At 54.5% G+C, this 58,625-nt stretch overlaps 5 protein-coding genes across 8 annotated transcripts; 1 reads left to right on the forward strand and 4 right to left on the reverse strand.

The window, feature by feature from the left end:
* Positions 1 to 2,763: 2,763 nt before the first annotated feature.
* On the reverse strand, positions 2,764 to 38,492 carry TLN1 (talin 1). Of its 3 annotated transcripts, none has more exons than XM_053932841.1 (58): positions 38,090 to 38,492; positions 31,846 to 32,012; positions 29,549 to 29,646; positions 29,184 to 29,313; positions 28,799 to 28,951; positions 28,382 to 28,524; positions 27,853 to 27,980; positions 27,290 to 27,350; positions 26,913 to 27,017; positions 26,436 to 26,591; positions 26,095 to 26,196; positions 25,808 to 25,884; positions 25,467 to 25,647; positions 24,670 to 24,783; positions 24,233 to 24,341; positions 23,844 to 24,052; positions 23,628 to 23,726; positions 23,384 to 23,434; positions 21,494 to 21,661; positions 20,934 to 21,228; positions 20,671 to 20,837; positions 20,183 to 20,311; positions 19,778 to 19,891; positions 19,457 to 19,570; positions 19,168 to 19,302; positions 18,889 to 19,017; positions 18,687 to 18,789; positions 18,406 to 18,614; positions 18,190 to 18,309; positions 17,832 to 18,029; positions 17,360 to 17,499; positions 17,163 to 17,256; positions 16,931 to 17,020; positions 16,638 to 16,760; positions 15,967 to 16,110; positions 15,477 to 15,638; positions 15,248 to 15,388; positions 14,841 to 15,022; positions 14,355 to 14,487; positions 14,133 to 14,234; positions 13,855 to 14,025; positions 13,541 to 13,690; positions 13,309 to 13,410; positions 13,085 to 13,204; positions 12,645 to 12,791; positions 11,738 to 11,904; positions 11,321 to 11,504; positions 10,942 to 11,067; positions 10,534 to 10,650; positions 10,269 to 10,454; positions 10,064 to 10,171; positions 7,021 to 7,126; positions 6,749 to 6,873; positions 6,327 to 6,452; positions 6,122 to 6,184; positions 5,708 to 5,890; positions 4,916 to 5,041; positions 2,764 to 3,985 (listed from the first exon to the last, which is right to left on the reverse strand). In XM_053932841.1, the coding sequence occupies exons 2-58, from the start codon at positions 31,973 to 31,975 to the stop codon at positions 3,854 to 3,856; spliced, it is 7,677 nt and encodes a 2,558-aa protein (XP_053788816.1). In that variant the 5' UTR covers positions 31,976 to 32,012; positions 38,090 to 38,492; the 3' UTR covers positions 2,764 to 3,853. The 3 variants fall into 3 exon arrangements, with proteins under 3 accessions (XP_053788816.1, XP_053788815.1, XP_053788817.1); XM_053932840.1 differs by having other exon boundaries at positions 31,846 to 32,009; positions 38,090 to 38,157; XM_053932842.1 differs by lacking the exons at positions 23,384 to 23,434; positions 38,090 to 38,492 and having other exon boundaries at positions 31,846 to 32,273.
* Positions 38,493 to 38,594: 102 nt separating this feature from the next.
* CREB3 (cAMP responsive element binding protein 3) lies at positions 38,595 to 45,689 on the forward strand. 2 transcript variants are annotated; one of them, XM_053932846.1, is made up of 11 exons: positions 38,595 to 38,654; positions 39,109 to 39,557; positions 40,252 to 40,389; positions 40,472 to 40,730; positions 40,950 to 41,056; positions 41,271 to 41,363; positions 41,871 to 41,977; positions 43,290 to 43,358; positions 43,510 to 43,594; positions 43,729 to 43,810; positions 44,253 to 45,689. In XM_053932846.1, the coding sequence occupies exons 3-11, from the start codon at positions 40,252 to 40,254 to the stop codon at positions 44,591 to 44,593; spliced, it is 1,281 nt and encodes a 426-aa protein (XP_053788821.1). In that variant the 5' UTR covers positions 38,595 to 38,654; positions 39,109 to 39,557; the 3' UTR covers positions 44,594 to 45,689. The 2 variants fall into 2 exon arrangements, with proteins under 2 accessions (XP_053788821.1, XP_053788820.1); XM_053932845.1 differs by lacking the exon at positions 38,595 to 38,654 and adding an exon at positions 38,661 to 38,783.
* A 3,161-nt stretch (positions 45,690 to 48,850) lies between these two features.
* LOC128782412 (avidin-like) lies at positions 48,851 to 50,343 on the reverse strand. The gene is made up of 4 exons (XM_053932753.1): positions 50,272 to 50,343; positions 49,532 to 49,742; positions 49,298 to 49,430; positions 48,851 to 48,884 (listed from the first exon to the last, which is right to left on the reverse strand). The coding sequence occupies exons 1-4, from the start codon at positions 50,341 to 50,343 to the stop codon at positions 48,851 to 48,853; spliced, it is 450 nt and encodes a 149-aa protein (XP_053788728.1).
* A 1,977-nt stretch (positions 50,344 to 52,320) lies between these two features.
* LOC128782200 (avidin-like) lies at positions 52,321 to 53,899 on the reverse strand. The gene is made up of 4 exons (XM_053932429.1): positions 53,822 to 53,899; positions 53,106 to 53,319; positions 52,572 to 52,692; positions 52,321 to 52,420 (listed from the first exon to the last, which is right to left on the reverse strand). Exons 1-4 carry the CDS (start codon positions 53,897 to 53,899, stop codon positions 52,321 to 52,323), a joined length of 513 nt encoding a protein of 170 aa, XP_053788404.1.
* Positions 53,900 to 56,086: 2,187 nt separating this feature from the next.
* LOC128781779 (avidin-like) lies at positions 56,087 to 58,370 on the reverse strand. Its single transcript, XM_053931694.1, is given in 6 exon segments — positions 56,087 to 56,255; positions 56,337 to 56,457; positions 56,797 to 56,994; positions 56,997 to 57,009; positions 57,113 to 57,214; positions 58,087 to 58,370. Coding segments are annotated over 6 exon segments (543 nt in total). The 5' UTR covers positions 58,162 to 58,370; the 3' UTR covers positions 56,087 to 56,221.
* Between the last annotated feature and the right edge of the window lie 255 nt (positions 58,371 to 58,625).

Consider the following 58,625-nt stretch of genomic DNA (forward strand, 5'->3'; position numbering starts at 1 on the left):
CCTGGGGCCTGAGGGACCCTGCTTGCTGGCACTAGCATGGGGACACCTCAAGAGCTGGCATGGCACTTGGGAACACCAATGGACTGGCACGGAAGTGTAGGGGACACACTCAGGCTGTGATTGCACTATGGGACACATTTGGCTAGCATTGCCCACATGGGGAAAATCCCCCAGGACAGAAGTGAGCCCCTGACTTTCCCATCCAGCTGCTGGTGGGGCAGGAGGGCCAGAGCTCTGTGCAGACTTCTGGGCACCCACCTTCCTTCTGTCTTGCACCTTGGTGCCACTGTCCCTGGCACCCACAAGGACACCTGTCACATGCATAGCCCATAGAATGGCATTTTAAAGTGACAGAGGGCATACAGGCAGCTCACTGCCCCTCTTCATCTTTCTTCTCTAAATAAACTGTATTCCACAGGCAAAAAAATGCAAACCCTTCAAATCCCAGCTCCTCCAAAAATAACCTGTACTTTAATAACGATCATAAATGCTTCTGGCACATTCCCAGCTGCAGGGTGGGCTGTAGGTTGGGGGGGCTGGAAGGAGTTGGTGGAGGGGCCATGGGAGCTGTGTGGCATGTGTGGAAGGCTGGGATGGGATTGGGACAGGAGGGGAGCACAGGCTCCCCCAGCCCATTGCCCCTGGGCTGCAGCCAGCCCTTGCTTGACACAACTTCTCTGCACCAGTGCTCCAAGAAGAGAGGAACAAAAAGTTTGTGACAGCTGGTGAAAGTGCCTTTTAGGAGCCCTCAGGCCCAGATGGTGGAGGGCATAGGAGGGGTGGGAGAAGTCAAGCCCAACAGGCTGCTGGCTCCATGGGGAAAGCAGAAGAGCCTCTGCTGGACTCCAGAGAGAAGCTATTAGTACTGATAAATTAGGCACATATTTGGACTAGGAGTCTGTAACTGCCAGCGTATGGCTTCTGAGGGGAGAGGGAAGATTCATCTCCCATCGCTCCTGGGAGAGAATAATTGTTTTTCTGCGAGATGTTTCAGCCTGGAGCAACTTCATGGGCTTGAGCAACTTCACGTGCTCAGTGCATGGGGCAAATATAATGATGGGCAAGGTGCAAGCAGCAAGCAAATTGCCCTGAAGCCAGGCCAGCCCTCAACAGAGGTGCCCCCAAAGGATGTTGTTCTCCGTCTCTGCCCCCTTTGCTCCAGGCATCATAGCCATGTCTGATGGATACTGCTGGGATCATCTGGGAGCCAAGGTCCATGACTCTGCCCTTAAGCCCAACTTCTGTGGTAACCTGTGGGAGAAGGAAGTGCAGAGAGGTGTGGGTGCACATCACTCCCTTTGCTGCCCCATGCCCAGGCTTGTTCTGCACTAAGGTCTCCAAGGATGGCAATCCCCTCCATATTTCACGCTAGGGTCAGACCTTACTCCCAAGGAAAGGCTTGTCCTGACAATTAATGGGACCTTTCCAATCGCTCCATCCCTGGGCTTCCCAAGAAGCTGGGACATGGTTTGCCCACTAACCTCCAATTTAGCTGAATTTGGATCCCTGCAGAGGCCTGGCACCTTATGACTGTGTCATTCCAGCTCCAAACCTCTGTGTGTGCTTTCCTGAACCTGCCTGCCAAAATAACGCTTTGATCAGTGAGATTGAGGGTCGGTGGTTAATCACACCCCTATGTCCCTCCCCTGGTATTTACGCCACCACCTTTTGCTTGTGCCCAAGCTGGAGGACACAACAGTGGATGCTTACAGCCCTGTGCAGAGGGTGCTGCAGCTCCCTTGTCCCCAGGATACCAGGATGAGGCCAGAGCTGCTGCCATGCTGTGCCTGCACACTGTCCTTGCTGGACACTCCAAAGGGCCCCATGTCCAAGCTGGTACCTGGGTGAGAGCCTGGGTCAGGCCAGCGCAGATTGTCAGGGGACAGCTGGGAGGACTGGGATGCCTGTGAGAGCCACAAATCCATCCTGGAGCCTGGCCAGGGTTAAGTGTCTTAGGAGAAACAGCCCCTCCACACCCCCAGGGACATGACCACAAGGGGACAGGGTTTGCTGTCCAGGATACTGCAGGATGCTGCCCTTACCACTGATGTTTGTAGCTCACACCACCAGGACCAGCCCCAGAGGCAAAAGACATGTGCCAACCTGCCCATGCCCCTGCTGCACCCTGAAATGTCCCTGTTGCACCCCACATCACCTCCGTCTGCCCTGCCACTGCTTAGGCCCCCCAAATCCCTGCTGAGTGACAGGGTGGGAACAGGTGGGGACGCACTGGGGCAGCTGCTGCCCGCACAGGTTGGCTCTGGGGGGCTATTTCGGGGCATGAGATCAACACTGGCAGCCGGGAAGGCTCCAACCACATTCCCAGACCCACACCACAACAGACTGTTGCTTCCCCACTGATGGCCCACCAGTGACTATGGGGTGGGAAGTCCCACATCTGTACCTCTATTGCACCCTACCCAGGCATATATTTGGCTGGCAGCAGGAATGGGGTGAGGAGCTGAGCTCCACACACAAATACCCCCCCTGCCTTCCCTGAAGCCCAAATCCCCAAGAAACAAAATCCCCAAGATCCCCTCCTGCACTGGTGGCCCCCCAGCAGCACCTGCGAGGCCAGCACATGGCTGGCAGCAGGGGTCCGGCTTGCCGGGTGCCTGGGGCTGGACGTGCCTCAAATATTTTCCATGCTGTATAAGCACCCGTGGCACACTTCCACCTCCCTTTGCCGGGAGGGAAGGCGCCCAGGCCCCCCTGCCCTCCCCTTCTCCATGGGAGGCCCATTGATACCCAGTTGGCAAGAAAGCAGGAAAACCAGATTTTATTGATGAATGCATCTTTCTGAGGAGACACTGGCATCCCCCACCCCACCCCGGAGGCTTGGGGGGGAGCTGGTTTCCTTCAATCTTTAATATGGGATGCTTAAACTATCAAAATGGTGAGAGAAGCCTCAGCGAGTGCAAAGGGGAAGGGATGGCGGTCCCGGAGCCAAGGAGGGGTGGGATGCTGGGCTACGGGACCCTGGCGAGAGCTGAGTATTAGTGGGCAGGGCATGAGCAGGCAGGGAAATAAATGAGCTTTGGAAGCTGCAGGCTCAATACTAAAGAAAAGGAAAAGTTACAAAAATACTGCAGATCTTGGAAAACAATGCAGGCACTTGGGAAGAAGGAGGAAGGGACAGCTGGCTGGGGCCATAGTCGGGGGGAAGCCCTGAAGGAAGGCAAAAAACTGCTCTGGGGGTGAACTCATCACATCATCCCCCATCCTGAGCGGAGGCACTGTGGCTTCCAGCCCTGCTGCTCTGCAGAGGGGACTGGGCTGAAAAAGATACTCATACTCATGGGGTGGACTCAGGGCCTTCCAGGGTAGCTGCAGAGAAAGATTCAGCCAGCAATAAGGCAGTGGAGATGAAAGGCAGCTCCACACGAGAGCTCAGCGAGGGGTGGCTGCTCCCTACACGCTATTGCACAGGAGAGGGCAAGCCACTCGCCTGTCCCCATCCCACGTGGAGGAGAGAAACAAAGGGGCATGAGAGGGAAGGAAAAAGGCACAAGTAAATATCCCCTTGCAGTGGAGAGCTCTGTGGGCCCGCACCCCGGGGCTGGCGGTTGAGCCCTGAGCCAGTGCAGCCCCGGCTCCCACCCCAACCGAGTCCCTCCGAGCGCTCTGATTGTGCCTTGGGTGTGCATGGGAAGGTGGGCTGGGCAGCGAAGCAGAGTTGCTGGTGTGGCACCGCCTTGGAGGGGCAGCTGAGTTAGTCCGTTTGCTCTGGGTGCGGGCAGAGCTCTGGTCTAGTCCAGACAGCCCTTTGCTTGTGGTGGGTCGTCTTAAATAGGAATAGCAGGTGGGCAGGCGGGCAGGCAGCAGTCTGTGCAGTGAGCGGAGGGTGTGCGGCTCAGTTCTGCTCCTCGTCCCGCAGCTCCGAGGGCAGGAACTTGTACTGCTGCTGCCGGATCATTGCCAGCTTCTTCCGCGCCTCCTCCAGCTCCCGCTCCTTGCGCAGCATCTCCTCCTGTGCGGCGATAATCTGCCAGGAGAGAGCCCCGAGGTCACAACTGCCTCTGACAGGAATGGCCAGAGCTTTTGCCACAGCAGTGTCAACCCCAGAGTCGCTTTCTCTGGCTGCTGCTTCCCTCCCATCACAGCCACTGCCTCACTGAGCATGAGGACTGTTTGTCCCTGGGGTGGGAGCATGGTACTCTGGACATAAAGCAGAACAGAACAGCTTCTGGGCTCTGCCCTATGTGCTGTGTAGAGGGTCTCAGCTGCAGGGAGCCAGCACTGGGACTGTGACACCCCACACTAGGTAGATCTCGCCCTCTACCCAGTGCTCTGCTTTTTCCTTGTGCCACAAAGGACTGTGGGCTCTGCACAAAGGAGAAGCCGGGGCTTTACACGCACCATCACCCCCTGCTAGTTGTAGTGGGATAAGGTGAGGCCTCATTGTTTAAATTGGTGCTCATTGGTGTGGCAGCAGCTCTCTGGCCACAGAGCGAAACACAACTTTTCCAGGCATTGTTCTGGGAAAAGTCTGCGCGAAGATCAGAGAAAAGAATGAGAAACAATTCTTAACTTGCTGCACCTGTTGTTGTGAACATGTGGCATTTGTTATGGAGATTTGTTTACCAAAGGGTGGTTTCTTAATTGCCACTGGTGATGGTGTTTGGACTAAAGGACCAATCAAGTACACCTGTAGTGAACTAAGGTATAAAAGTATGGGTTTCTTAATAAAGATACATTGATCAGCCTTCTGTAATACCTGGAGTCTATGCCAATTATCACCCAGCCAGGGCCTCTTGCAATGATAAAATGGAATGGGTGAACTCACAGCATTTTTGTGAGGCTCTCTCAAGAGAGACCTGTGCTGGTGAGTGGTAGGACATGCTTCTGAGACTGGCACACACAGGTTGTGGTGGCACCTAGAGCTGCTCCTGCCCTGAGCAGCCTCACTCCTTACCTGTGCAATTCCTCCGACCATCTTCTCCTTCACCACCACTGTTTCATCATGGTCCTGGAAGGCAGCTGCCTTCTGTGCTGCCTTCACCAGATTGTCTGATGCCCTCTTCACAGCATTTCCAGCAGCCTGCAGCAGGGAGGAGGAGAGCATCAATGTGAGTCACAGCCCCAGGGTATGATTGCTGCCCAGGGGTGTGAAGGAACTCCTGCCCCAGGCTGGGCAGCAGACAGGACTGGCAGCCAGGAGTGCTGGGAGCTGCAGGCAGGGATTCCTTTACATGGCTTGCTGCCTTGTCACCTGCTCATGACCATTTCAGGCGCTTCTGCTCCCAGCCAGGCTCTGGCTCCTCTCTGAGCAGTGGAGCAGGGACTGGGAGGCAGCCCTGCTGCCTCTCCCCAGCCCTTAGCCCCAGTGCTGAGACCCCATGTTAACCCCCCAACACATGGGCATTAGCCCCTTTGTGCCGTGGTTTCTGAGGATTAACGGTACTACAGAACATGCCCCCCACGCATTAACCTCTTGAATGCCGGTGAGGAAGTGCACCCATTTCAGATATTCCTGTGCCAGGTCGTTGTTCCTGAATGCTGCCAGGCTGAGCAGCCCGGCAGCACTTACATGCCTGGCACACAGCTAGCAGTGAAATCCAAGCAACCTGGAGCCTGTGTTCCAATGAACTTCCCACTGATGGCATACAGGCAGGGAGCATGAGCCATGGAAAGCATCCACGTGCCCTCATGCCACTCCCAGCCACCCTTCAAACAACAGGAGCTGAAGAGGCAGCCTAGGACTCACCTGGAGCCGCTTCATGGCCTCTGAGTCATGGTCAGCCTTCACCTTGCAGGCCACCAGGAGCTGGGCTGTGGAAGCAGCCACCTGCTTGGCGGAGGAGATGAGCTTCTCCTCACTGGCATGGCCCTGAACTGCAGCGTTGGCGGCTTCACACAGGTTGTTGGTGGCAGCAGCCACCATGCGTGCCTGTGGCAAGAGAGGCTGTCAGGGGAGGTACAGGAGCCCTGATCAGTTCCAGGGAGGTTGTGGGGCATGGGATGGAAAGAACCAGCTTCCACAGCATGTGGGAGAGGGAGGAAGAAGCATGATTACTTCTTCCATTGAGGACAAGCAAAAGGGCAGAGCATCCTCATGTTTGCAGCAGGAGTCAAGAGGAAAGTTTCCCCCTCAACCCCTCAGCATGACCTTGATACTCACGGCTGAAATGAGACCCTGGGACCACTGTCCATCATCCACTGCATTAGCTGGGATGGCACCCACCTATGAAGAAGGAGGGGAGGAGTAAGGGTCACCACTCTGCACACCTCTTGTCACAGGCATGAGGGTTGCAAGCAGCCCTTCTTCTCCCTTCTTCTGGGAGAACCCTTCTCTACATTTTCTTCTTCCCCTCTTACAGCCTTACTTTTCCTTGGGCCACTAATTCCCGCTGGGCTGCTGAGGCTGCCTTCACCAAGGCACTTGTGGCTGCAGCAATGGATTTGGCAGCTTCCAGGATCTGCTCCTCAAAGTTCAGGCTCTCATCTGCTTGCTGTGGGCAAAAGCAGAGTGTGAGTCCCAAGCAGGAGTGCTGGGACAGATGGAGCAGAACAGGAGGATGGTTGCAGGAGCCTGAAGGCAAACATATAAAGCTGGATTAAGGGCTATGGGGTTCAGTGGGGCATGGGTTACCAAAGGAAGTCCAGCTGGGGATGTGGGAGGTAGCAGGAGTACAGGAAGAGGGATCAGCTGTCAGATGGGCCTTGAAATGTGGCTAAAGCACAGGCAGAAGAGCCCCAGTCCACCCCAAGCTGAGCACGAAGGTCAGACAAGGCTCAGCACTGCTACCTTGGGCTTGGCTCTTGGTTTCAGCTGCTCCAGCTTCTTGGCTGCAGCCTCAATAGCAGCTGCTGCCCCCAGCAGCTCATTCTCAGCGATGACAGTGGGGTCTTCTGGGTCAACCCACTCTGTCCCTAGGAACACCGGGAAGCCAGGCAGGTTACACCTCCATGCAGTCCCATTTCTGAGTTTCTGTTTCCCTGCCTCCTCCAGCAGCTGCCGAGCCCTCCACCCTAATCCCAGCCCTTGGTCATGCCCCTCTGAGCAGGATCTTTCCTTACCTTTCATGGCCTCAGCTGCCTGGATGAGCTCAGTGACAGAGCTGGCCACACGCTTGGAGTAGCCTGCCAGCTGCTGCTTCAGCTCGTGGGTTGGCTTCTGCAGGATCTAGGGGGGAAGGAGCAGATGTAAGCACCTGGAAAAGGGGAACTTCATAGGTCTGTTTGGGGTGTGCTCCCCAGAGAAGTATAGTGGGATCCCCCCGCCCCTTCCCGCACGTGCACACATCAGGCACTGTCTGAGATGCTTTCTCAAGTGAGTCTGGCTATTCTCTTTGTGCACCAGGATAGGATGAGCTTCCCCAGGGCCCTCCTGCATCCACAGCTTCTGGAACATCTTAAGAGACACAAGACCCTCAGCACAAGCCTTTCTGCACTCAGCAGCTGTTCACACCAAGATTTCTCCCCTGCAAATCATTTCAAGCTCCAGAAGCATATCCCCCCTTCACTGTCCCCATTTTGGAGGTTTGTTTGCAAATACAAGCTGGGCAAAGGGGGATACACTGGAGTGGCATCTCAGCAAAGGAGGGCTAGCCCCATCAGGATGAGCTGGCAGGCAGTGCCCTAAGGGTCCTCCCATGGGTTGGAGGGACACATGCACACACCACAGCACACGTGTGCATGCACACAGGGTCTGTATGCACAAGCAGAACTCACTGCTAGCCCAACTTGCACCAGATGGGCAGCAGCTGCTCATCAGCTAGAGCAGGGGTGAATACACAAACACAAGGACCCCAGGGTCCCTGTGGACACACGCAAGTCCCACCTCAGCACTGGGCTGGGCACACAAACACGCCATGAGCAAGGCTCATGCTGAGGTTAGAGACCAGCAGGCACCCCAGTGTTGCCTTACTCACCGGCTGACAGAGAGGAGAGAGAAGAGAGAAAAGAAAGCAGTGAATGCCCGAGCCAGGAGGAGGGGAGATAGGGGAGGGGAGGGGAAGGTGGGTGCTTTTTGCTGAGGGCTGAAGGGCAGCCAAGAGGAGAAGTAGGAACAAAGGATCAGAGAACCTGGGTGGGGAGCTGTGCTGCCATCATTAGCTCTTACTTCAGCCTTGCAGGGCCAGGCAAGACAGGGCACCTGGATGAGGCTCCCACAGCCAGAGGAGCCACCTACACTCAGAGTAGCCATGGATCCACTCTCCTCCTCACACCCTTTACACCTTATTTCTCCCCACCCTGAATTGCTTCACTGCAGTTTTGAGCCACAGAATCTCTCTGCTTGTGGAGGGAGAGACCTACTGTTACCAAATACCAAGTCCCCATGGAGGTTCAAATTCCTACCCCTCCCCAGTGAAATATGCAGGCTTTCCCACTCCTCTGCTGGGAGCCATGTTTTCCAGCCTGAGACAAATAACCCTTATTCTTGAACCCTAACCATACTTGTTCATGCTCTGCAGAAGGCACCGGTTCCCTTGGGGACAAAGGGTACAGCAATGACCTTGCTGCTGCTGGGGAATGAGGTAGCACCCCTTCTGCCATCTCCCCTCCCATTCCCCTAGATCCTTCCTGCTTGTGGTTTCCCAGGAACCTGCTGTCCTTTGATAAACAGGACCCCTGAGCTTCACTCCTGCCGTTGCAGACAAGAGTGCTGTGGAGACTGAGGTGAGTCACAGCTTTTTCCTGGCCTTGTGTTGGGCCATCCCAGCAGTCAGCGTGAGGCTCAGAGTACTCAAGCTGATGGCACACAGTGATGGCTCGTTTGCCCTCATGAGCACATCTAGTCTAAATGCCTTATTATTAAGCCTGCTGTCTGCTCTGACAACGTGTTTAAAACTGCTAAATGATATCTCTCTGGAGCTGAAGGCACCCCAGAGGCTACGAGCTTACTAAGAGGCAGCTCCAGTGAACATTTTTAAGGATATTCCAATGTATCATAGTCAAAACATTGCACGGCAGCAGGATGGTAACACCCAAAATACAGAGGAATGGCGTGTTCCTGCAAGTAGGCTGATCTTGGGCACTGCCACACTAAGTCATTAGCCTAATCATCTGTTAACAACAGGTCAGCCAGAGAATTTCTACTCAGCACTCCAGCCTTGGCTGCCATGATTCATGTGTGCCTGAAGCATCTTCCAGGCAGACATTTGATCTAGATGCAGAGGATGGAAAACTCACTGCTCCCCTTGGAACTGTACCCCAGTGGTTACCTCCCTTGAATAAAACCACCCTTTGATTTCTCTACTCAGCTTCGATTTCTAGCCATCAATTCCTGCCCACCTCCCCCTGCTGCTGCCAGTGCTGGTTACCCTCTGCCTAAGGGGGCTTTCCCTGCAGGAAACCACAGTTTGGGCTCCACCACTTTGTAGCTAGTGATCCCAGACAGGAGACTCTCACTAACCAGCTTAGTGCAACCTTGACACAGAGCTGAATCACTGTCAGTCTTTGTCCTGTTTGAGAGATCTCACAGCACCATGAGTTCAATGTGCACATCCCCAGAGTGCCCCTGACTCCACTTCTGTGATCTTGCCAAGAATGCAAACTGTTGGAAGGACTTCACTGGATCTTTCCTACCATGCTAGAGGCTTAATTTACTTCTTGTAAACTAATGTTGCAGCTGAAGTCCTTGAGAGGACTCAGTCAGAGGGAGACTGGATCAAAAGGCTGCAGTGGGCGCTTGCAGTCATTATCTTTGCTATGGCAGTCATTGTTCATCTCCCACACATAGTGCTGTGGGCATGACACTTTGACACTTTCTTTTCCCACTGCCTGAGGTCTATTAGTCCTATCACTTTTACTGGAAGCTGTATTTTTACAAGATTATGCTACTATGTTATTGATTTCCAGCCTCCATCTGTTTGTAGTCAGTTAATCTCCATCTGTTGTTAGCAAAATACCTTTCTGGGAGCGTGTTGAGCTCCCTGACATCTGCTTCCATGGCAGGGGCATGGACGCATGCTGTGCCAGCAGAGGCAGCAATGTGGGCTGTGCAAAGGGCTCAGTGGGAAGAGGTGAAGAACCCAGAGGACCTTGGGAATCTGGGGAACACCCAGGCAATCCACGGTCAGCCTCTGCCCACCCTGGGAACCAGAGTGGGGACACTCACCACCAGCACATGCTCCAGCAGCTCCAGGTAGCCATCAGCACACTCCTTGCCGAAGCGCAATGCCCGTTGCCGCACGTCCCCGCTCACCTCTGGGTGGTAGGCTGCTTCCTGTAACCCGGACACAGGGAAACCCCTATTCACATCCAGCACCATCCCCTCCACCCACAAATCCGTGCTAGAGATCCACACCCACTGCCCACCCCACCTTGCAGGAGCGCAGCATATCTGCGATGGCCCGGCGGCTCAGATTGGCCGTGGCGACAACATCCTCCTGCCGGCACGAGTTGCCAGCGGCCACCGCTTTGGCTGTGGCCATGGTGATGCCTTTCGTCATGCGGATGAAGTCCTCCGGGGTGGAGACCTTGGCAGGAGGCACCGGGGAGGAGAAGACCTGCAAGGCGAGAGGCAGCGGTGAGGCACGGGGCGGCAGGTGAGCAGCGCGGCAGCTGCAGCACCGCGGCCGTACTCACCGCCAGCTCCTGGCGAATGTGCTCGATCGTGGCCTCCAGTGCCCGTGTCCCCTTTGTGGCCTCGTCCTCGACAGCCTTCACTGTCTTCAGCAAGGAAGTGACATTTGTCACCATCACCTATGGAAGGAGAAAGAGAGCCAGGTGAATCCCCACAGAAGCTCTGGCCTGTTGCCAGCACCTGTCTTTCCCCTGTGGATTGGTCCAAAACTGCCCCATCCCCATACTCCCCTCAAACTGCCTCAATTGCTCCTCTGCAAGCTGTTTTCTACCTTTTATATGTCCCTTCCTAACCTTTTGTCCTGTCTGCACCCCAGTTGTCTTCCTGGGCCAACACAGGCAGAAAAAGACCCTTCTCTTTCTCCAGCCCCACTGCCTCCTCCCCCTCTTCCCATCACAACCAGTACAGACCTTGGCAGAGTTCTTCAGCTGGTAGACAGCAGGGTCATCTCCAGCTTTGCCAGCAGCTGCTTTGGTGGCACCGATCAGGTCTCCAAGTGCCTTGGCCACATCCTTCACAGCATTGATCAGGACCACCTGAGGAGCGCAAGATCAGGGGAATGGCTGAGCTAAAGTCTCACTTAGGCTGGGGGTGGTGTAGCCCAGCAGTGAGAGATTTGGGTACCACGGGGCACACAGGGAGTCCAGCTCAGCCAGCACCAGCCAAAGCCCAGCCCCCTCTCTCCCCAACTCTTGGGATCCAGCCTGAGCACCACATGACATCTGCATCCCTCAACCCCTCCAAGCAAGCTACCAGCAGCCTCCACTCAGCCCACACAACCAATCACACCTGGGTTTCTGGGTCTTCAGATCCCAGGCTGGCAGCACCCAGCTTCACCACCTCTGCCAGGCGGGTGATGGTGGACACAGAGGACTGGGCAGCCTGGGCTAGCTTCTCCTGGCTGGCTGTGGCGTTCTGCACCAACACCTTCGTGTCCTCCACCAGTGCCTTGGCTGTCTTCAAGATGCCCTCCCTGGAGACAAAATGTGTGTCAGGGAGGACACAGCTCTCTACTGCACACATGGTCCTTGGGGTACAGAGAAACTGTGAATCCTGGTTTTTCCCATGTACAAGCTGGAGTTTTGGGAAATTGAGCCAGCATGACCTGAGCTTGAAGCCCTCCTTGCGGTTGGTCCACAGCTCAGAAAGACCACGGGACAGAGCTTGACACCCCTGTCTCTGGCTGAGCAGAGGGTGTCTGGGTACCTGTGGTCAGCAAAGGTCTCAGAGTTCTCCCGGTTGAGGGTTCCTGCTGTAGCAAACATGATGGTGGTGTCAAGGTCAGCAATGATGCCGGAGACAGCGCTGGCTGCCGTGATGCAGGCTTGTGTCCCACGGTTCCCAGCCTGAAGAGCTGCCAGCACATGAGACACCTGTGGGGTATGAGTAAAGTGAATGGGGGAGCAGAGCAGGTTCAGGGAACTCCCACTGCACACACCTCCAATACCCCCAAGGGTGGAGCTGCTTCATACCAAGGAGAGGAACCGGGAATATTTTGGTCTGCACAACCCTTCTTAGCTTCCAGTTATTTATTTTTACCTTGCACCTATCATGTTTGGTGGCCTAAGAGATGCTGGACTAGTTTTCAAATTAGTAAGATTTGCAAATGCCAGGCACAATTTACAAGTGTTTACTGTTTTGTGTTTTTGCTTACAAGCACTGCAGCTCTACCCATATCAACTAGACTTTTAAAGCCACATTTTTTCATCTGTTCTTCAGAAGTGTGCTCTTTAGATTGACTTGATGGACAGGATGCCAGCAAAAGGTGAAGGGGAGACTTATCGCTGAGTGTGAGCCGCAAGCATTGCTGCAGATGCTTTGCCCAACTCTGCAAGAACTGATCTGGAGAGCCCTGGCCTGTCACCAGCGTGTAGGTCAGTTTTCCCAGGCAGGCTGCAGCACCTGGGTATCACACTCACCCACCAGCTGCTGTTATCATGTCTGCAGAGGGGCATCCATCTTCCACCCCATCAGCTGGGCAGGGGGAGTGTGGCCAAGAGAGCCAACAGATTCCAACAGGACGAGGAAACCATCCTTGGGAGTGGTGGCTCCAAGGGCACATGACTGAATCCAGTATCCCTCCCACCTCACCGTCGACCTCCCGACCACCTACCTTCTCAGAAACCTTGCGTGCACTCTCTATCAGCTCCTTCTTGGTGTAGGCATCACTGGGGCTGCACTGCAGGGCTCCAGCCTTGGTGACCAGGGCAGCACAGCCATGACCCAGCTCCTGCACCCGGCGCTTGATGTGGGAGCCGATCTACAGAGGAATGTGTGTGTGACAGAGTCAGCAGTGAACTAAGCCCTGTATCTGTGATACCGGCTGGGAAACACTCATCACCCAGCTCCTCTTTCCCAATCCTCCCACTCAGGAGAAGGAAAAAGGAAGCACAGCTTTGCTCCTTGTTTCTATGTCATGTTTCAGGGGAGGTGTGAAAGCTGCCTGCCCCCATCTCCAATGAGAGGTTCAAGTGTCCCCGTCCTCTGTTCTCACAAGCCAACAACCTCTGCTCTGCCCCACAGCACACTCCAGCACTTCCCCCAGGCTCGTACCTCCTCATTCTCAGCAGTGAGGGCAGCTGGCTTGGCCTCTTGTGCCAGCTGCCCATAGTCATGGGTGAGTTGGTTGGCCAGTATGCCCAGCTCATCTGGGTTGGTGGTGGATTTGGTGACCTGTCGACAGAAGAAGAGCACAAATTGGACAGGGCAAGGAGGGCAGCAGCCTGACTCAGTGGCAGACAGTGCATTCTACAGTTGACAGTCTTGTTTACACCCACCATTTCCTGCACAGTCACTGCAATAGCCTTGGCTGTCTTCACCATCGTGGTCTGGTAATCCACAAAGGTACCTTCTGGCTCACCCATGGGCCCCTCGTCCAGCTGCAAGAGACCACCAGGAGATTCTGGCTCCAGCTTTGATCCACAAGGTCTTTAGCTTGTAGGATTTGACCCTGACTCTTCCCCTCTCCCACATCCAACCCTGTCCAGGTCTTCTCCTTTCTCCCCTCACCTGGTTGATGGCTTGGGTGATGGAGTCCACCATGCCCCCCACAACACCTGCAGCACTGGCTGCCTCATTCAGGGTGGTGGTCAGGTCCTCCACTGCTTCCTTCATCATTTGCACAGCCTCTTCCAGAGCCTCCTGAGTGTGGGCAGCTTGCTGCAAGAACAAGCCAGAGTGAGGGAAGACAGGCGGTGGCTCCCCTCCCAACAGGGATGCTCCACACTGACCCTGGGTTTTCCATGTCTGGCACACGTGTGTGCACCATGCGGCACCCACATGCAAAGGAGAACACGCCACTGACACGTGCCCCTCCCACTCACCTTGGGGTTCCCACCAGCCTCCTTGGCTGTGTACAGCATCTGCAAGGCAGATTCAGCCAGCGTTTTGGTCTGGTCCAGGAGGTTCATCTGCTGCTGGTGGTTGGGTGTTTTGGAGGCAGCACCGACAGCTGCCATAATGAGTGGCTCAAAATACTGAGCCATTTGGGACACCTAGGGAAGAGCAGTGTCAGCACCAGCAGCTTCCAGCCCCAGCTGCATCGTATGTCTCTTCCCCAGGCACCAAGTGCCACACCCCCACTACCCTGTGCCCCCATTACCTTGTGGCCCAGCTGCGAGGCTTCGGCCCGTGCTGCAGCAGCCACAGGCTCGATCAGGTTGCTGATCTCCTGGACAGCTGTGATCATCTGATTGTGCAATGCCTGTGCAAAGAGAGGGTGTTGCATGAGGCTGCAGCAGGGCTGGGGTCCCTTCATGCTGCTGAGAGCCAAGGGAAGGATGCCCAGTCCCTTAGGCTTGCCCACAGCATGTCCCTGACCCACCTCCTGGGAGATATCTTGTCGGGGGGCCAGCTGCTGGCTGATGGCAGCGAGGGATGCCTGGTCCACCTCCCGCAGGCATCTGTTCAGGACCTCAATGGCCTCATCACACTCCCGCTGTCCTGGAGCTTTGTCCCTGAGTGACAGATGAATTAGCCAAGCACTGGCAGCTGCTACACCACCCCTTCACCCCCAGCCTTTGGCTGGTGCCAGTGAGGGGCAAGACACCTCTCCCAGGCTTTGGGGCAACCCAGTGTGATAGAGCCTGGGCTCTATCACATCAGCATGTGTTCCCATCAACCCTTGTGAGAATTGAAGGAGCAGCTTCCAGAAAGGATAAAAGGGAGAGTGTCTTCCATCCCATCCCTTGCCTGCCTGCACCAGCTGTGTCCAAGGAGATGATGAGCCAAAGCACCCCAGGAATGCTTCTCAGAGCAGGAGTATGTGCCAGCAGAGACAGAGCCACAGCCACAGAAGGACTCTGCTCACCTCATGTTGGTGATCAGCTTCTTGATGGAGTCTGAGACTGTCCGTGAGTGGCCAGCAAGCACTGACCACTGCGGTGGGTCCTTGGGGTTGACAGCCAGAGAGCGGGCAGTCTGGATGAGGCCAGCAGAGCTCTCCAGCATGGTCTTGGCTGAAATGACAATGGGCTCCATGGCTCTGCGCCCCTGCACAGGGAGATAACAGGCTGGTGAGGTAAGGGAGTGTGCATGGGAAGTCCCATGACCCTTACCCTGGAGCAACCCCTTGAAGCCCAAGGCTTGCTCCCACCTGCCCATCATACTCCCTCAGTGCAGGCCCCCCCAGGCTCAGGGAAGACACAGCTTCTCTCCACCCCAGAGCAGAGCCTGTCACAGCCAGGCTCCATCCTCCCTGTCCCAGCAGCATCCCACCTCTGGGCTGATCTGAGCAGGAACGGTGGCAAACTCTGGGTTGGAAGCGAAGGCTGTCAGGTTATCCACAGCCTCTATGAGAGGGGCAGTGGCAGCACGGCACCGCTCCCGGTTCTCTTCGTTAAACTCTCCATCCAGGGCCTGGTGTGGAGAGACCAGAGCAGTTACCCAACCCCCACCACACGCCAAATCCCATCACCACCACACTGCCTCAGAAGGGACTCCGCACCTTGATGGTCTTGACCAGGTTGGCAGTGCTGTTGGCCACCTCCTTGGCCGACTGGACAAACTGGCGCTTGGCCACAGGATTGGTGGTGCGGGAGGATGCCAGACGGCACGTGTTGCACAGGGCTGAGGTGTGTTTTGCTACAATGGTGGCTGCTGACAGCACCTGCAGGGGAAAACAGAGTAAGGCAGGATTCACCTGCTATTCCTACAGCTCTTCCTTCCCACCCACCCTATGTAGGGCACCAGTGACCACAGGCATCCCTTTTGGGACCCAAGAAAGATCACCAAGATCCTACAATGCCCACAGAGCCCCCTATCTGGGCTGTCACCATTGCACCAAAGCTGCCAGCTGGTTCCCAGTGCAGCTGATGGGGCCTAATGAGACACTAGCCATCATCTTGGCCAACTCTTGGGATGCAGCACTTCCAACTAGCTTCATACTCCTTTTGATGCAATCAAATGCCTGTAACGGAACTCCACCCCACACTCACCTGGGACTGAGTACAGGCAGGGTCCACCAGGTTCTGGCAGGCCATCTGGATGGCTTGGTTAGCTCTAGCAAACTGAGTGGGATCCACCAAGCCCTGCTGTCCGGCCTGGCTGTTGGGGTCTGAGACTCCCACAAGATAGGCAGCCTAGGAACATGGGAGATGTGGTGAGAGAGAGCCTGCACACTGCTGTGGTAGTAGCTCTCTGGCCACAGAGAGACACAGATAGTTTCCCAGACATCGTTCTGGGAAAAGTCTGCGCGAAGATCAGAGAAAAGAATGAGAAACAATTCTTAACTTGCTGCACCTGTTGTTGTGAACATGTGGCATTTGTTATGGAGATTCGTTTACCAAAGGGTGATTTCTTAATTGCCACTGGTGATGGTGTTTGGACTAAAGGACCAATCAAGTACACCTGTAGTGAACTAAGGTATAAAAGTATGGATTTCTTAATAAAGATATATTGATCAGCCTTCTGTAATACATGGAGTCTTTGTAACCTATTACCCAGCAGGAGCCCCTTACAATAATACACTGCAGGGAGGCCCACAGAGAGCATGGGCTGCTGAGAAGTCTGGCAACATTTCCCACTGATTTGGAAGGGCAGAGATGGGGTGTATACAACAACTATGCCCCTGGGGTAAGGCTCAGGGCTGGGACTGAGTGTGTCTCACCTGGGCAGCTGCCTCTGTCAGCCCACAGAGAGCTTTAGAGGCAGCACTGACGGAGTCACCAAACTCAGGCAGTTTGCTGTTCTTGGCATTCTGGGAGATGCCAGCCATGGACTCTCCCAGCACCTGCAGGACACACCACACAGTGATTATGGACACCACTTCTGACTCCCACAGAGCTCCCAGGATCAGAGTTCACTGTGCTTCACTGGAAGGGGAGGAACCACCTTTCCCTTTATTCCCACATCCTTCCCAAGCCCTCCCTATTCTTCCTCAAACTTCCATTTAGGGCTTACCTTGGAGTTCTCCATGACACTGTCAAGGCAGTTGAAGTAGGACATGTCATTGACAGTCTGGGTGGGGTTCTCCAACAATTCCTTCACCGTCTGCGGGAACATAGGTGTCACACCCAGAGGAAAGTTCTGCATCCTCCTTTTCATTCCCTCCTGTTTCTTCCAGTGGGGTGCAGCTCTCCTCACACCCAACATCTCAACCCCTCCAGTGCCTTGTCAGTATCTGGCTTCTTACCTCCAGCTCTCGCAGGGCATTGTCACATTCCTTCTGGCCTGGGGCCTGCTGGGTGCACATGGTGATCAGCTGGTTAATGCTGTCAGTCACAGCCCTGCCAAGGACATGGAAGAAAGAGCCACAGATCAATGCATGCCCCACCACCCAGCCCCACTACTATTTATGGCCAGCAGCTCTCAGGGAGCAGTTTCTCTTACCGTGCTGCTGCTGCCAGCTGATTCTTGAGGTTGGGGGCAGCAGGGTCAGCAGAGAGAGCCTTTGCAGCCAGCAGCAGCTTGCTGGAGGACATGGAAATGCTCTTCAAGTTCGACACCACCTGTGCTTGGTCCTCCTTATTCTGCAAGGAGCCAAGATGAGTTTTCTGCAGTACCTTTTAAAGTCCACACCCATCCTGGGTCTTCTCTGGGGATTTTCAAGCTGAGCCAGTTCCCTTCATCCAACTTGTCCACCAACACCAAGGAAACACGAATTCTTGCTGAACTAGCCCAAGCCACCTTCTTCTCCCTGTTGCTGTGGTTTGTACAGCACCAGTCCCCATCTCCCTGGCTGCATTGGCCACAGCCACGCTAACCACCACTGCCTAGCCACCCTGCCTTTGGTCGGCTACCTTCTCAGATATCCCAAATCTTTCCCTTCATTCAGGATACCCCAACAGGCATTTCCTCTCACCGGGGACTGGCTGGCCATCTCCACTCCTGCCTGCAGGAATTCATTGAAGTCATGTCCGAATTTGCCAGAGGATTTGGCCAGGTCTTGAGGGGTGCCACGCGATGCCTGAACCAGCTCATTGGCGGACTGATTGAGCCCTGCTGCTGCCTGGTTCAGCTGGCTCTGTGCCTCCTGGAAGCTCTTGGTGCTGGGAGGGAACTGGAAGGAAGGAGAGAGGTTAGGAGAGGCAGAGAGATGAGTGGAGATGGTGGATGAAGGCCTGGCACATGCTTGCGTATATGCAAGAGGAACCCGATGCATTTGGACCAGCCTGCATTGCTGGATTTTCCCCTTCCCCTCCTGCCCCAGCTCAGCTCACCGAATCTGACAGCAGCCTCTTGCTGGCCTCTCCCACCATGCGGATGGCAGCGTCCACGTCCCGCTGCCCTGGCAGGCAGTTAACGCAGCGGTTCAGGGCCTGTGACACTGCCTTGGCCACCTGCAGGGAAGCAAAGAGAGGTCACCACCTCCCAGCCAGCTCTACAACCTTCCCACAGCCATGGAACAGGGCACACTGGGGTCCCTCTGTCCCCACCTGGGCCAGGCGCTGCTGGCTCTCTGGGTCACCAGGCTTGGCCACTGCTTTCCGGGCCTCCTCAATTAGGTTGTTGGCTTTGTCCATGACATCACTGGCGCACTCCAGCATGGCACTCTGTGCCTGCGGGTTGGAGGTGTTGGCTGCCACACCACGGGCAGCCTGGCTGAGTGAGCGCAGGGCCTGGGCCACTTCCCGTGCAGCAATTCCTGAGGGGATGGAGAGGTCAATGCCTGTCAGCTCAGTGCCCCTTCCCCCAGCCCTGTTGTGGAGGCGAGTACCTGTGTAGTTCTCATTGCCCTGGGCCACCTCTCCCAAGAGGTGAGCGATGGCAGAGCTGACAGCTTTGGTACTGTTCCCCAGGTCCTGGGCACACTTCTCCATCTGCAGGGGGATCGAGTTGGGACATGCTGGTGAGCTGCACCTTTTGGCAACTTCACTGTGCCAGAGTCCACCCTGAGCCACCCTTCCCTGCACTCTCACCGTCTCTCCTGGAAGAGGCTTGAGCTTGCCATCACGGGCAGCTGCCTTGGCTTCCTGCAAGTCCCTCTCCAGGCTCTGCACCAGACCCAGTGCAGAGTCTATCTCCAGGGGTCCACATGCCTCCTGAGCCTGTGACAGAGCAGAAGGGAAGGTGAGCAGGTGACCACAGAGCCCATCTGGCTGTGGCAGAGACCAGAACCTGCCACCAGGCTGTCCCCACTGCTCCCTACTGCTCTGCACAGCTGGTGTCTCACTGTAGGATGGGACTTAGCCTCTCACCTTCTGGGCTGCTGTGCGGAGCTCAGCCAGAGCTGCAGCCAAGTTCTTGGCACACTGGCTGAGCTGCATAGCAGAGGCTTGGTCCGTTATGGTGGGGACAGTGGCTTTGGCTGCAGCTACCATCTTCCCACCAGGCTGTTGGGCCAAAAAAATAAACAGTGAGAAGGGGACAAACATGCAGCATCTCAGCTGCCTGTGTGCAGAAGATCTCCCAGCATCTTAAAAGGGACAGGCACAATAATGCTGTAATGCCAGAGCTGGCATGGGAGGCTCTAGGCAGCATGGGTACCTGCAGGAAGTTCTGGCTGGCAGCAATGAGAGCCAGCTGGGCACTGGGGCTGTCCGGCTGGGACTGGCTTCCTCGCACACCTTGCACCAGCATCGGGATCTGCTCTGCCACCACCTGCCAGAGAATATGGTCACTGAAGAGGATCAGTCAGAAGGACATGGATTCAACCCAGGACCAGTGATCAAAGGACCAGCTCCTACAGGACGTGAGTGCCTTAGGATCCAGTCTGACCACTGTGGCAGAGCAGAAAGCACCAGCATGGCTGATGGGAGGTGAGACAGGGAGAGAGAGGAGATGCCAGGATCAGGCCCAGGCCCTTACCTTGCAGCTCTGCACCAGCTGCTGCTGAGCAGCAGGGTTCTTATTGGAGGAGGAGGCGTGCTGCGCAGCGGCGATGGTCTGTGTGGCCGAGGCAGCGGCCTGCTTGGCTGCATGCTGGCACAGGGAAGCACAGGTTAACGCTGGCAGTTTGTATTGAGCCCCACCACCATGACCAGGGCCCAGATCCCCCAAACAACTTCTCCTATGGCACCTGAGCATCCTCAGCACCCCAAAACAACACAGTGCACACAAGGGAAGGGAGATCTCTTTATGATGCAGCATGGACACTGTACTTGAAAAGGACTTTACCCCTCTGGAAAGAGGAGTTGTATGGGGGCTCCTGGACAGGCCTTGCTCACTGACTGTGCTTGCTTGCCCTTTGCAGATCCTTGCCCAGCACCTCACCTCCAGCTTGTGCACAAGCTTCTTCTTGATGGCATTCTGGGCTGCAGCATTGGTTGCCATACGGAGCCCTTCTGCTGCCTCACGCAGCCGCTGCTGCTGCTCCTCGCTATCTGGGTGGGCTGCAGCTCCCTAGAGAAAACAGAAAACCCATCACATCTCTCAGGGACCATGGAGTCCCTTTTCCTCCTGAAACAGGACCTCTGTTCTGGCCCCCACAAGATAGCCTGTTTGTGGTACTTGGGAGATGTTCACAGCCTCTCTGGAAGAGTCCAGCAGCAGGAGCTATAACGGCTTCTCTGCTACCACCCACAGCTTCCTGAACCTCTTTCCCAGGAGGAGCCCACGCCACAGGTCCCTGGCTCAATGCAAGACCTTGCTCTGGGAACTGCTGCTCAACCAGGGGCTGCTCACCCACTACCAGCACTGAGCCAATAGCATTGGACAGGACTGGGGCCAAAGCCAGGATCCACCCTTCCCCACACACGCACTTTTGCAGCCTCCACCATCTTGGCAGTGGCATCAGCCAGGATCTTGGCTGCACTCAGAAGCTTGCGTGAATTCTCCAAGTCTGTCTCTCCCTCAGCATCAGCTTTGATGGCATTGACAAGGTCAGAGGTGGCCTGGGCCAGAATACGAGCCTGACGCACCATTTCCCCTGGAACAGAAAGGAAGTGTGGCCTGTTAGCAAGTCCCAAGGGCTCTCTGATACCTCCCTATCCATTGTGCTCTACCCTGGGTGTCTCACTCTCACCTGCATCGCCCATGGAACTGAATATATTCTCAGTGACGTTGAGGATGGTGTCAGTGGCCTGGTCATAGCGCCCGATGGGCTGCCCACCCAAGGCATGCTGCTTGATATGCTGCAGCAGATCGTTCAGGGCCTGGGTGACAGCTGTGGCTGCCACCCCCACCTGCTTCAGGAGCTGGTCATCACTGGTGGCTGCCTTAGAGGCCTCCACACAGCCCTCAGCTGATTTGGCCACCAACTTGCCAGCCTCGATCAGCTGCTCCTGGCAAACTGGGGAGCTGATTGTAGGAGCCACAACCTGGAAAGGAGAACAAAGGCTGGGCAGCAAGTGTGGTATGCTCCATGGAGGAACTATCCCAAACTTCTGCTCCTCCAAAGAGGATCGTCATTGCCTGGGCACAGTGGCAGGACCTCCAAGAGGCAGCCTGCACTTCCTGTGCCAGATTCCCAATGTCCTGCCTTAGGACATGTGGTCCTGGCACACCCAGAACCGCTGCAAAGCTGCCCCCCAGTCAGGTGCATCTCACAACCCTGCTGAGGCAAGGGTTAACCTTGCCGCTTACCTTGGTGCAGGCCACCAGCTGGGAGGTGGAGAGGGCGCACTGGGTGGCCGCTGCGATCACCTGTGTCTGCAGCATGGCGTCCTCTGTTTTCTGAGCCACATTCTTGGCTTTGAGCACCAGCGCAGCAGCAGCGTTGGCCACCGCCTTTGCCAGTTGCATAAGCATGTCCTGGGAGGGGACAGAAAGGGTCAGAAAGGCAGCCATGGCAGTGGGAGCAGCCACAGCCATCTGCAGGGCTCTCGTGAAATATTCAGATGGGAAATGTGAGCCCTTGGGGCCCTTTCATCCACTCTGTCCCAGCACCAGCAGCACCGAATACCTGGAAAGGCTGGCAATACCTTGACCCCATCTCCACTGTATTCTACAGCTGGCAGTGAAGCTGTAGTCTGGCCCTGAGCTGCAGCCTGCACTGCCACCAACACCACCCACAGAAGCTGGGGCAATGCTCAGCATCACTGCAATATCCACTCCCCAGGCAACCACCTGTCCCTGACTGTACCACAGCAAGAACCTGCTGCAAGGCACTGCTGGTACTTCCTGGATTTGATTGGGTTTGCAAATATTTGAACACAGTGAAAAGATGACAAACCCTTCCAGCCAAACAGCATGCACAAGCCAACCATGGCACACCCACACCGTGGGGCAGCTGCCAGCAAGAGGCAAGTGGGAGATGCTCCCATGCTGGTCACCTGTATTGTAGGTATGCTGGCTATATTTATTTTGAATTCTAACTTCTTGGCTGACAAGCTAGAATACATCTCTGCTGTTATTTCTGAAGCTAAAAGAAAGATGTGACAAGGCAACCAGCTTCCTCTCTCCTCGGTGGCAGGTACACAACAGGTGCCAGGAGGCAACAGGCAGGGACCAGCACATGGTGAACTGCTTTCCTGCAGGGTACCAGACATGACAGCATACTGCAGCCTTCAGGATTAGCCCCTGTGGCACACTGCTGGTGAAAACTGGTAGCACCACCCCTAAATAGCAAAAATCCTGGTGGGCAAGGCAGGGCTCTCTGCCTACTGTAGCTGCCAGCCTCCTGCTGTGTGTGTGATCACAGCAAGAAGCCCTGCACACCACAACAAGTAAGCCTCTGGCCACCAAACCAGAAGAGTTACAGCATCCCCTCGCCTCCTGCAAGCCAAGATTACTCCAACTGCAATCCATCACCTTTTGCAACAGGAAGAAAGACTGGAGAGTGCATGCATCCAATTCAAGAGTCCCCAGACCACTGCATCTGAGCCCATCAAAGGAAGTACGTACACTCAGGTCTGACAACTGTGAGGCAGAACATCCTGCTGCTTGACTGCAAATTGTCTTCCAGGTCCTAAATCTGACCATTGGGGATATTCTATCCTGCCACTGCTGCATGGCCAAACATGGCTTTCTGCTCTGCTCCTAGCTTTTCTGCTCCCCTTAGATATCTTTCAAGGCCTCTCTACTCAGCTGAATCTGTGCAGCTGCCATGAACAGAAACCCCTTCTTTCTAGATTACTTTGGTCTATAATATGTCTGGATTGTCCTCCCCAGCACAGTGCTACCTCCTTTGTGCTGGCAGAAGAAATCATGGGAAAGCAAGCCACTTGGCAGTCAGCTCATTTAAAAAAAACTGCCCCACAAGGCTCCACCCATACTGGGTCTCTGATGAGGGCAGGCAGGCAGCTCCCACAGGCAGGGAGCAGCAGGCAGGGCTGAGGTGGCTGCAGGGGGTCATCTCCAGAGCAGCACTTGCTCCAGCAGCAACCCGAGTGCATGGACTTCGGAGATCCAACCACCAGAAAAGCAGAATTTTACAAGAGCTCTTTTCCAAAGATTTCAGATTATAGTTCCCAGAGTAGCGCCCTTCACATTGGAGATGGCAGAGACCACCAAGCCAAGCCAGACCTGTTTTACCATCTTTGGTTCAGAGGAAGGCAGGATCCAAGCACACCGGTTTTCTGGGATCTACATAGAATCCACAAGATAAGAGGTGTTATATCACTCTAGAGACAGAGATGGGCAATGGCCTGTCCCCTCCCTCACAAAGTCACCACTGGGCACCAGCGAATGTTCAGCCCGGACTCCTCCTGTGAGGTCCTGCGCAAAGGCTGATGATTTTACGGAGTGGGTGTTCTTGGTTGCTGCTGGGTGCACTCACCTGGAACCGGGGGTCAGTGTCACTCTCCCCTATCTGCTGCAGTAGCTCCCCACTGGTTTGCCCCACTAGGCCAGCAGCCTGCAGGAGATTCTGGCGAGGCTGCAAGGAACAAGGCAAAACCAACACAAGGCTCATGAGCAAGCCTTAAAACTTCACTCAGTGGTTTCCCCTGGCTTCCCCCTTCTTCTCGGTCCCACAGCCCCTCCAGCTCCCCACCTCAGCGCTGGCAGGCTGTGCTGTTTTCAGCAGGTCTGAGACGGCACTCGCCAGGTTCTTGGCTGCCTGCAGAAGCTGCCGCCCATTCCCTCCCTCGTCCTCCATCAGCGCAGCCAGCAGCTTCACACCCTTAGACATCTCCGTCAGGTTGGAAGAGATGGTGGTGACGGCGCAGCCCACAGCGGTGTAGTCTGTGTCTGCTGGATCCCCTGCACAGGGAAAAGAGGAGTCAGGATGGGATGTGCTCCAAGTGATGCTCCAAGAGCATCCCCACACCTGCCACTGATGTGGTTTTCCTTTCAGGGAGCAGAAGGAGTCTTTCAGCCAGACAAGAGAGACCAAGCGTTTTACTGAACTGGGGCATCTCTCTACTCCAACTCTCCATATACCTGCAGTGAGGTTGACGACTGAGGCTGTGCCAGCAGTTATGGCATCCACTTGGGAGTGGATCTCATGCTTTGACTCATCCATCTTGTTTTTGCGCCAAGCTTTTGATGCCTGAATGGGGAGAACAGGATCAGGAGATGGTGGTAGAAGTGGTGGGTAGATGCACAGATGCTCACACAGAGAAGTGCAAGGAAGAGGACAAGGAAAAGACCTGGGAAGACCTGTAACCACCCAAATTCCCTAGTCTACCATGACCAAACAACATGACCAAGTGTCCCCTCCATGGCTGCCCACAGAGTGGGATACAACTCCATCTCTTTTGAGGCAGCAGGTCTTCCCAGGAGCTGCTAACACTTCTTCTGGGAATGTGGCTGGCCTCACCCAGCCCAGCTTCCAGCAAGGTCCATCCCTCAGCACCCCACCTTCACCCAGCACTCACAGCATCCTGCCCAAGAGGTGGCAATGTCTCAAAGTCGTCCAGCGTGGCCTGGGCTGCATGTACAGCCTGCATGCTGGAGTTGATAGTGCCAGTCAGGGCTTGCTGGGCTGAGGTCTGCAACACAGAGACAGAATGAGTGAGATATATCAAAGGCTTGGAATCTAGGATTACATATTTGGCTCAAATGCTCCCTGGCAATGTGCTGCTGATGAGACCACTCTAGGTAGGTCTCCACAAAGTGGGGTGCACTTAGCAAAAAGGAAGTCTCCCCTCTGCAACTCCCACTGGAAAATGCCTTATGCCATCATGGGTTACAACTAAGTCTCACAGTTAAGCAGCTCTTGGGGAGTGGGAAGAAGATGCTGTGAGATCCCACAAGGTTTTTACAGCAACTGCCCACACCAGGCTGCACGGAGCAAAAGAAATCAGCCTCCTCATGGCCTTTTCCAACTGCTTCTCCAGTTGCACAGGAGATGGGGGCACTAAAACATGGCACTGGGTTCTGCTGCAAACCACAAACCTAGTGGGGCTGTCCAGTCACAACCTGAAACGAGAGGCTGCAGTCCCTAGCCAGACTAAAACACTGGGGCATAGCTCAAGTTTGCGGAGAAGATGCAGGACTCTGGCTCAGCCAGGCCAGCAAGGACACAAAGCCAGTGGCACAGAGCCCCTGCTCTTCACAGCAAAACAATCCTTGGTCATTGGATTTGGACTTGGACCCAAACAGATTGGTCTACACAAGCCTGACAGTCACCTCTCAGAGTTTGTGCCCTATGGTGAACACAAAAAAAGCTTACCAGGGGAGGCATGTGCCCTCGGTGCATCTGGCCACTGGTGATTTGCAGCTGAGGCTGTGGCATTGTGCCCACCTGGAAGTTTTCTGGCCCTCCAGCCCCTGTCCGCATGATGGCTGGCAGGGCCACTGAGCCCAGCTCTGCCTTGCCTACATGGTTAAACTGCTGCTGCATGACTGTTGACCTGAAATGGGGAGAAATACCAGGTAAAGGAACGCCTACAGTGCTGGCACCAGGCTCTGTGGGCGTGGCAGCTCTTCCTCCTTGCTGTGCTGCAAGCTTTGCTGGAGCACACTCTCCATTCAACTCCTGTTCGGCAGCTGCCTGGCTCCTGGAAGACTTACTTCTTTGGAGACACAGAGTCTTCCAGCATAGTGGACTCCTCATCACCCTCCAGTCCAAAGTGGTCTTTGCTCTTTTTCTGCAAAGGGAAAGATAAAATGATAACCCCAAGCCCTCCCCTCCTCCTCCTGCAGCCAGACACCATACCAGGGTCACAGGGTCCCCCTGCCCTGCCTCCAGCTTTCCCAGCAGTACCTTCTGCCAATGGTTGTTTGGAGGCAGCTGGAAGGCACATTCTGTATGGCTCTCTGGAAAGGTACTATCAGTGCTGTTGTCAGCACAGCCTCACCTTTTTGAGGATGATATCAATGTAGCCAGCAATCAGCTGGGCGATCTGTTCTCCTTCCGTTGTCTGCACTGAGTAGTAACCATCCTGGTAATCTCCAAAATCCTGCAACAGCAGGGCACAGGGTAGCACCAGAGCAGGGCACTGGCAGCCATCCTGAGCCCCTCTGGTATGCACAAAGCACCCAAGCACCAGCCTTCAAAGCAAGCGCTGGGAGAGGCACCAAAGGAGGGCAAGGCTGTGCCACCATGGAGCAACAGCCAAGAGAGGGGCTGGAGTGAGAGCAGCCCCCCTGCAGGGGTACCAGCGGGAAGGAGGCATGGGAGACCAGTGCTGGTCCCTACCAGGGTGAAGCTCTTGGGCGAGGCTGCCCAACGCTTGATGTTGGTCAGGCTCCACTCCTGAATCACTTCCTTGGTCTTCTCATCCACGCGCATCACACACTCCTTGGTGATCCCCAGCAGCCGTGGCACCAGCTTGTTCTTCCCCTTCATCTTCTCCTGTGGGTCATAACAGAAGGTCTGTGGGCTATCCCCAGGATGGATCCACTCAGGCAGAGATATCTGAGGTCTGCTACAGCTACCAAAACACCTGTAAGGCCACACTTTCTAGTGGTGACAATTACCACACGTAGCTTGACAATGAGAAAAAGCAAGAACCAAGGGATAGGAAGGCAGTGCACAGGGAAATGCAACAGGGAAATGCAAAATAAACTGGAGCAACATAGGTTGAGGGGAAGCAGCTGGAGACACAACAGATGGATGCTGAAGAAGCAGAATTTTGGTGAGTCTGAAGTGGGACCGGGGGGGCTGCTGCTCTACCTTGACCAAGAAGAAGGAGACCCCGTAGGTCTTGAGGGAACGGGCAAGTTTCACATAGCGAACTTTGGCTTCGATCTCACTCATGTTCCCACAGTTCTTGTGGGCCTGCAACAGCAAAGACAAAACATTGCACCAGCTCCACAGTCCTGGCTTGATACCATTGCACAGCCCTTCTGGGCTCTCCCCAGCCCACCAGCATCCCCTGCACTGGCTTTGATCTCTGAGACCTCAGGAGCTGCCTTGTCTGCCCACCTACAGCTCTTGCTCCTGTTTCTCACCCACCAGACTGGTGTGTGCTGCCTCCTCAGACAGGAGCACCTCAACCTTTAGTGAGGAGGAACAAAAAGTCCAGAACTCAACCTCCCCACTGCACATACCATGAAGATCTTGCGTTCTCCTTTCTGCTTGATGTACTCCTTGGGCAGGAAATCCTTGAGCCTACCAACAGACAGCCAAGTGAGTTGTTAGCAGCAGAGCCCAAAGCCAGCGTCTGTCTGTCCTTGACTATGAACAAGTCCAACCCAAAGCTGCAGACAAGCCCCTGCCAGGGCATAAGCTGAAGTTTTTGGAAGCAGTAAGAATGTGGGAGAGATTGCTGCAGCTATGAAAGCTGTCCTAGTTAAAAGTGGGGTAAAGCTGCTGATAATGCAGCCCTTTGTGTGGCATCAAGGCAGGCCAGGGGGTGGGCTAGGGCCACCTCCACAGCAGCTGACTGCATGTCCCTATAGGGCTGCCAGAGGGCGCAGGATGGGGGGCTGGCACCCCTCATAGCTGGTGTGGATCCCTATGCTTGGGGACTGTGCTGTTGGGAGGAGAGGGGTTGCACCAGAGGCACCCAAACCCCCAGAGCCCCACAAGGCACTGTGGTACTGCCAAGTGGGTGCTGCCAAGCTGCCCCAGTGGCCTCAAGACAAGCCCAGGGACTCCTCAGAACACTCACTCCAGAAAGCCCGGCTTGTGCTTCTGCTCGTTGTATGGCCCAAACTGGATCTGGCACTGGTGGCCAGCAAACTCACAGGCTTTGTCAAAGGAGACAGGGTGGGAACCGTTCAGAATGTCATCACGAGCCTGTTTGGGAATAGAAGACACCATAGTGGGCTGGGCAGCCATGCAGCCATGTCAATGCTCTCCTCCATATCAAGCGTGATGTTTTACAGACTTAAAAGAAGTGGCTCTGAAAAACAGGAGTATGTAGGACCAGGCTGTTCCCTACAGGCATCAAGCCTAAGAGAGGAACAGCAGCAGGATTTCAGGACGGTTCCTACCAGACAGAAGTGACATGGGATTACCTGGGGAGCTCTGGAGTACCCAGAGGACAGGGCTGGTATTGCCAGTGTTGGCTCTTACCCAGGACATAACTGAGTATCCCAAAATACCTCCCCATCATGGCTCCTGACAAAACCTTCAGCCACCAGCCTTGTCAGGGTCTGGCAGGAGGCAGTGGAACCAGGTGCTCTGGGAAGCTGTACCTGCACATAGAGCAGGTTGAGCTGCACAGGATCTCTCGAGTCCACGTTCTGATCAGAGTAAAAGAACTTGCGCCGCAGCAGTAGAGTTTCATTATCATCGATGCCTTGTTCACGCAGGGTCCGGCCGTGATCCAGCCAGTTCACTGCAGACAACGCCAGGGTGTGAGCAGGGACAGGCACCAAGGCATGGCTGATCCCAGCCCCGGGGCTGCTTAAGCCAAGTGAGAAATGGATGTCTGCCTGATGCATTCCAGCTCTCACCTGTCTGCCCTGGGCCTCCAGGCAGGAGATATTCTAGGAAGTGTGGACACATGTTCCTTCATCCACATGTTTCTCTCCACACCCTCTTCCCCTCACAGGGGTCCCTGCTCCCCTCCCCCAAGGCTGAGCCCATTCCCAGCACATCCAGGCACTTACACTCATCATCTGTGTGCAACTTCTGCTTGAGCTTTTCCATCTTCTTCTCATCTCGCAGCAAAGTCTTGTCCTTCTTGAGAGTGCCAGTAACCTCTTCCTTCTTCTCTTCCATGATCTCCCGTACAAGTGAATACTCATCATAGTTGGTGATGCCTGCAGGACAGCAGAGAACCAAACTCAGAAGGACTATTCTGTCAAATACAGAGCATGGATCAACGCAAGGGTGAGGAGCAGTGTCCCCTCCCTAGTGTCACACACCCCTCAGATACTCCTGCTGCCAGGCCATCTGCCACAGAGCTGTTGCTTCTCCCCCAGAAGCCTGTCAGATTCTGCCATTCTTTCCCTACCTCCCCCTTCTTCCCCCCTGTCGCTGTCCTCTCCTCACCAATCCGGGCACATATTGTCATGAGCATGTCCGTGACAGTTTTGGAGTCATCCACCATCACCGTCTTCACTGTCCCATCCAGCATGCGGATCTTCAGGGGCCGCTGCTTCTTCTTGTACTCCATGGTATCCTGCAGGCACAGCGGACCACAGCTACCAGCAGTGGCACCAGTGCAGGGCACCCACATCCCAGATCAGGCCAACAGCTCCCCCCTGCCCGGTGCAATAGTGGGGATGCAATAGGGTATGCTGCAGGGCACAATGCAAGGCAACACAGCAGGCACCCATACCACCTCCATGCTGTAAGCAAGACATCCAACCACAGAGTGAAGGATGAAGCTGGAAGGATGTGGGATGGATACATACCCCATTGCGAAGCATGTAGTAATCCAGAGCCTTCCCAGCCTCCAGCCAGATCCCTTTCTTTGGGTCTTCATCCGAGAGGAAGAGCCCAAAATCATTGGCTGAAAAACAGGTACAGTCTCTGACAGGGTAGTCCTGAGCAGCAAAGGGCCACCACAATGCCACTCTGTGCCCAGGGATATGCACTGGTGCAGCCCAGTGTGTGAAGCACAGCAGCCCTGTGAAGGCTGGAGCCCAAACCTAATGACAAACAAAAGCTGGCACGCAAGCTCTGAGGTTTTACCACAGTTATCTATGGAAAAAATCATCTGCAGTATGCCTATGCAACATTGAACTTGGAACTGACAGACACAACAGAAGGAAGAGCTTGCAGTTGTGGCTGACAGCTCTCTGAAATCTTCAGTGCAATGTGTAGTAGTAGTGAAAGTAAGGTAGTAAAATGCAGGGGATCATCAGGAAGGGTGCTAGGAACTGGTCTATAAAATCTAGGCAATCCACACTTTGAGTACTCTCTGGTGGTAGGGTCTGCATCTCCTCAGGGCACAGCACAGTTTGAAAAGATACAGAGACGCAACTTGAATAATGGAACCATGGTGTGAGGGACTAGAGGAACTGGGACTTATTTTTTTTCCAGAAGAGGAGGCTGAACAAGCTCAAGGCTTACAAAGTCTCAGAGGTGGTGAGACCAAATCCTGCTCCCTCAGGGTGGGGTACCTGGTGAAAGGGCTGCTGCTGGAGCCTGGGCAGTGGCTCCCCAGCTCAGACCCACAGGGACATGCCCGTTTTTATGTAGCAAGAGGCCAGGACTGCACCTGGCTTTGCCTTGGAAAGGACCTTCTCCACCTCTGCAACAACCCTGCACTGCAGGCTGTCTTGGCAGGCTATGTTTATAACTCCTCATCTTGTTGGCAGCTCTCTTTAAATTCCTGAGCCGCCCTGTGCCTGCCTGGCTAACACTGCTGTTAGGATCCTACTAAACCGGGAGCAGAAAAATCATGAAAGCTTGCCGTTTTATTTTTGAAGTAAAAAAAGAACAACAAAAAACCAAACTGTTTTCAAAGCAAATTCCAAGAGGATAAATCCAAAGCACTGAAAACTGAGCAGCTTGCCCCAGATCCATGGGCTGGGTGGGGAGAGGCACTTCCTGAGACAGAGCAAGAGCAGAGCTGGAAATTTACACCAAAGCTCCCCCAGCCCAAAGGTGATAAAAAACCAGGGCAGTTCAAAAAAGGAGCCCAAGTGCCCGTGTGTAAGGAGAGCAAAGAGAAGTAAAAGCTGCAAGGAACACATAGGAAAAGAAAGGCTCTGAGCAACTGAAAAGGAATGCAGAAATAAGAAGTTCCCTTTAAGGTCTTCCCCTTGCTGCTTTTTTTATAAACAGGCTGGCTCACACCCAGGAGCAGGAAATGCAATGCTCCTTCCAACACCACTATAGCCCTGCATATCCAAAGACATCCAGTCTCTTGCTGAAGCTGAAAGCCTTAGTCTGTTGGACTGCTGACCAGCCGGGCATGGTGTGAGAAGGCATTTCCTTTCAACCTCAAGGAATGTGCTGCTCCCAGATGTCGCTGCACTCCCCCTCCTTTTCCCATGACTTTTGACCTCCACTTTGCTCTCTTCCATGGCACACCCGCTTTTGGAGGTTGCAGGGACTCAGGAGAGCCCCTGAGACAGCATCCCAGAGCTCCAACCCCCCATCCATGATGGGGACAGGCCACATCCGTGTGGGTGTGAGTCACATCATGAGCTCATGAGCCATAGGCTAAATTGTGAGCCTAGCGGCAGCAAGAAAATACTGGAGCTGAAGCAGCCTAGATAGGTAATGGAGCACCAGCAAGGGTCTGGCAGAGAGCTGCCAGTGGGAGACAGACCCAGTGGAGATTACACATATCCCAAGAAAGAAAAAATTAACTCAAATGATTTATTAATGTTTGCTATTACCCCTGCAACTATTTAAACGCATGTAGCCCTAGCTAGTGGTGATGAATGTAAGTAGGACAGAAGAGCAGAGACAGAAAGGGCAGCAGACTCAAATTGCTTAGAGTTATTTCACTTCCAGATGTGGTTTCCTAACTTTTAAACACACAAACGTTCTTCTGGGGTGTTGAGGAGGGAGTCTGAGAAACTCAGACCATCACAGCAACTGGGCAAGAGGACTTGGATCCCGCTCCCCCCACCCAACCACTTCTCTGGGAAAGTGCCAGAGAGGCACAGACAGAAAAGAAAAGGGAGACGAATGAAATGCCACAAGCTAAGCCAAGGCAGCCCTGGCATGGTAGCCAGTCCCACCACGGACTTACACTGTCCTATCTGTGCCTCAGGCACCCGCTCACGGATCATCCGGCAGGCATCGTACACCATGGTGGAGGGCTCAAACTGCATCGTCTTCACCACATTGCCGATGCTGATCTTCAGTGAGAGGGCAACCATGGTGGCAGCTGGGCTGTCCCCACTCCTGCGTCACCTGCTGAGGAGACAGGCGAGGTCTGACTGCTGACCTCACCAGTGTGTAGTGTGCTTGCTCCCTCCTCCTTCGGCAGCACCTGAAAGCCAGGATTCAGCTTCCAGTGGTAAGCAAAGGGCTGCAGCCTGTGCTGGCAAGCCTGTGACAGGTCCCCTTCCAGGTCCCCTGGTTCCCGAGAGGTTCCCTCAGGTCCCCTTCAAGACCCTGGGACCTGAGACCAGCACTGGGACCCCTACTTCCTTATCCTAAGGTCCTAAAGCCAATTTTACTTGCCTGTGGGAATGACAGCAGCTGGTACCCACCAGAGATACTGCCAGGCAGAGGAAGTGAGCATGAGGGAGCACAGTAGATAAGCTGTGACAGCATGATGGAAGGGGTTATAATTAAACCTGCCATGACACAGAAGCCACAAGAGGAAAACCAAGCATTGACCCAGAGCTGGCAGGGCCCTGCCCCAACTATCTGGACTTCTCATGTCACCAGCAGACAGTGCCGAGCTGGCAGCCTGAGCACAGAGGGACGGAAAAGCCTGAAGCTGCACAGGGAGGCAAGATAAGGGCACCAGGCATTGAATTCACACATTAAATGCAGTTACCTGGGAAAAGCACCACTCATACCCAAGGTGTGCTCATGAGATCAGGGTCTATGGCAGCAGATACCACACCAACCCAGGGCACAGACAATGCACAGGAGGGCAAGGGACCCCTGTGACAGGTCTCACTGCATGTGCATACAAGAACCACACCATGCCATCTGAAAAAGGACTCAAGCAGGGTCCAGCTTGAAGGATCAGCTTCATAGAATAGAATCATAGAATCATCAGGGAGATGACAGAATCAGTAACCCCTAAATCACTAGATCATATCACTCAGCACCAGATCCAGATGCCTCTTAAACACCTCCAGGGATGGTGACTCCACCACCTCCCTGGGCAACCTATTCCAATGCTTCATCACCTTAACAGTGAATTTTTATTTCTGAAATCTAATCTGAACCTTCCCTCTCTCAAGGCTATTCTCTTGTCCTCTCACTGCAGGCAGGCAGAAGAGAATGGCCCCCATCTCACTACCTCTTTCAGGTAGTTGCAGAGTTCAGGCTTAAAGGATTGCATAGAGCAGCTTCAGAGAAAGCATCCCTCAACAGAGCTCCAAAACAACAGCTTTAATAACACCTAATCAGAACTGCAATATCTGTATTGCAGAGTAAAAGCTGAAAGAAGTAACAAATAAAAGGAGGTCGTACATAAGTGCCCCACTTGCCTGATGCAGCTTTTAAGTGTCCTTCCCTTCAGATCTACCCATTGGGAAACAGCTTTCAGTGCTTTCCCAGGTTGCCAAACGCCTCAGGGTCCCCTCCCAAGTCCTTTGCTCCTGCCCCACTGCTCCATGCCCTTCTCAGAATTCCCTGTCCCTGACTGGCCCCAACCTGATGCTCTACAGCAGTGGCATGCCTTTTCCCCTCCCTGAGAGCCTGCTCATGCAGAGCAAGTCCCCTGTTCTGCTGACCCAGGCTGCCTTGTCCTTAAACTCCAGTGATGGGAGGATGCAAGAGCACTGGTGGGATGCACATCTGCTTATTCTCTTTTAGATTCATTTGCTCCTACCAGACTTCCTATTATGGCTGTCAGGGAAAGCTGATCTTGCATTCTCAGCCTGGCCTGGGAAGGTTCTTGGACAAAATGTGCTGGCAACCTTCCTCACAGTGCAGCAGCACTTGGTGAGTCTGTGCATCCCTGCCTGGCACTGCCAGCTCCAGTCCCCCTGGGAGTGGGTACACCAGCAGCAGGCTTCTCTCACAGACCTGAGCAGCCTAGGGGCAGGATCCGTGTCCAGATTTGGCCAGAAGCAAGTCAGAGGGCAAGGGGCCTGCTCCTGAAGAGCCATAAAGCCACGCTGGTGGTGCAGGGTGGAAGGCAGGGACCAAGGAGCATGCCGCCTCCGCCAGCACATGGAGCAGCTCCAGCTCTGCATTCCTGAGCCGTTCTGCAATGTTTCTGCGGAGGCCCGTGGCCCCCACTGTCTCCGCTGTTGAGGAATGAAATGCACTTCAGCTCTTGAGTGAGGGAGCCCATCGGCAGAGGGAGGGAGGTAGCAGAAGCACCCGCCGTGCCATTGCCATCTATCCGGAAGCATTAGCAAAGCCATGGAGCTGAACAAACGAGGAACACCCTATCATGGAAAGGGTTTTCCAAGTATTTCATATGCAGGGCGGGCTGCTGCGGTCACCAGGCCAACTTCTCTACATTTAAAAACATTCTCAAGTTGAGCATAAAGCTGCTTTCCATCCCTCTGCAGGAAAAGGAGAATATGCCTCTGACAAGACAAGGTCAGAGACCATGGATGAAGGAGTGGAGGACAGTAGAGAGGAACTGAGAGGAGCCAGGACATCTGCCACTAGTTCTGTATCCCCCTCTTGCCCTCACAAAGCCACCCAAAAGCAGGCACTTCACCAGAGGCACCCTCAGCACACCCTTCACAGGGGTCACTGTGCTTCCCAAGACCCCACAAGAACATGACTGCTCATGCCTTCCCACTCCCAAACACTTAAAAAAATTAGAGCTCAGCAGGGAAGATGCTGATGACATCAAGGAAAACCTCGGAGAAAAGGGAGATGGTGCACTTCAATTTCCATATTCTATGGAAAAAGTCGAGGCTCTAGCAGCTGAACTTTGCTGACAGCAATGTCTAGAGCAGAAACATTCTCTGCTGCAAAAGGACAACTCCTCAAACTGGGGTAAGGTTTGCCAGCAAAATGTGGCAACTAATCACACAAGGTTTGCAAATCTGCTACCTGATGTGAGGGCATCAATGCAGGGCTCAGCCCCGACAGACGTCTCCCCTCCATGAACCATGTGGAGAGAGAAAAGCTGGACTAGATGTAACAAATGAGACAGCATGGGAGCCTGGCACTGCAAACAGAAAAAAAAAGGACAGTGAAACTCAAGCTGTCCCTCTAGAAAGAAGAAAAACAAAAAATCCAAACAAACCAAGTCTTGATGAACACACCAAATTTTTGCTGGCTCACCTCCAAGAGAAAGCAAACCCATTCTCAGTCAAACCTATTCTCAATCACATTGTCAGTATGCAAAGTCAGATAAGGCACTGGAGCAGCCGGATTAACACACTTCTGCATTTTATAGCAAGTTGTGTACAACCCTTTTTGAACCACAGGCATGCTTCTGAGCCAATCCCAAGATGATGAGGGGGAGGGGTTAACCTTAGTGGGGTCCCACCACTTCCCCCAAGAGCTGCTGCAGCTTCCTCCATCTCACCCCACACAATGTGAGCAAAACCAAGACAGGGCTGGAGGTCTCCAGCTCTGCCCGAGGGCAGGGTAAGTGCAGGCAGGGCTGCAGGCAGACAGGACCTGTGTGGCCCAAAGAACCACAGTGTCATTGCCAGGGACCACCGACAGCAAGTTTCTGGTCACATGATGGAATTACTATATTTCTGTCGGATGAGTTCACTGCTGCAGTAACGGTTACATGGAAGTGTTTGTGTCTTAAAAGACAAAAAACCCAAGCAAAATTCAACTGCAGACAGCTAGAACACTTGTGATGCATTTCCAGAACAAGATGCAAATCTTCAAATGCCAACAGTTCTGTCATTTTTATTAAGTTCTCTCTTAAGGGATACTCCAAAAGAGGTTTTGTAAAGGGGTTTGGTTTTTCCTTCTTTTTTTATGGCAATACCAAATTTCACCTGGGAAAGGCCCCACTGCAGACCACCTCTGTACTGGGAGCTGGCTGTAGGAAGCTTCATCAGCTGCAAACCATCCCAGTGCTGGGGCTTTCCACAGGCACAGCCCAGTCAGTACAGCCACTGGCACAGCTAGGAAGATACCAGGCCACCAAAACACAATGTCTACAGCAGTGGCTTGGCCAGCACATCAGCATCTGCACTCCAGCACCATCAACAGGATCAAAAATTAAGCTGATAAGAAGCCAGACTAGGCTCTGGCTGCGTTCTCCGGCGTTCTCCAGTGCAGGACCACGATACACAGCCACAGCAGGCACTGAGGTAGACAGGTCTCAGCCCTGCACCAATGGGAAGGCTGAGCCAGCAGCCCCAGCTGGTTTAGTGTCACACGCTGCTGAGACCGTTCAGCCCAGTTCCTCTTTCCCAGCTGCATGTCCACGTCAGATGGGAGGATAGTTTCTTCCAGCTGAGGCCGAGGTTGCTCCTGGGGAGCATGAGTGGCTGCCAAGGCCAGACACAGCAGCCCCGTGACCACTGTTAGCCATGGCTAGGACAGGCGCATCCTCTCACTCCTGCAGGGAGGGCAGCCCTGCTCTGCAGGGGAAATGGGCAGGGGCCAGGCACCTGGGCTAGAGGATCACAGCCGCAGCCTGCCTGCCTGCTCACACGCACTGAGCTGAAGCAGCTCCAGCTATTGTCTGCCAACATTTCACACACATCTCACATCCTGTCTGCTCCTGCTGGGCATCCCTTGACCTCCAAAGGAATGGAGCACAAATCATGTCACCTCTAGACTGCCCATGATGAAAGCAGGCATGGGGACTGGTGGGACTCCAGCCACAGCCTCTCCGGCATCCTTAGCAAGCTGGCCCTCTAGCACAGCACCCCAAGAGCAGGAGTTGAGATGCACTAGATGCTGTCATGACCTCTGGAAAGCACTGGGTGCCCTGATCCAGGCACCCATGCTTCCCACAACAAGCACTGTGCTGCTGGACAAGCAGAAAGGTGAAAGAAAGAAGACAGCATGCCTGTATTTTTGGGTCATTTCACCCAGCAGCCAGCAAAGCTCAGGTCTTTTCGGGCACCCCACAAGACCCTCTTCCCCTTTCCTCAGCCTTCCCACTCCCCCTTCCCTAAATCTAATGGGCTGTGTCACTTTGGGAAGCACCAGATTCCTGCCGCTGTCATTGAGCAAGGAAACTGAGTGCTTGGGTGGTACTTCCCATGCACCATCACAGATTCACTTAGAACTTGGGCGGTTTCACCCTGTGATCCGGGGAGAGGCAGGTGGTCTGGACCCCCTACTGGGCAACTCACAGGCTTTAGCAAAACTAAACATCCCAAAAATATGTGTCCTCCCCTTCTCAGCAGCGAGGCACGGAGAGAGAGAAGGGAGTAAACAATTATCGCTACCAAATATGGGTCTAACAGGCAGCAATGAAGCCACGGCAGAAGCATGTAGACATCCTGCCGGCAGATTCAAAGAGATGGGGAGCTTGCAGGGGCTCGGGCAGGACCCAGCAGGGAACAGGCAGAGGATGGGACAGCTTTTCCCCCTGCTTGGTTAGTGTTTCGGCCGGGATATGGTGGGGACCCAAGCCTTTCCCGACTGGGCCCAGTCCCACAGTGCATGGGAACCACCCCAGCGCCCCATCCTGGGGCCTATGACCAGCTGTGTGTCCCGGTGGGAACCGTGGCGGTGACCTCCCTGGCTTCGGTGTGGCTATGGGAAGCCCTCGTGTCCCCACCCAAAACCACGCAGCAGGACACCGACACCCTTGCCACTCACTTTTCCCCACGTCCCGGCAGGGTGGGCGGGGTGCCGGGGGAAAAGCTGCGCCTGGCCTGCCCCAAAGGTCACCCCGCGGTCCGCGGACCGTTGGGCACGGCCAGGCTTGTCCAGCTCGATCCCCAGAGACCCCCGAGGTGGGGACGCTGGCCCGGGCCTCGCCACGGTGGACTCCAGGCCAGAGCCTGGTGAGGCAGGCTCTGGGCAGGGCCGGAGATAACGTGGCCGGGAATAACGTGGCCGCGCCAGCCCGTGCTGCCCTGGAGCCTCCGGTGGGTGTCGGTGCTTGGGTGGCGCCGGCCCCAGGGGCGATCTAGGCATGCCTCAAAGTCTGAGTGAACCCCGGAAGCCCTCGGGTCACCGCAGCCCCACGGACAAGCCCCGGGTGGAGTAGGGAAACCCCGGTAACCGGAAAGCTGCTTCCTCCCTGCCTCCCCGCCATTTACCGGGCGGGGTGCAGGGCAGGGTCCCCAGGGCATCCGTTTCCGGCAGCCCCCCGAGTCAGGGCGCTACCGGTCCGCAGGACCCCACTCTGCAGCCCCCCCTCCCCGGTTACCGGGACACCGCGTGTCCTCCGTCTCCCGTCCCCGTACCTTTGCGCGGGCAGGAGCAGCGCGGCGGCCCCGCGACGCTGAAGGGAGCTCTGCGGGCGGCACCACCCGCTTCCCGCCCCCCGCCATGGCGCATGCGCCAGCACACGGCGCGCCGCCGTGTGACACGGCACGGCTCCGCACGGTGCCCCGGGGCTGCGCTCCACCCGGACGTCGCGCCACGGACATCCCGCTCCCACGGACAGCGCTGCGCTGTACCCGCGCGGCCCGGCCCGACACCCCGGGGCTGGCCACGGTTCCGCGCCCGCGCAGCGTGGCCATGCTCCACCCGCTGCTCACATCGCAGCCCCGGGCACCCGCCCGCTCCGGGACACCCCCGGGGCCCCGCATGACCCCGGACCCACAGCCCTCCCCTCAACCCGTCTCTCCCCTCTTTTCCCCACCCGCCCCGCGCTCCCACCGCCCGCGCGCGCTCCCGCAACGCACGCGCCCCCCCTCCCCCTCCAACCAATGGGCGACCGGGGCGTCAGCGTGGGAGGGGCAGGGGCGGTGCGCGTGAGCCCGCTGGGTGACGTCACCGCGGTGCGTTGGGAGCGGCGAGGCTGAGGTGAGGGGCCGGAGGGGGTCCGGCTCGACCGGGAGTCGGGGCTCCGGCTACTAGGAGGGTCCAGGAGGTCCGGGGATCCGCGGTCCGGCCCGCAGCTGAGGCTCAGACGGGCTGCTTGGTTCTCCTCGGGTGGGTGTCCCCGCCCCTGCGCTCCGGTCACCCTTCCTTCTGCCGCACCTGCTCCTGTTCCCGTCCTACCCGTGCTGCCTGCCCGGCGCACGTTCCCTGGGGGGAAACTGCTCCGAGTCTCTGGAAGCCATGGGCCCTGACATGGCCCGGATTTGCCCAGCTTCTCTTCCTCTTGTTGCTGAACTTTCTGCTGACAGCTCTCCCCTCAGTCAGCTGGCGCAGCAGCCCTGGCTGGGGACTGCTCTGGCCCTCTGGTTTTGGGTGGGGTTTGAGGTGATTTTGGTGGTATTGTATTTTTTCTGGGTTTTGTTTTTTTTTTTTTCAGACCGTGACACTTGACAGCTAGATGTGAAAGCTTAGCAGTGCTGATGGAGAGGTGCGATGGATGCCTGTGCTCTGACAGCCTGAGCAGTGCCTTGGCTCAGGCATTGCCCACGAGCCGGCCGGGCTGATCCCGCCGAGAGCCATGCGAGGCCGCATCTCCTCAGGGACCGAAGCTCCTGGGCCGTGTCTCGTTAGGACGTAACAGCAGTAGCCCAAGCTGGGACCAGACAAAGCTAAAGCTGCCACAGCCACGCAGGTGCACAAGCGCCAGGGCAGTGTTTGCCTGCAAGTCCCTGATCCTGCCCTCCGAGTTCCTGTGGCCACCTCCAGCCCCTGAGCTCTGCTGCTCTCACGCTGCCAGGCCCTGACATCCCTGGCAGCAGGGACAGCTCTCCAGGTCACTCCTCAGAGCTGAGAGACTCTTTACCAGTGTCTGATCTCTACAGTAAGGTAAGGAGCATTTGATTTTCAGCCTAAAGGTATATTGTGTGCTAGTGACATTTATATATATCAAATCTATTTATTTGTTTCAATATCCACTTATTTATTAAAAGTGTTAAATAGTACAGTGTTTGACAGCTGTCTGAATTGCTAAATCGTAATCTAGGTCTGTCAAATCACTCATTAATTACCCTTCAACGATCGCTTAATCACCATTTGATTGCCATTTAATTTTTGTTCAGTTGTTGGTTACTTAGAATTTGATCATAATTTAATCATTAACAGAATCCCTTTAGTTAAGACCTCAGCAATGACTGTTCTTAATTTTCCTGGGACAGGAAGCTCTCCCTGCTCACTGCACACCAGCGGGTATGGCACCTTCAGACCTCTGTGGAGCAGAATCTTGCATGCTCTCCACACCATTAAGTCTGGGATTGTTTCACTTTTCCTCTCCTTCCTGCAGCTTTTATGCTCTGGATAGAGCGTAGCTCCTGTGGCTGGGTCCCAATAACCTTGTGGGGAAAACACTGTATTGTTATCACCAGTGGTGCTATAATAGCCTGGCTAGAGAAGTACTTGTGAACTGGTCATTCCTGCTGTTGACATTGCATGGGGATACTTTGTCTGTAGGGTCTGAGGGACACCTTAAAGCAAAGCTGGTGTCTCCCGTTGTGCCTGTGCTCACTTTGAGTGTCCTGCTCAGATGTCGTGCCCAGAGGAACTGGATGCCGTGGCAGATGTGGATCTGCTTGACTTTCTTCTGAAGGAGGATGCTCCCTGCCCTGAAATCCCAGGGGAGCAGAATGGTCTGCTGGAAGACTGGGGCCTACCAATGCCTGAGGTGAGTTCTTTGTAAGTAATTGCTGCTGAGCTGAGGTTTAGGAGGTTTGTCTCCCTGCTGAGTAAAAGCTGTTCCTCTGCAGCTCCTGGACAAGGAGATGGATGACTTCATCAGCTCACTGCTGAGCCCTTTAGAAGATGAATCAGACAGGCTCAGTTACTTGCCTGCCAACAATGACAGCAGCATTTCTGAGGATCAGCTTCTGTCCCATTGCCTTGGTAGCAATTTTGCCAGCCGAGACATTGTGCAGGTTGATCATAACTACTCTCTTCATCAAGACTGGCCTACACAGGAAAGTGTGAGGTCTGACATGGCAGAAGGAGATGTTGCCATTGAGCTAGGTGAGTGATTTGTATAGAGTCTTTGTGCCCTGGCTGCAGGCAGAAAGGAGAAAAGCAGTCCTATACTGGTTTGTTTTGGTGGGTGTCAGGCAAAGATGGAGAGAGCCAAGAGTAGAGGCTTTCTGCTGTTATAAAATTGCTATTTCATGCTACTCAAAGCTGGCTGGTCAGGTGCTGCCTCGGTGAGGCCCAGCATTTGACTCGTCTTTCCTTCCCCAGGGGCATGGGTGGGTTTGGAAGGCACAAGCGAGGCACTGGAACAGAGCACCAGTTTCCCCGTTGCTGTGGAAGATGAAACCCAGCTTGTGCCTGGAGCCATTGTACAGGTACTGACTCCCATGCCTATGGACCCCAGCCTTTGCTTCTCACATCTCTCCTTCTCTTCTGACTTGACTTTTATGAGGGGTATCTGAGGGAAAACATGACATTACTTTGGGAGAGCTGATTCCAGTTCTTTGTGTTTGCTGCATGCCCTCGCTGGCCCAGGATGGACTCCCTGTATTATGCATTCTCAGTAGGCTTATTTTTGCTGTTTTCTAGTCTGACTTCCCAGAGCTGGTCCTGACAGAGGAGGAGAAGCAGCTCCTGGAGAAAGAAGGTGTTACATTATCAACCAGTCTGCCACTGACCAAAGTGAGTCCTCACTACAACCAAACAGACCACTTGCATGTATCAGGTAGTGTAGGGGTTTGAAACTGCAGGACAGTGCCGTGATGAGAATATATTCTCCAGATGCTGTATTCCAGGCAGTGTTCATTCTGGGCTCGGTGTCCTTTTCCTTCTTTCAAGTCCAGGGCATCGTCCATGTTCACAGCAGCTTCTGGCTACTGTCAGTCTCTCTACTTGTGGCTGTTTGCAGGAGGCATTTACACCACAAGTGCCTGTAGCTATTTCTTCCTGCTTGCCTAGTGGCTTGTGGTCTGTGTGCTTTTCATTTTCCTTAGGTACACCTTGCTTTTGCTGAGTCATGGAAGCTGCTGGCTGCATCAGCAGGGCCAGGGTTTGCCTTGCAGTTTATTCGGTGGTGTGGGAAGGACAGAGGGCACAAGCACTAGGGCTGGGCACTGATACGTGAGCGCGGTCTGAGAGGGTGGGATTTCCAACACCCTGGGATTGCTGTTAATGAGATGATCCTTGCAGGCTGAGGAGCGAGTTCTGAGGAAAGTCCGTCGTAAGATTCGGAACAAGCAGGCAGCTCAGGATAGTCGTCGCCGGAGGAAGATCTATGTGGATGGCCTAGAAAACAGGTATGGTCACACAGCAGTGTCATCCAACACTGAGGGGACCTATATGTTCTTTTAGGGATCCTTGGCAGAATGGCACTAAATTGTCGTTTCAATCAGAACTTCATTTTCCTATCATGTTATGATCAGTATAGCAGAGGATTTGTGATTAGAGTGGCACTGTTTTTCTACAAGCAGAATCAATGTAGTACACTCTATAAGCAGTGTAATACAGGATCTATCATACAACTTACAATTTATAATCACCTGCATTCTAATACATCTTCACTTAAAATTTCTAGTCACATGGGCCCTCTGCAGATTGGATCAGATCTTAATAGATGGTTCTGTGTATTAATATAATGATCATAACATAGTTTCAAAAATTATACAAATAATACAAGTCTCTCCCTCAGTAATGGGAGGAAGCAGGTAATGGTGTGTCCCTGAGCAGAGGGGTCCTGAGCTGTCGGGCAGAAATTCTACTCCCAGGGTGCCCTTAGGACTTTCTAATTGCTTGATTTTGTGGACAGTGTGCTCTGTACTGTTGTACTTCCCTGTGATAGGGCTGTCAGCAGCACAGAGCTGGCTATGTGCCTGCGACCTTCAGGACTGGTAAGGGAAGGGCCTGGTGCCCAGGGACTTTCAGGCTGGCAGAGAGAGGAAGAAGAAATCTGTTTGTTTTGGTACTTGGTGCACAGGACCTTCAGTGGCTGATAACAAGGGGAAGGGAATGAATACATGACTTTGTGGGTCGCAGAATGGCTGCTCCTCTCATGCATGGCCTTAGTTGTGCTGACCACAGTGCCAGGTCTGGGATCAGGGGATGCCTGTCACAAGCTGCTGTGCTGTTCGGCTGCTGGGCTCCTGTCACCCTGACCAAAAAGTGAGACTGGCCCTGTGGGGCAAGAGCTCCCTGCAGAGGGTTCGAAACATCAGGGTGAAGCCTGTCTGGTGCTCTTGTGCTTGGAGATGGTCCAGAGCTTGCTCTGTTCAAGCCAGGTAGCTGACCTGCCAGAACGAATGTGTTTTCCAGATCAGGCTAGTTATTAATACAGCCTGATGTCACAGATGCGTAGGGCTGGTGTGCTGCTAGGAGTGGGCATCCACAGGGATTAATCAACTGCTTCTCTGCAGAACTGGCAGGGCTTAATTCCTCCCCATATCTGGTATGAGGTGGTGCTCTCTGGGCTTTGCTGCACATGATACCAGGTGGACCCCAGGACCAATTCTGTCTGCCCCAGCCATCCAGAGGTGGTGACTGATGCTATGTCTCCACTGTTGCCCAACAAAATCTCTCTGGTTTTCCCCCATGCCTCTCATCCTTCCTGGGAAGGGTGGCAGCCTGCACAGCTGAAAACCATGAACTGGAGAAGAAGGTGCACCAGCTGCAGAAGCAGAACATGTGAGTTTGTCTTGTTGGGTTTGGCAGGAGAAGTGGTGGGGAAGGCTGTTCCTGTTCTCAGGACTGTGGCCTGTCCCTGGCTGCAGAGGGTGGAGGGAAGCAGCTGTAGGTCCACCTGCTGTGCTAACCTGCATTTCCTGCTCTATTGCAGGTCACTGCTCAAGCAGTTGCAGAAACTGCAGGCCTTGGTGAGACAGTCCGCCCCCAGAACTACCAGAAGTAAAACCTGCACCATGGTAAGTGGCTTCAGCCCCAGTGTCTGTGGAGGAGTCTCTGCTGTTCTCACAAGTTTGGGAGAGAGGCATTTATTGCATTTAGTGATGCCTGTCCATTTCCTTTGCTGAGATTGTGCTGATATTTCTGTTTCCAGATCGTGGTTCTGTCCTTCTGCCTTGTTCTGTCCCCCAGCATCCGCTTACCTGGGAGGGTAGAGCCACAGCAGGAGCTCAAGGGTGAGTGCCCAGGTTACGGCTGAGGTGCCCAGGTTGGGGCTCCAGGTGAAGTGCTGCCCTTCAGAGCACAGCACCTTCCCCAAAGACAGCCTGAACTCTAGGATGCTTCCAACTCAGCAACCCCTTGCCTGGGGTGACCACTAGGTTTGTCTTGCTGTCTTGCCCCAGCTCTGGACTCTTTCTCAGCCCTGTTGCAGAGGCCTGCCTGGAAGCAGGGCCCTGTGCCAGGGGCGGTGCAAGAACAGGAGAGTTCTGGTTCCTCTTGGAGGACAAACTGTGCTTGTGCCTGGCAGCTGTACAGCATCCTCTCCCCGCCTCCCCAGGGAAGAGGAAGTCCTGGTTAAACAGTTAGACCTCTCTCCTGGGCTTTGTGGTGGCTCTATGCTCAACACAGGAGGGTGGGAGGCTGGAAATGATAGGGTTGGCTCTACCTCTCTTACAGTGCTGTCACGGCAGATCCGCGAGTTTCCGAACCAGGGAGCACCTGATGTGCAGCACGACACTGAGCTGAAGGGCTTCAGCCCAGAGCCTGGAGACCCGTTGCTGTCAGGCAACCTCAGTCAGTCATGGGAAGAGGGGCAGAGTCCTCTTAACTCCAATCCCAGGTCTTTCAACAGCAACTCATCCTCTGACCCTCTGGCAGCAGCAGGCTCCAAGCCAGGCCCGCCCCAGAGTGACCCTTTGCCAGCAGCAGTGCTGGTGCCGTGGAAATCCAAGGGTGAGGAGTGGGTAGAACACCCTGACAAAGTTCTCATCCAGCAGCACCATGCCAATGAGATGTGACCAGTGCTGCATCCTGCTCCTTGGGATGATACTGGGCATCCTGTGGAGCAGGGACAGAGCTGCACTAACAGATTTTCTATCCAAGCAGTTTCTTCTGAATACTCTCCTCATTGCCAGCAGCTCAGAGGGTTTACAGGGAGGAATTGATCTGACATTTTTTATCAGACTCCATCTGAGATGGGACAGGAAATTCTGAGAACTTCACTATGGCTGCTGATGTGGCTTGCAGCCCAGGATGCACTCAGTGGCTTGTGGGGATGGGCAGTAGCAGGGACGGTGGAGGCAGTTGGATGAGGTACCAGTACTTGGTCTGACTAGATGCAGCTGGCAGTGGCGGCCGCTGCCCTGCTTCTTCACTGCCCAACTGGAGATGAACAGGCACTTCTTAGTCTGTGTTGTGGCCCCAAACATATGTTCCATGTCACTGCCCCTTAATCCTGCAGTGCTGTCTGATTTCTAGGTGTGAGGGAGCAATTTGACCTTCAGTGCTCTCACAGGAGTAGTCCTGCCTGCTTCTGCGACAGACCCAGCATGTTGCCTGTTCCTGCTAGCTTTTGAGCCATGGCCACAGCTCCCAGACTGGCTAGAAGAGGTAATGTGGAGTTCTTCCTGAGCCATGTGTGCTGTTTGCCTACTGCAAGGGCTGAGCTTTTCATCTCCTGCAGACTTTTGGGCTTCAGGGAGCAGGCATGCCTTAAGCCAGACTGCTGAGGCGGCATGTTCAGAGAGCAGCAGAGCTGCTTGCTCTTTTGAAGGCTTTCCTGGCCACAGGACAGTTTCAAAGTCGTGTCCTTGTGTGCCCAAGCCTTGCTGTGCTGGTTGGTGATGTAGTCAATGGTTCTGGGCTGAACAGAAACACTTTGAGCTGGTGAGCAATGTCTTTGCCAGAGTGGAGCTTAGTGGTACCTGTAGAGATCTTGTCCTACTGCAGGATATTCCATAGAGTCATATAGAATGGTTTGGATTGGAAGGGGCCTCTAAAGGTCATCCAGTCCGGTTCTCCCTGCAATGAGCAGGGATAGGTTCAAATTGGATCAGAATAATAATGAATAGCTTCCTTATTAATAGAGTCTAAATAAATATTAATGGTGTGTGACTGTGTCCTCTCTGGTTGTTTTGGCAAGGTGCTGGGCTGCACCTGGGGCTGGGAGAAATGCAGGGTGGGCTTGGGGCAATCCCTCTCAGATCGATGCAGGGGAAGTCTGCGTGGCTGAGGCTCTGCAGAGGGGCTTGTTGAGGCACAGTGCGGGTTTACAGGGCTGCTGCTTTGCTCTCACTCTGCTCTTACCCTCTGCTCTCACTTTGCTCTCACCCTCTTCAAGGGTGCAAAAGCACTCTTGGAGAAAAATGTATGTGGTGAGCACCCAGCACCCACCACGCACACGCAAGCCCCCGGTGCTGCGGAAGCAAGCAGCTTCCCCCAGAGGAAGCGCGAGGAGCCAGTGTCAGCCCCCACCGCTGCTTTCGTAATGGGAGCTGCACAATCACAGGAAGTGGAGCAGAGCCAGGGTCCTGCAACAGCACCGGGTGGGCCTCGCCTGCTGTGGACTTGCTAAATTCAGGATTGTCCCTGTGTCTGGTTGGGGTCACTGGGTCCACGGGAAGCACTGGCAGACCCTGAGCTCAGGCTGCAGAACCCAGTGTAGGATTTGAGGGCATGGGAGCTCAGCAAGGCAGTGAGTGCAGGAAGCTTCACACTTGCATCCCACCCAGGGAGCAAAAACAAAATATGAGACAACATTTTATCCAGAGGGGAGACAGCCAAGGAGAGGCTCGCCCAGGGCCTCTACCTCAGGACAGGTACCAGCATGCTCCCAACAGGGCTGGGTCACAGCTCTACCCTGGCCAGGACCAATAGCCGTTGAGCATCACTAGAGAACCACTGGAACTCTTTCCCCAGGAAGGGTGCATGGCATCAGGAAGGTCTAGCACCCCATCTGCACTTCAGTTTAATTTTCTACAGTTTGAGGCCAGGGTGTGTAATTCCACTCCGCACTTTAGTTTCTTTTTTTTTTTTTTTTGCAGTTTGAAGCCAGGGTGCGTAATGTCCTGTTCCCAGCCTACTTTCATTCTTGCAGTTCAGGGTCAGTGAGTGTAATGGCCTGTTCCCCCTCTAGTTTCATTTTTTGCAGTTTTAAGGCCACAGTGTGTATTGTTACAGATGTTATACAGTGTCCCCGACCCAGCACTAATCGATATCAAATGAGCCATCTGAAGTAATATATGGTGGTGTTGCCAGCAAAGTTGGGAGCAGCCACGTGAGCTGGTGTTTGCCTGGGTATGATGGGGTCAGTATTGTTCTTCGTAGCAGTCTGGCTTGCTTGGCCAGATGTCAGGAAGGGAGATAACTGTGGGAGAGCAGGCTGGGAGCCAGGAGCTGGGAGTTTTGGGGAGGGTTGCTCCATGGTCTCAGCTCATAATGACCAGGTCTGCTGTTTTTCATTGCTTTCTGTGTTCTGTGCCAGTCCCACACCAAGCAACTCTGACCTGGGGAGAGAAATGAAGCTCAGCCTGGACCTCATGCCCTGTGTTACAGGCCAGCAGTGATTAAAGTTTATAATAATGAGTCTTTTGGCTGAGGACTTGATTGAAGCAGGGGAGCAGGAGCCAACTGATATTCTTGCCACCTTCCTTGTCCTCTTTGCTGCAGATCCCCGTTCTTTTTTGTAGCATGCTGCGGGTTCAGAGAATGGTCTGCATGTTCACTGGTGCTGCTTGCATGCACACACAGCCTCACACTCTGCCGTAGGTCAGTGGTATGGTCCCAGCTGCGTCCCCACTTTGTTCCCTCTGCTATGCCCAAGATCAACCCTTGTGTCCCAGCAAATGCCTTTGTCAGTATTGTGGGACTACGCTGGCAGACTGGAAGTATGAACTTTTCAGGGCAAAATATCTTGGACAGTCCTTGGCAAGTCCCAGATGGGTGTTGCCAGATGGAAACAGAATCTTTTTTGCTTGGTGACTCCTCAAGTATCAGAGTATCTTCTCTTTTCTGTGATAGTGATACATTGAAAATTGTGAAAACATAAAATGAAATTTGCTGTCTATTGCTAAGGAAGTCCTGGACTGTGTAACCAATGCAAAACACTTCCTGTCATGGCTTTAAAGGAATCAGGTTTGCCCTTTTTAAAACAATGAATTAGGGTTTCTCAGAGAGATGGAAAATTCAGTCAGTAGCAGAAACAAGATGTATCCACCTTTCAAGGGAAATCTAAATCCTGTGTCATCATCCATCCTATTTTTATCCATAGCACCAGCTGCTGGATAATGGTGGAAACAGAAACTGACAGAAATCTGAAAACTGCTTTTAAAAGCAGCTGGAAATACAGTGATGGAGCCACTGTCTCCTTCCAGCTCTCACAGCTGGACACTTCAGCCCTGGGCCTGCTGAACCCCCAGGGGTCGTGTTAGGACCACTTTGGCAAAATGTCTAAGGCAGAAGGCAGAAAGGTCGGGCTGTGATGCCTAAAAAAGTCCAGACAGTGCCAGATGTGCCCTTCCCCTATTCTCTTTCCTTGTCCATGTCTGGACATCTTGGCTGGAGACACACCCCTACGCATTACTTGGAGGACACAGCCGTGCCGAAGGGACTCTTGGGGCAGGGTATTTGGGAGCTTTCCCCAGGCCTGGGATGGGAGGCAGCTAGCAGCTGGCCCCTGCTGCACATCCGCTGGGGCTGGGAACCGGAGGCTGACAGCTCTGCAAGAATCGTTTGCAACACCCTGTGCATTCCCCGAGAGCTTCCTCTGCTTGGTTCACACAGGGAAGGCTCTCCAGTATCGGCCGTGGCAGCACACTGGAGTTGTGCCTTATCCTTCTGCCTGGCCACAGCTTGGTTTGTCCCCCATCTCTAGGGATATCTGGGAGTGACCCCTAGGGACATGTTACCCAGAGCATAGCATCAGGTTTGCAGGCACGGTACTGCTGTACACTGCTAGGAAGGGGAGCTGGGACAGTCGCCATCCCCAGGCACTCTGCTGCCCTCAGCCTTGTATTTTTCAGTCTCAGTGCAGCACGAAACCTCCCTTTGGGAGGGTGGCTGCTGGGTGAGACAAACCCCACAAGTTTGAGGCAGGACAGAAGACAGAGTCAAGCCTTGCATCCCCACAGAAACTCTTTATTTTGCATCTGGTGAATTTGCCTAAGAAAGCATGAACCTCTGGGCTAATAGCTGCTCAAGTGCAGCATGTTGGTGTGGGCGAAGTCTGCCTAGGCACTCCCTGTCATCCTGAGCCTGCTGGATTTTCCCACTTGCTGTTATTTTATCCGTGTGAAGGTGCTGGTGCCAATCCTGCAGAAAACACCAAATCAGCTAGGGTCATGCACGCTGTGGAGGCTAGAGGGGAAATCCAAGGGGAGCATTGTGTGGCTGACTGAGGTACTACAGGTTCCAATAGTCTGCAGCAGAGGCTGTGCCAGGTGCTGGCATCATTTCCTCCTCTCCCTGCTGTGGAGAGTCGAAAGAAGATCCCAGAGAGGGCTCTCTGTGGCCAGAGCCCACCCAGGGATCCCCCACCCTGAGACACATCTGGCATGCAGGGGTGGACCATGTTACACAGATGCTTCATAGCCCTTATGTATCACAGGGGACAAACCCATTCCACCCTCATGGTCGTCCCATGCTTCACCCTGTGGGGTCTCTCCCTTCTCCAGCCTGAGTTGCAGAAGACCCTGGCAGAGCAGTGGCTGGGACCCAGCACTCACCAGGTGGCTTTCCAGTCCTCTGCAGGACTGTTGGTTGCCTCTCGCAGGAGCCACAGGGCATGCAGGGTCTCCTCCCCGTTGGTGTCCACATAGCACTGGCCCAGGAAGACACTTGTCCGGGCAGTCTCTGAGTCTGGAAGGGTTTAAGGTGATGTGAGTCAGGTAGTGAGGCACAAGGTCACCCTGTGTCTTGCTGGCATCCCCGCTCACAGGATGATGGCCCCTGCTGCCTACCTTGGAGCCTCCAGTTCACAGTGAAGGAGAAGGTGGGCTGTGGGACCAGCCCTATATCTTGCTGGGACCCCTCCAGTGGTGATGTGAGGTGTTCCGAGTAGCCAGCAGCAGGTCCCGGCAGGTAAAAACCTGAGAATCTGTTGTCCTTGTCCAGGGTGGACACAACCATCCGGCAGCTGGTGTCACTCCGCCACGACCCGGAGAGAAGGCACTGCAAGGCCAGTGCTGTGGGTTGGAGGGAGGGAGGAGGGGGAGCATCCTGCTCCCATCCCTTCACCCTGGCTCTGTCCAGAGATGTCTGCAGCAATGGGTGGTGTGCTACAGACCTGATGTGCCACTGGCATTACCATCTCAGTGTGAGCATCGTGCCTGAGCTATGATCACATTCAGCTCAGCCACTGTCCAGGATGGTTTCACCCACCCAAGGGAGCATGAGTCCCCCCATGCTGAAGCAGCAGGTGTGCTGCTTTCCCTACACTCTGGAGGGGAAAACAGAAGCTGTCTGGGATATGGCTCTGTTTGCCTTCCTCTGAATGACTTCCTGCAGCAAGAAGTGTCCTTGCAGGAGCAGTCCCTTCATCCGAACCTCATTGCAGCTTCCCTCAGCACTGCACAGTGCTGTTCCCACCAGCTCCAGCTGCCCAGCCCTGGCTCCCTGTTGAGCTATGATGCCCCAGCAGCAGGCTTGGGGATCCAGCAGGATGTCAGCACCACACCCCCACTGTCATCTGTCCCCATACCTTCCTCTCCACAGGGGCAACACACACTGCCAGGGCAAGGGCAAGGACCAGGGCAAAAGCACTTCTCCCCATGGCTGCAAGGCTGCTAAGAGCTCCTTCTGGCCCTGCAGCCTGGTGCCCTTTATAAGGCTGTAACTGGAGCCCCACCAGCACCAGGATGGCAGCTGTGAGATGAATGGCTTGATGTCAGGGTGCCCGGGACAGGCGAGGGAGGTGAGGAGGTCTGCATGACCTGGTCAGGGCTGAAGGAATGCAGGAATAAGCACGGCTGGGCAGAGGGGTGGGGACGCAAGTTTTTTATAATGCCCTATAGTAGCCTGGAAAGCATCAATACCTTCTTTGGGAATCTGCCTCCCATGCACAAAGGCTGGAAACTACCACCTATTTCAACATTTACCTCCTCCCTGCTTTGCTGCTGCAACTGCCTGATGAGGATGCTGCAGCGCTGCACAGAAGGGATAGTTCACTCATTTCAGAAGCAGTAACATTTCTCCAGCCTCTTCTGGATGTCAGCTTCTGATTTTGATGCTTTTGCTTTTACTTTTGTGAGAGTTAGAGGAAGAAGTAACTGCAGCAGCATTACTGAGGTCCCAGCAAATGTGTTTGCTAAACACACAGAGCGTGATAACCAGCATTGTATTCACACTTCCTTGTATTGGCTGCTCTAAAGGACCTTTGATATGAAAAATGCAGCATGCACAGTCTCTGTCTTCCCGAGCCATGCCTTTGCTGTGATGTCTGGAGCAGGCATATGGCTGTGGCAGCTGAAAATTCAGGTGGTACTCAGCTGTTTTCAATACAGCTGTGTTTGGGGCAGAGCATGGCAACAGGGCTGCAGTGTGCAAACTGGGACAGGGGAATGCCCCTTTGGGGTGGCACTTCTCAATGCCCACTGCTAGCCCTGGCACATCCTGGCACCCTGTGCTCAGCACATCTCTCTCTCATCTAGGTAACCTCAAAAGCTAGGCTGAGTGGAAAATACCCCTCTCCTAACACATCCCCCTCCTCCTTTTTGTCTTTTTCAGTCCCAAATTCATGGCCTATCACAGGTACTCAGAGAAATTCCCCCTGGAGATTCTTTTGCCGTTGTCCTGGATGCGACCCTATGTTCTTTTGGTCTGACAGCAGTTCCTGCCTTTCTGTGATGTTTGGCAGGGACAAACCACCTTGTTAGAGATCCCAGGGTGGTGCCAGGTTTCCTTCCACTTCATGGCACCATGCTGCAGCTTCACTAGAGCTGAGCCAGGCTTGATGGACTGTGCGCCCATGGTGCTGTCATCCCTGGAGTGGGGGTGTTTTCATAACACTTCTACAAGAGGCTTTCTCTTCACCCACGACCTGCCTAAAGTTTTGTGTCAAAAGAGCTGACTGAGTTTGGCAGGTGTCCACAGAGGCAAATAGAGAGGCACTGCCAAAATGCAGTGGTAAAGAAGGGGAAAATCCCTGAGTGTAACCCAGGGGGATGGGATGGGATGGGATGGGATGGGATGGGATGGGATGGGATGGGATGGGATGGATGGGATGGGATGGGATGGGATGGGATGGGATGGGATGGGGGCTTTAACTTGTGCACATTTTACTTGATGTGCCATACAGCACAAAGTTAATCAACATCTCAAATCTACTGATAATGCTGCCTCCATTGCCCAATCCAACAGAGCATGGAGTGCCAGTACTAGAAAGGGTCTGGTGGGAATGGATATGAAGGCATTGCAAGGAAGTGAGCTGAATTCAGGATGCTGCTGCTAGCCCTGCCACCATCAGGCAGGTGGGAAATGATGGCACAGGGTGGAAGTTTGGGTTTAGATGAGATGGGAAATAAGCCCAGGGAGGCAGATGGGTGGGATCAGGGAGAGATGCAGATGTCCCTGCAGAAGGGCAGTGGTGAGACCTCACCTCAGCAGGGGTATCTTTGGGGACAGGAGGTATAGCAAGGACAGACTTTAAGAAAGGGCAACCACAGCTGATGATTTAAACATTTTATTCTCAACTGGGAGGCAGGTTTTTCTTGCCTTGTTGGGGGGTTAAGGCTGCAGCCAGACCATCTCATCATGGGGCTGGTGAAGACACAGCCTCACAAGGACGAGACAAGTTTGGCAGGATCTTTCCTTTTGTGGTGTGTTTGCGTGTGAAGACATTTCTGCCCACCCTGTGAGAAGTTGAGAGTACCTGTAGGATGACCCACAGACACTGCCTGCTCAGAGCTGCCAGTGCTCGCAGCAGTGATGGGGTGCCCCTGAACTCCCCCCAAGTTTCCACATCCCTCTGTGGGATTAGTGTCACTCATATGCCCCCACTACCTCGTGGCTTTCCAGTCCTCCTCAAGGGACCCGACAGCTTCACGCAGCAGCCACATGGTGCTCAGCGTCTCCTTTCCACCTGCGTCCACAAAGCATTGACCCACGAAGGCGGTGCTGGCATCTGGGAGGAAGCACTTATTGGGAGATCCATGGAGAAACTGGCTGCTTCCTCTTCCCCACTGTCCTCCCAGACACAGCTGTGTTCCTGCTCCAATGGCCACACAACCACCAAATTCATGCTGGGGGGTCCTGCCCTTCCCTGTGACTCCCTCAGGTAAGGCAGGATTTGTAGCATCACATCCCAGTTGTGCTGACAGGGTCTGGACCCACCGTGGTTGCCCCAAGTGTGCTGGCTGAGGAGGGGTCCCTGTTCAAGCCCAGCATTTCCCCAGAGCACCATGCTGTGCAGGTGCTGCTGCTTAGCTGCACCAAAGCACCATCCAGCTGAATTCCTGGTGAAAGAAAATTCCTGCTGGCTGCATGCATGGCTTCCACTGACACTGCCATGCCAGCCCCAGGTATCCCAGCACTTACTCGAGAACTTGTCCCAGTGCACAGTGAAGACAAAGGTGGGCCAGCCCTCCTCTCCAAGCTGCTGCTGGGCACCCCTCAGTGGGGAGATTTGGGCACAGCCCCCAGAGAGGGTGACTTGTGTGAGGTATTGTCCCTGGAAGTCCCCATTGTCCCTCAACACCGAAATCTCCATCAGTGAGTCCTGGTCATTCCTCCACAGTCCGCTGAGCTGGCACTGAAGGAAGACAGGCACACACTCTCTGTCCTCACCCCATCCCTGCTGCTGCCCCACACCAGGGGAGCCGCAAGCCCTGCTGAGTAGAGCTGCAGGGCATTGGCTGTCCTTAGTCCCAGTTTGGGGAAATGCTGCCCCAGGGTGCTGCTGAGAGGATGGTGGAGCAAGGCCAGAATATCCCAGCCCTGCAGCATGCATGGGACACCCAGACACAGACCCAGACGTCGCAGGTCCATGCACACATGCAGGGTGCTCCCAGGCACAAACCCCAAGGCAAGGAATGCCCAGTGCATGGTTCCCTCATGGGAACAAATCTTTCTGGAGGTGGTACCAGGTGGCTGAGGGTGATCCAGGGATACCTTGCTCTCTGCCTGGACTTGGTTCTTGCAAGGCTCTCCTGCTTGTCTAAGCCTAAAATGGCATTTAAGGGAGAACTCCTGGCTGCCCACACTGCATCCTATTGCCATGTCTGCCATGCTCCCATTGTCATCCATCCCCGTACCTTCCTCTCTGCAGGAGCAACACACTCTGCCAGGGCCACGGCGAGGGCAAGGACCAGGATGAAAACACCGCCCCTCATGGCTGCATGGCTGCGAAATGCCCAGCCCAGCTCCCTCTCTGCCCTGCATCCCAAACCCCTTTATAGAGCTGTAACCAGAGCCATGACGGCTGGCAGCTGTGGCTTGAGTGTCCTGATGTCAGCGTGCCCAGGCCAGGTGAGGTGAGGAGGTCTGCCTGACCTGTGTAGCACTGGAGGAATGCAGGGACGAGCACGGCTGTGCAGGGAGGTGGGGATGCAGGGATGATTTACACATCCACTCTCCAAGAGGCTCTGCCGACCCCTTTCCTTGCTCAGTACTGGAGCCCTGGGGGCAGGCATGGCCTGACACTGTCCACTGCCACCGACCCAGTGCTGCCACTGAAACACAGGCTGGAGCAAAAGCAGTCTGGCCAGCTATGCTCTGCTGCACTGACTGGTGACGGGTCTGCCTGCAGGGGCTCATCCCCTGTCACCGTCCCCTCCTGCACTGCGTCTGCTGCTCTTTCTAAACTGTTTTTCATCCTGGCTGTGCTGGGCTTTCCTCGGATTTGGGATTAAAGACTGTCACTGCAGCAGGAACTCTTGAATCAGCCATTCTTGCAAGTGCAGAAAGGCTTTCCTGGAAGATATGTAGAAGTTAAAATTTGCTTATTCCTGTGGGAGGGCATGTTCTGTGCACAGTGTCTCCCTAGACACTGTGGGAGGCAATGCCATATGCGTGATGCTCTGAGGCGGGGCAGGGCCCTGTCTGACCCTTCCCAAGCGGTTCCTAATTGTGCAAGACTGGAATGGGGCTGCTCAGACTGCCTGGCATTTGCACAGGGACATGGCACAGACACAGATAGAAGTGGCATCTGGCTGTGTCCAGACCATGAGGTCACTCTCTGGCCCCTGCCCAAGCACAAAGGGTGAGATCTGCTTTGACAATCTATCTCATCTTTCCTGGGCCTGAAGACAAGGAAACCCATTCTCCTCTTCCTCAGGGAGGAGGATCCTTTGTTCAAATTGCACTTTGCTTTTAATGAAAGAATTATAGGGCTGTGTTCAGCTCCCATCCTGGGGACTTCCTGCAAAAGCCCTTGGGATCTTGACACTGCTCTCCCTTGCTTGCTGCCCAGCTGGCTCCCAGCACCCAGGACTTGGCATTCCCCTGTGGGCTCCATGCAACACCCACAGGGGCAGCACCAGCACAGAGCAAGGATGGACAAGTGCCCTGCAGCCCACCCACTAGCCTTGCAGTCATCCCTGAGCATGTCAGCCTCATCTTGCATGATCCATGTGGTCCTTCAGTATTTCCTTTCTCTCCTCATCTGTGAAGCTTTGGCCCATGGAGACAGTGATGGAGTCTGCAGTCTGTGAAGGGGTGGGATGAGATGGGGATGGGATAGGATGGGATGGGATGGGATGGGATGGGATGGGATGGGATGGGATGGGATGGGATGGGATGGAGCTGTCCCTCTCAGGCACCCAGTTTGTCAGTGGGAAAGGCTGCTCGTGGGTGGGAGATGTTTCCCTCCCCAGCTTCCTGTCCTGCTGGGACCTTGAACAAGCATGGGATATGCAGGGCATGGTGGCATGAATCCCAGGCAGTATGCCAGCTCAGGCCATGCAGCACTGTCCCAGGTTATTTTGAGAATTAAAGACACAAGGACTAAGTTTCAGATTCAGACCCAGAGCTGATTTCCTGGAAATCATTTTCTTCTAAGGCAGAACAGGCGCTTCCTGTTTTGGTCAGTCACATAGTCCATTGGGCAGAGATTTGAGAGGCTGTATTTGCTGCTCATTAGCTTTTCAGTAAATCACATTTCCAGGAAGTTTTGGGCTGGGTGTACTGCAGCTACTGGCCATGTGTGGCTGGTACAGAGCAGTCCTTGGCACTTTTCAGGAGTGTGGATGCAGCCAAGGCCCCCCACCTGCCTGCTTAAGGGCTGTTTTAGAGCCAGGGGCCTCCCAGCCAGGTTTTTGGGATGCAGAAGAGCTCCCCAGCTTACCCTCCCATCACACTCACCAGGCTTTCAGCAGGAAAGAGTGAGTGCTGGTCACAGTGTCAGAGGGTTACTTTGGAGATGCACCATCCTGTTTGGGCTGGAAAACAGGCTTTCTTGGGACCAGTCTCTTCCCAGAATAAGGGAATGAGAGTTTCACCCCACACCCACCCTCCACCGTGCTTTTGCCCAGCTTTCCCAGGACATATCCACAGACTGCACAAGGTTGTGTTTGCATATCTTTAATTTTATTTTGTGTTTTTTGAGACATCCTCCTCCAGAGCTGGAAACATCAGGGCAGGCTGGTACACACTGATCCTGCTGAGGGGACTCCTGTCTCCTGAGTGTGTCCAGGATAGGATGCTTCTCCCCCCTTTCAGCCTATTCGACTGAAGTTGTTGTGGCCTGTTCTGTGGGGAAGCAGGAGCCCATTGGTGCCCAGCCAGCAGTGGGGTGGGGATCCCAGATGGATGGGGGGTACCTTGACTCACCTGGTGGCTTTCCAGTCATCTGACTCCGAGTCGACTTTCTCCCGCAGCAGCCAGGAGGTGTGCAGGACCTCCTTCCCATCATCCCCATTGAAGCACTGGCCCACGAAGACAGCTGTGGAGTCTAAAGGAGTGGTGGCTGTTAGCATCCCAATAGGACCCTTGTTGATTTTGGAGCTTCACAGGCATCAGTGGGTTTAGTGCTCATGGAGCTTGAGCAGGTCCTGATATTTGCAGGGAAATGCTGTGCGTCAGAGCAACCCTTGGTGCTGCCTCACCCAGACCTAGTTTTGGGAGGTGTACTGCTGTCTGCAGACACCATCCAGAGTGGGGAGAGGTCAAGGAACGACAGACAAGGGACAGCAGAGAGAACAGAGGAATTGGGATGAGTACTAGGACCTGCCTGAGCTCCCCTCTCCATCCCACCACTCCATCCAACAACAGCCATCATGCAGCTACAGACCTGAGAACTTCTTCCCGTTGACAGTGAAGCCAAAGGTGCACTGTTCATCCTCATCCAGGTGCTGGGAGCCAGTCAGTTGGGACAGCCGGATGGGTTCCTCAGTGCTTGACACGGCAATGTGGTACTCGCCAGACAAAGTTCCATCCTTGCCAACCTTGAACACTTGCATCTTGGAGCCCAGATCATTCTCCCACCAGCGGTCAGGTTGCACGGCTGGGGATAAGCAGACCTGTCCCTGGGGGCTGCCTGTACATAGCCCTTACAGGCTGAGCCCCCTGGCCACAATTCCCAATGCCCAATGGGTGCTGACACTCACCTTGATATGCCTTCTGCTTTTCCCCAGGCAGCTCATGGTTGCCTTTTCCTCTTTCTTGCTGGCCTTTTTCTCCTCAGGGTGCTCACCTCCCTGGCAGAGGAGCTTGGAAAAGAACACAAACAAAGATGAGTCTGTGGATGGTGGCACAGCAGAGTGCTTCCGGAGTTCTGAGAGTGCTCGAGCATTCATTTTTAAAATACATGATTCATAAAGTTGCTGCTGTCTCAGCTATGTCAAGAGGGCTAAAAGCTGGGGTAAGCCAAGCAAAGGGGAGAGGTGAAGAGGAAAATTGAAAGGTGGGAGCCATGGACAGGCAGGAACATGGGCGGGACTCCTGCTGTAGCCCTGGCAAGTGAGCTGTGTGAATCCAGAGCAGATTTGCCCATGTTTATGGGTACCCGTGCTGTGCCCTGGACACGTGTAGCACAACAGGGAAGCTCACTGGGATGGGCATAACCCTGAGGTCCACAGTGGGCTCCGTCTCAGCCAGAGCCCTGCACATCCCACCTGCAGTTCTAAGCGCTGCCTCAGCACTCCTACGCTGCACCATCGGAGACAGCGGCAAGTCACCCCCTGGGGCAGGGTCCCCAGGCTTCCCCTGCCCCAATTCCCCTCGGTCTTTAGGAGGGAAGTGGAGGATTTCCACATGCATGGCCCCTGCTACAGGGAAGGAATCTCCATGCACATCACTCCCGGGCACACGGAAAACTGTGGAGCATCACTTCCCTCATCTCCCTCGGCAGGGTTTCCCGCTTGGAGCAGGGGATTCTCCTGTTGCCGAGTATTCCCCCGCAGAGGGGTCTTCCACGTGTGTCCCACCCCTAACAAGAGCTGCAGCTCCCATATCATGTTCCACCCCTCTGGCGAGTCTCCCACTCGTGTCCCTCCCTGAACACCGGGATCCCCAGGCATATTCCGACCCAGACTTCCCTGGAGCCGAGTTTCCCACGCGTGCCTCCCATCAGGAGCTCCACCTGGAAGCCTGCTGAAGCCATGGCCATGGACACCCCTGCAGTCAGGGAGAGAATGGAGAGGACGCGGCGGCTCATCGGGAAAGCAGCTCGGGATGCAGCAGCGGCAAGGAATCACTGGCACACCGCTCCAGTGACTCACAGACTTTTATTCTTCAGCTCCGCCACTGCTTTCCGGGAAAGCCCCGAGCTGTACCTGAGGAAGGGACTGGTACTGGGACAAGAAAGGGAAAGGAGACAAGGGACGGGGGGAGGTGTGGGGAGAGGGGTAAGAACGGGGATGGAGACAGGGCTGGGGATGAAGACAGGAAGAGGTGTGGTAGGATAGGAACAGGAACTGGGGTGGGGATGGGGCAAGGATGATGGATGGGGGATGTGCACATAGATGGGGACGGGAACAGGGGGAGGGATGGGGATGGAAGCAAGGGTGGGAGGGATGGGGATGTGTCACTGTTGAGCAGGATGGGAACAAAGAACTCCAAATTAGAAGGCAAAGAGAATGAACTCCTATTTATTTCAAATGCACCGCTCTATAGATAGAG

Source organism: Vidua chalybeata, chromosome Z (genome assembly GCF_026979565.1).
Source record: "Vidua chalybeata isolate OUT-0048 chromosome Z, bVidCha1 merged haplotype, whole genome shotgun sequence".
Lineage (NCBI taxonomy): Eukaryota > Metazoa > Chordata > Aves > Passeriformes > Viduidae > Vidua > Vidua chalybeata.

What these genes read in the sequence shown, in the direction of transcription:
- CREB3 (XM_053932846.1), top strand. Translation starts at nt 40,252, where the DNA reads ATGTCGTGCCCAGAGGAACTGGATGCCGTGGCAGATGTGGATCTGCTT. An exon ending in AGATGTTGCCATTGAGCTAG is followed by an intron (nt 40,731 to 40,949) that starts GTGAGTGATTTG and finishes TTCCTTCCCCAG; the next exon opens with GGGCATGGGTGGGTTTGGAA. An exon ending in CCAGTCTGCCACTGACCAAA is followed by an intron (nt 41,364 to 41,870) that starts GTGAGTCCTCAC and finishes TGATCCTTGCAG; the next exon opens with GCTGAGGAGCGAGTTCTGAG.
- LOC128782200 (XM_053932429.1), bottom strand. Translation starts at nt 53,899, where the DNA reads ATGAGGGGCGGTGTTTTCATCCTGGTCCTTGCCCTCGCCGTGGCCCTG. An exon ending in TTGCTCCTGCAGAGAGGAAG is followed by an intron (nt 53,320 to 53,821) that starts GTACGGGGATGG and finishes GTCTTCCTTCAG; the next exon opens with TGCCAGCTCAGCGGACTGTG. An exon ending in GCACTGGGACAAGTTCTCGA is followed by an intron (nt 52,693 to 53,105) that starts GTAAGTGCTGGG and finishes GCTTCCTCCCAG; the next exon opens with ATGCCAGCACCGCCTTCGTG.
- LOC128782412 (XM_053932753.1), bottom strand. Translation starts at nt 50,343, where the DNA reads ATGGGGAGAAGTGCTTTTGCCCTGGTCCTTGCCCTTGCCCTGGCAGTG. An exon ending in TTGCCCCTGTGGAGAGGAAG is followed by an intron (nt 49,743 to 50,271) that starts GTATGGGGACAG and finishes CTGGCCTTGCAG; the next exon opens with TGCCTTCTCTCCGGGTCGTG. An exon ending in GAGGACTGGAAAGCCACCTG is followed by an intron (nt 48,885 to 49,297) that starts GTGAGTGCTGGG and finishes TGTTTTCTGCAG; the next exon opens with GATTGGCACCAGCACCTTCA.
- TLN1 (XM_053932841.1), bottom strand. Translation starts at nt 31,975, where the DNA reads ATGGTTGCCCTCTCACTGAAGATCAGCATCGGCAATGTGGTGAAGACG. An exon ending in AGATGGTGGAGGCTGCAAAA is followed by an intron (nt 20,312 to 20,670) that starts GTGCGTGTGTGG and finishes TGTTTTCTCTAG; the next exon opens with GGAGCTGCAGCCCACCCAGA. An exon ending in AGATGGCCAGCCAGTCCCCG is followed by an intron (nt 17,500 to 17,831) that starts GTGAGAGGAAAT and finishes GGCTCCTTGCAG; the next exon opens with AATAAGGAGGACCAAGCACA.